Source organism: Bidens hawaiensis, unplaced genomic scaffold, assembly GCF_021521415.1.
Source record: "Bidens hawaiensis isolate Kalapana, Puna unplaced genomic scaffold, B.hawaiensis_p1.1 tig00013810_1, whole genome shotgun sequence".
In the NCBI taxonomy this organism is placed as follows: Eukaryota; Viridiplantae; Streptophyta; class Magnoliopsida; order Asterales; family Asteraceae; genus Bidens; species Bidens hawaiensis.
Window position 1 is genome coordinate 101,280 of NW_027492181.1, and position 51,854 is coordinate 153,133.

A 51,854-nucleotide genomic window follows, 5' to 3' on the forward strand; every position below is an offset into this window, starting at 1 on the left:
GACACGGTTTGTGGTCTCGTCACAATCAAATCTGCTGCAACAATCGACATCTGCGGTCCATGGAAATAGTTGGGGCCATTTGAGATGTTGTTTTTGATATTTAAGATGGCGGCTTTGTCATCGGGGTGGCAACACTCCGCCATAACGATCACTGGGGAGAGTAGAAGTAAAATAAGTAGCATTGACATGTTTAGAGATTATGATTTATGATAGTTGTGGATTTGAAATGGATGATGAAGCTTTTTATATGTGGATTTTGAGCTAATGGATGAGTTGTAAGTTTGGAACAAGTCAAAATTGGTGAACTACAAAGTTTGACTTTTCTATGTTGTTTTAAGTTGTTATACCCGATAGGGGTGGGCATTAACTGAACAGAAAATTGATGAAACCGAATAGAAATTAACCGATAATCGGATAAGTTTATGTTCTTTCATCTTTTGGAACTCAACTGGATATTCTATATTTAGTTAATATGATGCAAGTGAATAAACAATACATACCAACCTTCTTTTGCACAAAACTATTCCATTTAAATGCATACCAACCTTCAATATTCGAGCCTGTAGAAAACTTGTTCTTTATACTCTTCACTGAAAATCCAACCCCCACACGAGCCGATCTTGTTATGCATATAACCTGTAACATATTAAATATTATAATATGAAATAAAAAAAGATTGTGATAAGTTGTCGTGTGTTAAATAATATTAACTAGCATCTAATAAAGAAAAGATCATGGACTTGGATTAATTAAGATAGATTAAAGGGTAATGGGCCTTAGGTCCATGGGCTTTAAGGGATATAAATATCCCCCCTAAACCATCCTAAAACCCAACTCTCATTTCCATCTTTCCACAATCTCTACACGCACTCAAGAACACACACACCTCCCTTACTATATATAAACGGTCGTGAGAGAGAGAAATGAGACCCGAGACCAAAACCGAGCCGAATATAGATAGATCCTCAATATACAAGATAGATACAAGATTCAAGGTTCATAAACGAGCTAACCGAGACCAAACGAACACAAAAAAGGTACGTTCTTGATTTTAAAAGATTATGTTTTAATGAACGTTTGGCCTTGAAACTTAAACATAAAGTAGATCGGGGCTAAAAGAAACATAAAGTTGTAAACTTGAAGTTAAAATGAACTTAACGAACTTATAACCATGAACGGCTCATTTAAATGAACCCTAGGATCTAGTTTTTGGATGTTTTGGCCATAAAGGTCCAAAATTTAGGTTAACCGTGTCAAGTTTTGGCCTAGAATGATTAGTGAAACGTTCATGAACCTATACCAAACCATAACGAGGGTATATAGGGCCAACCGGGTGCGTTAATGGTTTAAAGAAGACAGAAAGGGTTGCGGTTTTTTGTGAGTATACGAGCAGCTCATATAAAGTCGATTACATTAGATCTCAATATACCCGTTTACACCTAAAACCCGAATACAATGGGCATATGTCGATTACAATATGTATCCTAGGCAATCGATTACAATTGGGTCGCTCACAATACCCTAAGCCGAATACATAACTCGCATATAATGACAAGTCGCATACACTGGACTTGGTTATTCCCAAAACTCGTTCACAAGTGACTCGAACACACTAGCATTCGCTTACAATACCTCTATACTGAAACTCGCATACACCGTGTTCGATTCTAGCAACACTCGATTACAATCGTATACATAGAACTCGATCACACTAAAACTCGCATACAAGCTATAACTCGCATACACAAGTGATCGGCCACATGATGGACTCGCATACAAGACTCGATTACAACACTTGGATAAATATATACAGGTTCACTTACTGATGTGCTTGAAGTAGTCAAATAATTATTAACTAAAAATAAACTAATCTAGACACTAAGTAATACTCTAGACCCTTAAACTACTAACCGGCAAGTGAACCGGTCGACTCTAATACAGCTAAGTAAGTCCGGATATCGAACCCACGAGACTCTTTAAATTACGAAACTAGCAAATTGACTCAACTACAAGACACGACTATTTGTTAATAATATTTGAGAGGGATTTTAAAACTAATTAATTAAAACTCTAATAATAATTAAATAATGATTACTTTAATTTAACTATTAATAAACTAATTAATATAATAATAAAACAAACCCTAATTATTATAATAATAATATAACATAATCATTACTTATTAATTAATTAATAAAACTTAAACCCTAATTAGTTTTAACTAATAAACAACTTAGAAAACTTGGATTAATTCAGATGATTAAAATAACTACCCAGGCCGGAATCCCCAAAGTTACGGTTATTAAGTTAAATGGAAAAACGCAAGTTATGGAACCGGGATCATAAGATAGACCCTTGACAGAAAACTCGAAAAGGACCCTTGCACTTCAAGAAGACGTCTATGGATTTCTAACAAGTTTTAAGACTCACCAGTTTTATATTAAACTTCCTTACGGTTATTTAATTGCTTATGTCTAAGTATCTTTTATGACGAAAACCTACCTTACAGCGCGGAATTCAAAAGATAGCAAAGCAAACCCAATTAATTTAATAGACTAAGCTGACAATCAAATCTAGACGGACTCCTTAGGAAGAACTAAATCTAGCAATCCTGACAAGCAAAGATCTATTAATAGCCTATCTCTTTACAGCTTTTTAGACTAGCAGCTCACTTTTATTTGTTTAATTGATTTTATTGTTTCTATGATCTTAATCTATATCAATCATAAACTAGTCAAGAACACACAGTAAATGACCTAACAAAACCCTATCATATGAAACAATCAACAAGGGCAATGTGAAACAGTAAATTCAAGCAAACAAAACCAAGCAATCATACGCATCAACTAAATAAAACTCAACCGTTTACTTAGAACATAATATCCATAACGAAACGAAAATCCAAATAAAATCAAACCGAACTAAGGTTCATCACGACCTAGGCAGTCTATGGAATTTAGCCTAGCCTATTAAAATCTAAATCAAACAAAACAAATAATAACGAGAACATGGTGAAAGTATAAGAAACGGGGAATCGAAGATGATAAAACCCGTAAACTCGAACGTGAACGTGTAGCTCTTCACCAGATGTTCTCTCGTCTTCAAAATCACCAACAAACGCGTAAAATAGCTCCAAGAACTCTCCAAAATCGGCTGATGGCTTTCAGGTTATGTCAGGTTTAAGTTAAAGGTGTTTAAATAATGAAAACAAGGCCCGACATTAGGCAAAAACGAATTAAAAACCCATCAGCAGCCCCTAGGCGCCGCGCTAACGGCATTTGGCCTCCCCCCTTCGCGCGGCGCGGCGTGCTCCTCCTAGTTCTCTGTTCTGGTTCTTCCTGACGCGTTCCAGATCTCCGTTTCGGCTCGTTTTAGCTCGTTTTTCGCCCTTTTTAATCACGATCAAATCCCGGAACCTACGAAACATAGAAATGTTAGTAGTATACAAATCTCGACTAAAAACGAACAAAAAAAATTAAAATATTAATTAAAATGAACAAGGAAAACATATATATTTAGCATTATATCACTTAAAGTAACACATGTAACTCGCATACACTGAGCTTGGGTACAACATACTCGCCTACATCACACATATATAGTCGCATACATTGATTGAGTCGCATACAACCTTTATGCTCAATTACAAACCCTTATATTCGATTATAGTCCTATATTCGCATACTTATGTTAAATCGCTTACACTAAACTCGATCATAAGTATGTCCATTTACAATTAGCGTCGATTACAACCTGAGTTGAGTACATGAGCTTGAACACTTTATACTCAATTACATTGTATACCCAATTACTTTATAAACCCGCTTACAAATCCCAGAACTCAACCACTTAAGCCTAGCTCAAACTCCCTTGATTAAATCTGAACACAACCCTAGTTCGTTTACAATGAGGTCCGAGTGCTAGGAAAGAAAGAAAGGCTAATCAAGATTAGGGTTTTAAAATGGAAAAGAGTATTAAATAATCAAAAGACTTATGCACTAAGATTAATAATAAAATATTTTAAGAAAGATAAAATAATAATAATAGAATAATTAAAAACCTTATACATTAGGGCTTGAAATAAAGTATATTAAGTATTTGTAATCTAAACAAGGCCAACAGGTTAGACCGGACTTAGCCAGTTCTGGCTGAAATACGAATAGAACAGATTTTAATACGTATAACTGATATACAGTTAGCAGAGCTTAGCTAAAGGAAAGGAATAACAGTTAACGGAGAAAGAAACATGATCCAGGTGAGTTTCTAGTCCCTGTTCTAATGTTATGTTTTCGGGGCTTTATGCATACTCGATGTGTTTGTTAATACATTTATCCTAAGTGATAAGTGTATGCCTTATGTGATTATGTGAAAGTTAGGAATGATTGCTTATCAATACGTGAACGATCTTCGGATATTGCACGTGTTGTCAAGTTTTAATGCTATGTATAATGAAGGTATTATATGTATGTATATATGTTGGAATGAAAAATGATGTATGGTTGTATGGTAACGAAGAGGGAATCGAACCCTACTAATATTCGAGGTAAGAGGGACCGAGCCCTAATAATACTCGAGTAAGAGGGACCGAGCCCTAATAATACTTGAGGTAAGAGGGAACCGGGCCCTAATAATACTCGAGGAAAGTAGGGCGTAATGCTCTTTATAACGTAAGATATGAAGGTAAGTAAGTATAATATAAAGTATGAAAGTATGAATGAAAGTATGTAAGTATGAATGTATTGTATGTTGTATGATTAACTATAACTCACTCAGCGTAGCTGACTTTTAATATGCACGTAGGTGAGTAGGATGAGGCAGCTCGCTTGAGGGGAACACGTGGCAATTGAATAAGAGGCTGGCATCTGAAGACTCAAGACGATTTATGTTTAATTACTTAGTTTTTGAAAGACAAGATACTTGTTTAAGACAAGTTATGGATTGTTATGAAATGTTTTATGAAAGTTTTTATATTCCACGAATGTTTTTATTAACTTTGATGATTAGAACTATGTTGATGAGTAAATCCAACGTCCATATGTGAGGCACCGGTAACGGGGCCTTACATAACCGAACCCCTTAACACTGTAATAGTAGCTCCCACAATTCATTGATTCTGGCCAGCAGCTGTCAAGCCCTTAAACTCTATGTCCCAAGTCATAAAGCTACCACTATATACGACAATAATATATCGACTGTCTATTTATTTGCTTATTTGTTTAAACGTTCATTGTACTCTTTTGGCTTCTTGCGGCTTGTGAGTTGTACCATATATTTGCTTATTTGTTTATTTATTTGTTTGTGAGTTGTCCCGTTTTCTTGGTTTATAAAATTTAGCCTTTCCCAAAAAAAAATCAACGCATTAAGCATGTGGAACTCCACATAAATAGTACACTGATATCTTCACGAAAGGGCTCCATGTATACTCTTCATCAAATGTTTAAAAGACAGCTTTCGCGCCTGTCAACCTACCACTTAGTCTGAGGGGGTGTATTCACATATGTATGTTTAGTCAAATTATAGATTGCATCTATTAGGAATGATTGTTGTATTTCAAATTACTTGGTATAGCCTCCATGGTGGCCAACAAAGAGGTTTATGAGTTTATGCTAGCAGTTGATTAACTAATATCACATATGTAGACTAGAGCATATAATGCGGAAATTTTGTTCGAACCCAATGTTTTTCTGTCGTTGAAAACGTGTTTGCTTCATTAAATGTTGTCTTATCTTGAAAGGGTGCCATGAGACGTGTTTGGTCAAGCACGGCCCCTACTTTATGACTTCGACACACAATTCTTCAGTTTTCTTCGTGTATCAGCTCGTTTCTTTCTTGAAGACCGGAATATACCTAAAAGCAGAAAATAACATCATTAATAACTATTTCAACTAAAATTTAAATTAAAAGATAGTAAATTGAAGATTACTTGATGCCAAAATGATGTATATTTATTTTTATATACATCATGAGCACATATTCTTTAATTACTGATTAATATGGTTTTTAAACATGTGATAAGAAAGAGTTTAGGTGTTAAAAATGTACCTGAAGACTTCTTTTGGTTTCGCAATGATTACACGAATATTTTTTGTTAATAATCCGCATAAATGTCATGTTATCTATGATGTATTCTCCCATTGTGAATTGAGAAGAAGAGAGATCTACACTAGTTATATGATTATGTGGCTTATAACAACCGAACCCATATTCTTCTTCCTTAATCGAGTTCAGCATCGCTTTCCCCTCATAGAATGAGCTGAAAAATCCAAATTCATAATGTAACTGCAATTGCGATTTGTATGTTCGCAAGCACATTTCTTTAATAAACTCCAAGTTTGTCCGGCCCAAACCTTGTAATAACTTTTCCTCAAAACCTGCTATAGCTTGGATTTTCACAATGCCTTCAATCTCAAAAGATGTTTGTGATAATAATTTCCAAGCTCCCCTTAGTCTAAGTGGAGACATTTTGTAACATCCGGCCCCTTGCACCACCAATATTGTCCGCTCTGCCCACGAAGAGCTCACGGATTTTTTTTTGGTTGCCCAGATGGAGACTTCCCAGGAGGTCACCCATCCTAGTACTACTTCCACCTAAGCACGCTTAACCGTGGAGTTTTCATGTGCTCCACAACCAACTAAGCTCAAAACGCGTTGGTGATTGAAGAGGCATGACATTTACTTATGAACCAAGGATCTCTCTTGTCCACGGCCGATGTGGGATTTGCCTAAGAGTGGGACGATGTTGTGTTTGCCAAGGTGTTACACATTTCTGGATAAAATTCAACTTTCCTTAGGGAAGGATTATAACCGTGTATGAAACTAACATCAGAATCAATCAATAATACCCGTAGCGTGCGTGGAGGATGCTCGATTGATATCACCTTATCACAGTTATTCATGATAAGTTTCTGAAGCCTAGGAAGGGTTCCAACACAATTGGGCATTGAAACTATGGGATTATTATCTAAACATAATTCCTCTAACATGGATTGGCAATTCAAGTCCATTGGAAAGGATTCGTTACACAAATTATTATTTGCTAGTGACAATGTTCTTAATGTGGTCGGTGGAGAAATCACAAAGAACTTCAAGTGACTTGGTAGAGCCTCCATAATGGCTCGTAAAGAGGTTTTTGAGTTCACACTAACCACTGATGAACTCATATCACACGTCTCGGCTTGATATTCACGAGAATCACAACCATCTAACAATAGTGTTTTAACCTTACTTAACTTGCCTATGGCTATTGGAACCCTTTTGAGTTTGTAGCAGTAACTCATATCAATGAGGACAAGTTCAACACATTTCAAACGTATGTAGTATCTAACTATTAACCTCTCAAGTGCAGGAAGTTCTAAAAACCCACCAAGACTATGAAGTTGTTCGCAAAAACTCAGATCAAGAATCTTTAATGATCCTAGCAATCCTTTGTCGTTTGACATGTCAAAAGATTCAATATTGCTATAGTACATGTCAAGAGCAACTAGATTCTCCAATGCTAATTTTAAAGACAGAGACTTTAAAGGAAAACCATGCATGCACAACCATCTTAATTCTCTGGTAAGTTCTCAAAAAATTCATTTATTTGCACATAATTGAGTTGCAGTAGCATTAGATTATCCATCTTACTAAATGAGTCCGGTTTTAGCTCACATGATCTATGAAACTTCTTTTTGTCAAGCATTCTCATGTCAAGAACAAGGCCTAAAAGATTTCTCTTACCCTACAAAGAAAGGGAATGCAAACATAAAAAAATAAAGGTTATATACAATAGAGTTGTTCAAAAGGTTTAAGGCTTGCTTGAAAAAAACTTTTTTGTAAACGAGCCGAGCCCGAGACCAATATGTTTGTCTTTTATATACATGTATATTAAAGAAAAATGATCTTTTTTGTCTTTTATATATCAATGTGTAAAAAAATTAATTTTTTGATTAAAGTAACGGGCCACGAGCGGCTCGAGCTCAAATTTTCAGCTCGATAAAACAAACGGGGTCGAGCTAGCTCGTTTAACTTCGATCTTAATTGGGCCTAAGGTCAACATGGCGCAGCTGAACTCGGCTCGTTTATAACCCTGATATATGTCACACCCCCCATCTAAGGCCTAGGAGTGCGACCAACAAGTTGGTATCGTGTTTGTAAATAATTCAGAGTTGCGTAATTTTGCGGAAGACTTATAAAACTTTAAGGATCGAAAGTGTAATTTATATATACATTCAAAAGACGGGAATTATAAAATACCCGTTTAAAGTTGTTAACAAAAGATTACTTGTTTATGCTTACAAATCACCATATTAAACTTATACAAAAGAAATCCGAGCCGTCGGATATTAGTACTTCGCCATTTCCAAGCTCTAACTTTGTTCACCTGCAAAATGTAATAAAATACGTCAGCAACGAATGCTGGTGAACACGCTGACGCAAAAATATTTCTTTTACTTTATTACCCCTCGAGACTACGCCTGCCTCGGCCCAACGTGGCTTAGGAATAACAAAGTCAAATAACGCATTATAAATATGAGCCTCTACGCTAGGTCACCTCAGCAAACACCGCAGCGTTCGACTTAGTTAAGTACCCGTAAATATACACAACGGTCGTACTCCCTGCAGGAGAGCATCCTATGACCAAGGGTGGTGCGATCATGCCCATACATCGCATAGTACCACCTATGTAAGGATCCAGACATACGTATACCACAGCCTGAGGGCTAGGTTCATACCCTTTATTTATAACGGTTTTAGGAACACATAGTTCCTTGTAAACAATTTCACAAAACAAGTTGACTCATTTTAAAATAAGTAAAAGTTTGGGGGCGTATTCACCTTCTCGCTTTAGGATCGGCTTCACTCACCGTCCAAGGGTCTTTCCCTTTCTTTATCTCGCACCTATAGTATGAGTATAAATATTTGTTAGTCGGATACACGATCCGGCTTAAGACCTTTAGTCTTATATCCCAATCCTCGATGAACCTTTAATTCATTTTCTTTTACTTGAAAACCTTTAGTTTAAAAGTAAATTATAAATCTTTAGTTTATATTCAAAACCCGACGTTTCTTCTTCTCCAAGAAACGTAATCATTTTCTTTTATTATTTAAGAATACTCTTTATTTATTAAATAATATTTTAACAAAGAACATATACATATATACTTACACACATATATATGTTATCACAATATTCAATATTCATTCTTTTATTCATTTATTTGTTATGTTATCTTTCTTTTCTTTATCGAGGTATCGAGTATATCCTCGACTTAAGGCTTAAGCCTTTAGTATAATATTGAATTATATTGAATTCATTATTATGCCTAACCTTAGTGGCGTATAGAAACCCTACGGACTCGAGCAGCACTCCAACGCCGCTTCTTTCTCGAACAAATCAACGAACGCTAATCTTCAACACACAATGGAACGCTTATCGAGACTCATCGCCATAACGACAAACACCTCCTTGGTATGTGGGTGGAGGGTGGCACAAACTTCAAGGAAACGTCGGTACACAAATGAAGGTTCGGGACACGTTTTACGAGGGAATATGGCATGTTTATCGAGGTGGATCGAGTATACGATTGTCGGGATGTAGTGAGATGTTAGAGAGAGGAATGGGAGCTGAGTTTTGGTGTGCAAAATGTGAAACCCGGACCTTGTTATTTATAGACTTGAAATTGGTCCCCATCGCGATACGCGATGGGTCCCTGAGCAGACCTATCGCGTATCGCGATATAGGTCTGCTGACTCACTGCGTAGACCTGCCACATGTCGACACGTGGCAGGCACCGCTCCACGTGGCAACACGTGGCGATAACCAGTGCCACCGTGTGCCACGTGGCACACGTGTCAATATGTGTCAGGTACCCCATCGCGGTACGCGATGGGGCTCTCCTCTGACTCATCGCGTAGCGTGATGGGTCAGGAAATCAGAAATTTCAATTTAAACCCTGGGGTTTGGAATTTGGCAATTTTAGTCCCTAGACTTTAGAAAGTTGATACTTTGAACTCGAAATTTTCACGTTGTTACAATATACAAGTGTGTAGACCATAAAATACTTAGATCATGCATACGTAGGGCTAAACGAACCAAACGTTTAGAGAACAATTCGTAAACTATTAGACTGGAAGTTCGTTTATGTTCGTTCGTTTGATAAATGAACGAACATGAACTACGCCCCCGTTCGTTCAGTTGTGTTTGCTCGATAATGTGTTCATGAACGTTCATTCACGTCTATTTGTATATGTTCATGAAAGTTTTTTGTACATTTATTTTTTTTATCTAAACATTTTATATTCTATAATTTATTACCACTAACACAAAATACTAAACCATATTCTCATATTGTTTTTGCATTATTCCTATTTCCTTTCTCATTATTCACATTGAAGAATGCATCGATCTTAATCTCTATGCTCAACCGATTTTATTTGTGTTCGTGAACCATCTGTGAACACATTTATTTCCTTAATGAACAAACACAAACATAAATCTCGTTCAGTAAGTGTTCGTGAACACATTATGATTTCCTTAACAAACGAACATAAACAAGGTCTTGTTCGTGCTCATTCGGTTCGTTTGCAGGGTACTAAAAATGATACATGGCTTTCTACCTTTTCTTGTTTCAACACTTGGAATGACTCCTCGGGACACCATAATCGACTCCACTTCCATCGCTTGCTAGGTGATTCCTGACATATTAAATCTCTTCCCATCTCTTGAACTAGTTGATGAATCAATAACTCATTATCCGTCCGATACTAAGCAGACATCTAACAATGAGATTCGTGATCCCAGTTCTTGTCTTTATATCACACACATTTAATATTATTTCAGTTAAATCTCTCTATCTTTTCCAACAAAGAAACATGCAATATGCTTAAAAAGATCCTTATCATTTTTAGTTGGCAAAGAATCAACGCTCAACTGCAAAGCCTTTCTTATGCGGGAATCAATTTCTTTATTTAGTCCTTGAATGCACTCTACCCAGTATGCTACATCTCGGTTATGCAGAGACCTACCAAAAACTTCAAGAGCTAATGGATGTCCTTCACAGTATTTCACAATCTCATTCGAGACATCTTTGTAACCTTCTTTGATAGGATCGTTGCACTTGAATGCATGAATGCGTAAAAGCTCTAGTGATTCCGTCTCACATAAGCCTTTAAGTAAGAGCTTCGTATGCTTGGATTTAACTCGCGGGTTAAATACTGCACATCTTTCTGTTAAAGATGCATTATTTGTTGTAACTATGATTTTGCTTCCAGGATGTAAGGATTTATTTCCAAGTAAAGCGTCTAATTGGTATAGACTATCAATATCATCCAACACTATAAATACCTTTTTACGCGATATTACATTCTCAATCTTAGAGGTGTAATACAGACACTTCATTGACATGTAACAATTTCTTTTTTGAAATGTCTTCGTGAATTTACTTCTCATTGATACCTTCAATAAAGCTGCTTTCGTGGAACATACTAAACTGTAACCGAAATACATACTTGGCCAGAGATGTCTTACCAATCCCACCAATGCCTACAATTGTTAGAATGTCGGCAGCATGACAAGATCCATCATTCAACCATGAAGTAACGGATTCAATATGATGGTCCATCCCTATAAGGAGTGGCAATGTGTTACTCAAGGGTAGACCTAATCTACGATGGAGGTTGGTAACAACTTCTTTAATAATCTCGGTCTCTTTCCTGGAAATTGACTAAGGTGAGAAATATGAAACATCATTTTGCTTCTTTATTTTCCAATTATTTCTTTTGTGTCAATGCTTAACAATCCTATATTGCAAAATTGAATTTATTATTTAAATTATCATTAATTTTGTATGTTAGTTGTTATTTTATCTGTAGATTGAATATTAGCTTGAGACTCTGTACTACATGGACAATTGATGTAATAATAATATTTAGTAATTAAAGAATACACCAATACGGTTATGATAATATTTGTTAGTTTGTTTCAAACTTTTAATAATTAAAGAATACACTAATACGGTTATGATATTATTTGTTAGTTTGTTTAGCCTAGCTCACGGATTTCAGGATTTTAGGCAACGATAACATACAACAATAAAATTAATAGAAAATGACAAACATAAAAATAAGACAAATTGGATTTTAATAATCCTAACTTAATGTAGTTGACCGATAATAATTTCAACTTAAAATGTAGTTGTCATCGGTCCAACTTTCACACTGTTTGTTTTCAATGGGCCCCTGTTAAAAAAACCTTAACGGTGCTAAGTTTTTTCCAAATTTCAAATTGATGTTTTAGGGTTTTCGTTTGGAATGAGGATACGGGTCGTTTGGACCACCGTTTTGAGGTAAGTTTTACACCAATCGACTCGTATCCTCATTTCGATCGAAAGCCCTAAAACATCAGTTTGAAAAATTGGATAAAATAAAACTTAACGTCGTAAATTTTTTTTAACATGGGTCACTAAAACAAATTGTGCGAAAGTTAAGACTGGTGACAACGGCCAACTGTATTAAGTTGAGATTATTAAAATTCAATTCGTCTAAAAATAATACAATAAAATTATAACTAGAGCCTGTGGATTTACCTGCCCTTTGCATCTTTCCCTTTTAAGTCCACAACTTGTGTGAGTGCATTCTTCCAAAGCTCCATCTTTTGAGCCATTTGACTTCTTTTATCTGCACATGCCTCCATCCTTTGTTTCTGCTTTGCCATTGCTTCCCCAAAGCTTCCTTGTTGCTTCCTGACGTCGGTTGGTTCGACATCATAGAAGATAGGGGTAACGGTTTGGTTAAAGTTGTTCTTTTGCTCGAGGATCAATACCAGTTCCTCTAGGCACCAAGTGGATGAAGCATAATTTTTGGATAACACGATGATAGATGCTCTAGATGACTTAATTGCACTCTCCAATTCTAGTTTCAATGGCTCTCCGAATTCTATCTCTTCATCATCCAAAAAGGTGCTGAAACCAACATCCAAAAGGGCGTTGTAGAGGTGATCGGTGAAACTATTGCGAGTGTCAGCACCTCTGAAACTTAAAAATACATCATATCTATGATTACGATCATGATCATGATTATGAGTTGTTGGTAAAGAGTATGAACATCCATGCAAAATTCAGTAAGAACAACCATTATGAATTATAGGAAGCTATGAGTGATTTGGATGGATGTAATGGTGATCAATTTGTAAATGTTTTCTTTAGTCTTTGCATGAGCTAGAAGTTTCGGTCATTGGACTTTCACAAGATTAGAAAGTCAAAAAGTACATTTAATACTCATCTTTCACCATGTATTATTAAGTCTAACACGTCACATGTTTTATATTTGTTTTCATATTTGCAAAACACATCGTAAAAGGCATATTAGACTTCTTATTTTTATAATGTTGACATTAATTTATTTAAAACTGTGCGGGTCTTTTATTGAACATTTCGATACTAATTTGAAATGACTCAGGTTTTGAGTAAGTTTATGCTGGTCAGTGGATAATATAAAGCGTGTCTTATCGACATATCGAAATAATATAAAACTTTATATATTTAGAGTTATAAAAGAAAAACCAAATATAAGTAAATTAGTTATGGTAATGTAATATTAAAAAACAATCAAGAGGTTAACATGTCTTTGACTATGTCTTTAGATGACAACACGTCGTTAAACATGTGTTTGGAGGCCTAACTCATCTTTGACCATGTGTTAGGAAGTTTAGCACCTCTTTGATATTAGGAAGTCTAACACATCTTTGACGACGTGTTTATAAAAGACATCGTCAAATACGTGTTGTACTTTCTAACACATGGTCAAATATTAGTTAGAGTGAGACATTTTTGGAATTCTAAAGTTTCGGGGACAAAAATGAAATTATCAATTAAACTACTACACTCCCACTGGCTACAAATACTTGGGTCCTCCAATGGAGACTCAAGTTCAATCCCTATTTGTATCACTTTGGGTGGATATTGGCAATGAAAGGTTCGAGCTTGAGCTTGAAGTTAAACGAGCCTAACATCAAGCAAACAAGATGATCCATGACCCGAGCCGAGCTTGGGTTGAGCTTAGCTCAGTTACAAAAATGAGCCAAGTTGCTTAGGTTGTTTCAAATCAATTTTTTAGCTAGTTTTATTCAAGCTGCTATCGAGTGAGTTACGATATCGAGCTTCAAGCCGCAATCTTTTTGAACAACCCTACGTGGAATTCCAAGGTTGGAGACTAATTGATGTTTGGTAAGTCTTCAATGGTTAAGGCGAGATTAATGAACGTCGAGCGTGGACGATAGGCGACTAGCGAAGGAATCAGGTTTGTAAACCCTAATTTCAAAAAAATTGAAGAGGTCTCGTTTTCGACATTACGTACCATTTTCCCTCCATAGTCCATACTTTAATTAAGTAGTATTTAAATTTAAATTTTCAAATATTTTATTTGTTAGATTAAAAGTAATTTACGTTTGATTTGTAATGCTATATTAATATAAGCATTGCTAAGTAATCTACCTATATAATAAAAGAGTGGATTTTCAGCAACTATTTTCTCCTATTTTTTATCAAATCAATTTAAATTGCTACATGGCATTTTGACATTTTTTTTAATTTTTTTCATTTTCATTAAAATTCTTTTTTATCAAATCTTTTTAAATTACCATATGCCATTTTGGCATTTTTTTATATTGTTATTAAAATACTTTACATCAAATCTCTTTAAATTGTCATTTGGCATTTTGGCATTTTTTTTTATTAATTCCTTTTCATTAAAATATTTTTCATCAAATCTCTTTAAATTGCCACATTGTATTTTGCCATTTTTTTATTTTTCCTTTTCATTAAATTAAACTTCAATTCACATATAGCGAGTTATGTAAACAACCAAACTATGTAAAAAACAATTTTATTTTCATTCCTCAGGCTTAAACCTAACAATTCTATGTAATCCTCAACCCTAATTCTATAATGATTATACCCTAATTCAAAGTATAAATGCGATTAGACTATGTATATTCAGTTAATGATCGTCGTTTGCTTTTGCATTCGTCTTCTATATTGGAATTATAAGGTTTGTTTGATTTCTTCTTTTTACATGTGTTTCAATCGATATTCATCAACACGGGTATCGATTTATCGAATGCAACACAAAATTAAAACATTCATTGGAGATTCGTTGGTAAAAACATGGATTTCGATAAATTAATTATATCCTTTTGGTTCTTTGATTAAATCCAATTTATGAAATGAGACTTCTCAAATTTTTTTACTTTGGTTTGAAATTAAAGAGTTCTATTCAAATTTTATATAACTTTGTACAACATGGCCTATATCTATATATATATAGTCTCAAAGAAAGCTTACCAATAGAAAACTTAAAAATTTTGTAACGTTTGTTAACTACTACAAAACACTAATATCTATTACGTGTATGCTATTGGTAATTTTATAATATTAACAAAAAAATTTTGTAAATGTTTATATTATCATTTATTTATCATTTTTGTTTTATTATTACCATGTGTACTACACTACATGTGTTTTTTTTATTATATTGAGAATCAGTAACGTTCGTAAATAGAGAAAGTATTGAAGTAAACAGACTAAGTGTAGTCAGAATGCAAGTGAGTGAATGAATACCTCATACCGTTTGACAAGGTATTTATAGCCGAAGGATGTAGGAAGGTGATTGGGCCAGCTATTTTCTTCCAGAAGATCTTTGATAACTGCCTGGACGCGTGCCCTCTTGTGATAGGTTGAGCTATACGTCCCATGTGCATGGGTATAACAACCTGGACACGCGTCGCCTAATGATAGGATGGATTGCACCCTGGCCATGTGCACGGTTATAACAAACTGGCCATGTGTCCTTTATTTGTTGGCTGTCCAGTCACGTATTTCCCAAGTAAGAGTCATGAATCTTCTTCTAGAGTATTTGAGTGATGACAACTGTCCTACTGGCATTGTCTTCCGGATGTTTAGGCGGACAGATATCCCGTCCTGCGGATGACTTTTGAGGATGCCAGGATGCTTCCGCGCGTGTTGTGAGGACATTCCTCCTCATTCGTGATATGCGGGTGGTCCATGTGTCCCGCGGGTGGCTTATAAGAGGATTCTCTGTGACCCGCGGGTGGTACTTAAGGGTATTTGGGTCTTTTTGGTACCCAACCTCTACATATATATTTTTTACTAACCCGTGTATCATACGGGTTCTAACCTAGTTAATAAATTAATTAAGTTTCGGTCACTTTTGTGTTAGTGCACTAAAGTATGTAATATCTCATAGTTATGATGGATCTATGAAAAAAAATTTAAATGTAACGATCCATTTTTTAGTACTTGTTCAGGACATTCGAAATCCCCAAGACGGTTTGTTCAGTGTAAAAACCTTTTGGTCCCAAATTAACTCTTATTGATGTTTTCAAAGTGATCAATATTAAACTTTGAGCCAATTATGTAAACATACAAGACAAAATCTTAAAATACATTTTATTTTTAATCATTATAATCAGTTACTCCTTATTTGAACTCTTGACAATCATTTGCATTGAGGTAATGGCGATCCACACAAACATTTGTTGTGTACGAACGAAGAGTTATCGAATTCGAAGCCTTCTGATCGATACTTTAGTTTCCAAGGTGAAGGAATCTTGCCACATAACCTATTATAACTAACATTAAGACTTTGTAACATGTAAACTTCCAATATTTGAGATGGTATCTCCCCATATATCTTATTATGCGATATATCCAACGTTACCAACGAGTCAACCATGAAACTAACTCGTGACAGATCAAACTCAAAATTGTTTCGTGAGATGTCGATCACGCTTGTGTTCTTCCATGAGCCGAACAACATCGATGCATCACCGGACAAGTTGTTTCTTGACACCTCAAACCTATAGATAATCATGTTACCGATAGATTTAGGGATTTCACCCGATAACATGTTATGAGATAAACCTATTCCTTGTAAAGCCGGTGAGGTGAGGTGACCGAATGACTCGGGGATTGAGCCAGTGAGCCGGTTTCGACCAAGTTCTAGCCCGATCATATTTGGTAGTGTGGCTAGTGAGGGTGGGATTGGGCCTGATAAGTTATTAAACGAAAGATCGATAAACATAACACTTTTAAGCTCGGAAAGAAACGAAGGCACGTGGCCAGACACATTGGTCCAACTTATATCGAAAAACGTTACATGTTTGAGTTTTGTGATGGCTCGGGGGATTTCACCTATAAGAAATGGCATTTTGTGCAGGCGAAGGGTTTTGAGGTACGTTAAGTCCCCAATTGCATCGGGAATTGTACCCGCGAGGTCAGTGTTTGTGAGGGAAAAGTCAATGACACGGTTTGTGGTCTCGTCACAATCAAATCTGCTGCAACAATCGATATCTGCGGTCCATGGCAATAGTTGGGGGCCGTTTGAGAAACTGTTTTTGATTTTTAGAATGGCGGCTTTGTCATCGGGGTGGCAACGCTCCGCCATAACGATCACCGGAGAGAGTAGAAGTAAAAGAAGTAGCATTGACATATTTAGTGATGATTATAATAGCTGTGGATTTGAAATGGATGATGAAGCTCTTTATATGTGTGGATTTTGAGCTAATGGATGAGTTGTAAGGTTGGAACAAGTCAAAATTGGTGAACTATAAAGTTTGACTTTTCTATGTTATTTTAATTTGTTATACTTGATAGGGTTGAACGTTAACTGAACAGAAAACTGGCGAAAACAAACCGAAATTAACCGTAAACCGGATTAGTTTATGTTCTTTCTTCTTTTGGAATTCAACTGCATATTCCATGTTTAGTTAATATGATGCAAGTGAATAAACAATACATATAACTATTTAAAATCTATACTATTTTATTATAAAGATAAGGATACCAAGGAGATAAAATCATGGTCAAACATTGACCATTCAATGTATTTGTAGCCAGTGGGGGTTTAGTTTAATTTGCTGGCACGCATATTATCAAGTGGGAGACAATAATATTAGGGTTGTTCACGAGACGAGTCGAGCCGAACCGAGCGAATGCTTGCTCGTTGCTTGGCTCTTTTACAACGGAACCGAACCGAACGGCTGAAATTCGAACCGAGTGAAAACTGAAACGAGTCAAAATTGAATCGAGCATTTTTCGATCGAACATCGAGCGATTTCGAGCATAATTTATTTCTTTTTCATTTTAATATTTTCAATAATAAAAAAATTTAAAGGCTGTAAATAATATATTTTATAAATAAATTAGTAGTTTTTAGACATATGTGCAATATATTGTAAGTTTTTATTAAAAATAAGTTTGAATTGAGATATAATGATCATGTAAACAAACTTCAAGTATTCTAAAATCTTGAATCGAACAAATAAAACTATAAAATTATCGAAATATGAAAAGTTTTAAGGGGTAAAAATAATTGTAAGCTTATATTTATGTGTTTTGTCTATATATTTATATATTTGTTCATACATAATTATATATAAAATATATTAAAAATATTCGAGCCGAACCGAACCGAACCAAACAGACCTTTGCTCGTTGCTTGGCTCGTTTACAAACCGAACCGAGCAGAGCGGCTCGTTTTCAATCGAGCGAAAAAACGAGCGAGCATTTTCCGAGCAATTTCCGAACGAGCGGCGAGCGAGTTCGAGCGACGGGCGGTTTGGACGGCCCTAGACATTATCTACACTTCCACACACAGCACTGGAATTTCACATTTTAAGTTTAGCTAAATTGGATATATCAACAATACAGTTTGATGTAGCAATTCTACACACATAATAAACTTTAGTTTCAATCAATATAATAATCTATACAAACATGTCCAACACTTATAATTCACTTTGTTGTCAAGACTAAATCTACTTCCATAACTCAATGTCACTCTCATGGATGATTATGAGCAAAATTAGAAAACATGCATTCAAGCAAAAAACATAAACAAAATAATATAATCTCACACTAAACTATGCAATAGATTGTTCTAAACAAAAAAAATTGAAATTTAAGAGTCTGATTATATTGTTAATATAAGCTCACACTAAACTATCTACCCAAGTTAAAACAATAATTACTTTGTTTAAACTATCACTAAACTATTCTAAATCAACTTACTACAAACTCAAATCAAGTTAAACCTTAATACTCAAGCTGAGTCTAAAACATAAATTAAAGCAGGCCTAACTTTCATACATCATTTTTCACTAAACTCGTACCAAAATAATTATTACTATATTACATAATAGAATTTTGTCCAAGAGCCGAGCTTTAAAGAATGGAACACAAAGTGAGCTTAGCTCAATTGAGTTTCAAGAGCATAAGTCTTGATCAAAATTAAATCAAATAAATCAGACTCAACTCATTTAAGAGGAAGAGGGGGGGGGGGGGGGGGCATTCAGAGATGTATAATCGGGTAGGATACCCTAAGCGAGTACAACATTGTTTTCCCTTAGGGTACCCCGTATAAGTATATTGTAGGTGAACCCTCAATTATTAACCATCCAACCATTTATTATCTTTTTAAGCCCCACACATTGAACGCAATGTTGACGTTAAACTTAAATTTCGCAAATGTTCCATTGTACTTGAACAGTCGAATCATATAGAAAAAAAGAATCTGATTGTCATTCTTGAACACAAGACAAAGCAAAACAAACAATGCATCTCACTAGATCTATATGATAACATTTGACACAAATAAGAAAACAAAAATTCTAGCAAAAGTCGTTAATCCTTGCCTTAAAACACAAGCTCATGAGGCTTCATGCCAGCCTTGAGCGAGAATCTAGCTCCCAAATAGCTTTTCAGGTCTGGAACAGCCTCAATGCATGCAATCAATGCGGCATCAACGGTTTTCTGGTCATCTTTCTTGTCTTGTGGAAGCGTGTTCTTTTCCTATAATGCGCATTAATAACGAAAACCATGTCAGTTATGTAAAAACATGAAAAAGTAAAAAATAATAATAACTATATTTAAATGAATTATTTACCTCTTTCTCCGCTTCAAAAAACTCATCCTCTCCTTTCTTCTTCTTCTTCTCGACCTTCTTTCCAAAGTATTTGTCATCAAACTTTTCCACATTAACCCCTGAAAGATCGACCTTTGTTGATGTGGCGATAACGTATGACTGGTTCACTCGCCTCAAAGGAACACCATTGATCTTAAACGGGCCTGCAATGAAAAATGTTAATCAATGATTGCAGAAAATGAGAGAAACAAATAAAAACAGCCATGGAAAAAGTGTAACAAATATTACAAAAAATCACCAGTGTATAAATAAGCTTAAAAAATACTTTCTATTCTATCATCTCATGAATACTTGAAACAGTGTAGCCCAAACAGCAAGCAAACACAACACGTTTAACACTTAAACCCAACTATCTAAACAACTCAAACAAGCTATGAGTTGTAACGAAGTTGACGCGTTGAACATATCATAAACGGGTTAGCGAGTTGTAATAAACAGGCTAAACATGTAATAAACAGAAAAAAATGTACGCAAACATGAACGTACAAAAATATAAATAAATATGTTTCGTCAAAATATAAAGAAAAACAAGATACCTGTAACCAGCAACAATCCAGAAGTAAGCTGTTTCAAGAAAACAACCCTCTTTCCCTTGAATCTTCCAGCCAAGATAATCAACACAGTTCCAGGAGTAATGCTAGCCCTAAAACAACAAACAACCAAACAATCAACCACTAAAACAATACATGAATCGCATCATGATCATCATTAACATACAAGAATTAGTATACCATATACCTGAGCTTAGTTGGTCTGGCTTTGCGCTTGTTAACAAGTGGTTTCTTCACATCATCAGCTGGATAAAACTTTGGTGGCTTCTCAACCGGAGCAGCAGCAACAGCTTGCTTCTCGTGTTTAGGAAAAACACCTCCGTTCTTAGCCTTAATAGCCCAAAGCCCTCTTTTGTGGTACATTTTGGACCGTGAGTATTTCCCCACACCTCTGATCAAATCAGGATTCCTGCAAACATGTGGCTTTCTGTCCTTCGGTGCCATCGTTTCTACATTCAAAATGCACATAAAATGGTAAATTTAAGCAGGCATGAGACCAGTACCATACCAAACCCAAAAATAAAAAAAACATATGAAACCATATACCAAATACCGTACCATTTATTTGGTTCAGTACCGATTATGAGTAAAAACAAGCCAAGCCCAAGCTCAACTAGACTCGTTTAACTAACACAAAGCTCAAACTCGGCTCGTTTTGATCTCTACTTCTAAAGCTCAGCCTCGCAAGTAGTATTTCAAACTCAAGCTCGGGTCGGGATCGACTTGTTTACTTCTTTATTAATGGATTTTTATACATTTATATTTATTTTTCATCAATTACAATTTTATGTATAACATTTTATTTAATTATTTTCAAATAGCATTATATATGTTACGCAATAATTATATATAAACAACATCCTCATTTAGGTTCGCAAGCAGCTCAGGCTCATTTATTAAACAAGCTTAAAGGCTCGAGCTTGGTCTCATTTAAACTCAGCTCGATCAAACTTTGTCATGAGCCGAACTCGAGTAGCTCGCAAGCAGCTCAGCTCGTTTGCACCCTACCATTAAAAATACCAAAATCGATACCGAAAACATAAAAATTGTATTCGTTATAAAGTGCACATCACTAATTTAAAGTTAAACCCACTGTTATTGTATCTCAGCTTAAACTACATCAAGCTGTTACAGGAAAACGCAAATTCGTTGAATTCGAAGAACGATTTAAACGATAATATCGAATCCGCAGATTATTTACTCTAATATAAAGTCAAAACCCTAGAAATCAAAATCGAATGGTTGCAAACTCGAATTGAAATCAGTTACAGATTATAGAGTAATAATGTATATAACACAATTGATTAGGTAAACAATTCATAATAATAGTTTGAATCAGTTGAAACTGTTTACCAGTAGTTTAGTTGGTCCGGTGAAACGCGGCGGCAGTGGGAAATGATGAGAAACCTAATATATGATTCTCTATGGGCCTCATATATGGTCTGGGCCTACTTACACTGGCTAGCCCTTTTGTTTCTCAACAAAGACGATGTGGAGTTATTATATTCTCAGAATCTAAAGTCAGCTAATCGGTCAACTAATGATCATGGTCTACTGGTTTCGTTCTACCTTGGAGTCGTTAGGCGAGCGACAACAGCTCGCTACCAGCGATGGGTTCGTTGTGCAAGCACGACTAGGCATGTACGCCTTCTTTCTCGTTGAGGCCGTGCCCAATGAAGTCTGGGACGAGCCAACAAAACCAAACGTTTCAACACAAATCAAGCATCTCGATCTTCAAATATATGGTCTGTGATCGAAGTACCATCTACCAAAGCCGTGATTGATTATATTTTCGTTTCTTTTTTAGATACGCACGCGTTGCAAAATGTTGAAAACGAGGCTATCATTTTACTCGTCCCATCTTCTTTCATAAATTTGACATGTACTTTTTGGAATACCAATACTACTAGTAATATTAACTTTTATAAATATTATTACCCTGAAAAGATCATATGTTTTTCTTTTTATACATGAAATTCTAAACTTTTGTGACACAAGTGTAGCTCTTCATAACACATTGCTTCAACAATCCTTTTATATTTTTGTGAGGCAAATGTAAGTCCTCCTAACATATTGCTTTAAAATTTCTTTTAATATTTTAGTTATTAAAATGGTTCCTTAAAGGCTTAAATGTATATTTTTTGGAACATATCCTATTTTCAAAATTTCCTTTTGTCATAAACTCCTATGTTTTGGACGTTTAAAAATACTAAATTTCACTTGTTTTATACTAGAAGAAAGCTTGTAACTAACATAACATAACGTAACAATATTTGTAACACAATTATGTGTTTTACTACATCAAACAATTAAAGTTTCAAAAAATCTAAGTATGACTTGCCATCAAGCTTTTGAGCAAAAAAATCCTTTAAGTATGTCTTGGTGGGAACTCGTCAAAAATTTGCAACATTATGTTGTGCAACAAGGGTTCGCGCGGGGCCTAATTCTGTATCCATATTTGAGACATAGAATGTTGCTACTGACATCCTCTCATTGTTTGAGTTCACTGTCGCTTGATGCTCTATGCTCTTGTACACACCATTACTAACAATCTACAAAACTCGTAAAGTTATCAAAAACAAACTAATAAAACAAATTAGAGTTGGCAGTTAGATTCAATTTATTTCTAATGAAATTTTTTTTTAGCTCGGGTTGAAAGTCACCCATTGTCTACTTTGAGAGCCTATAAAATGCTTAAAAAAACATCGAGATGAATGAATGGGTCAAACTAGTTAAAAGCCACCAAACGAGTACGCTGGGTCAAGTTGGTAACCAGTCAAAACGGGTTTAGGTCACACTAGTCGTTTTAAAAAGTGATTGTTTCGATTCAAATCAAAAAGGTTTTGACAACGTTGGATACTAATGGGAAACGAGTCATTTCAAAAACTAACTAGAATCCAAAATTGTCTTACTAATTACCTCCATTATGTCTCCAATGTTGACTACCAATGCATCCGGTCAAGGTTCAACCGTTACCCATTTTCCATCTTTGCGTATTTGTAGGCCCGAAGTTTCGTTTAATTGGTAGAGGATTGTTAAAGCATCTGCATCAGAATGAGGCGAGAACCCCAACGCCATTTCGGGTTGGGGACATGGTGGATAGTAGTTCATTCTCATTGATTGGAAACCATCTTGAAATAACTCACTCATTTCCTCTTTCTCTATTTCTAGAGCCTTAGCCATTTGACCCAATATTGCCATTGCTACCCTCTTCATTTCAATATAATAGGCTTCTAACTTCTCCCTACATATTTATTTAAATGTATTAACAAATACTTAAATAGATAATTCGGAGATGGTATGGTAGTAAGCACCTGAGTCTCCTCCAGGAGAGATTTCAGGTTCGAGATTTGCTCCCACTCATTACTAGAAGTTTCTTTTACAATATTTCGATTTATTAGAAAAATAGTCCCAAAATTATAAATTGAGTTTGTTGCATAAATGGCCCTTTTGGTTATGGATGGGTATTTTGGCCATTTTACCCACAAAACTTAAGCGTAAAACCTGAAACTTGTTACAAATCAAAACCCCGAAACCCAAACTTGCAACTTTTACAAATGAATTCCCAAAAGCATGACTTCAGTCAAACCACAAGGACCATTTACGTGACTAACTATTTATTTTTAAAAGTAGACTTGATTAGATAACTTCAACATGACGAAGTGGTAAGTACCTGATTCCCAATAGATGAATTATGTTTGAATCTTATTTCATCAGTTTTCTACCAAACAAAATATTTGATTTTAGTTATCTAATATTAAAGAACTAGAATATGAACCTTAGAATGAGAGGCAACTTCTGAAATATTTGGGTTTGTCTAAGATTATGTGGAAGAGTAGTTATGTAAAACATGTCTGACCAGTCAAGCTTTTGCTCCTCGGATATAACAAACAATTGACCGAAACCTTCAGGATTGTCTTCTTCCTGCCAAAGCTTCAGCTTCTCCTCCATTGGAAGCTTGAACAGGTTTAAGATTTCCCTCTTGAAATCCTCTAATAAGGACTCACTTATTCCATGATTTATAACCTGTGATTTTCATCAATCACATGAGCTAATTACTTACTCATGTGCCAACATGTATGGTTCAATTACCCAATTATTTGATGGGTTTGGAATGCATATTAGTTTTTATTTGCATAAAACTTTGATACGATCTAAAAGTTAGCAAACCATTACTTGAACCACCCAGACAAAAGGAAACATGACATAGAAAAGACCAATGTAAAAGCATATAAATTCGGCTACAAGTGGAGTTACATGGCCCCATAGGCAAATTTGACCCAACCATCAAGGCCAAAATTCATCATTTAAAAGGTTCTATTTTAGCGTTGATAAATTTCCTTCAATATTAATAAACTCTATTAATTGTAGTTTGAGATAAGTTTGGTTTGTCCCAATGGTTTAGTCATTTTAATTAGTTCAGTCTAATATTGAAACATTGAACGGACCCTTTTAGTCTTTATGGTTGTATTTTTTTCAACCCCCCCCCCCCCTCCCCCTTTTAAGTTTTAGAACATCACTACTCTCCCCTCTACCAATAACACTAGTACACAACGACCATCACTCTACTCACCCACCATGACACAACCGTCTTGGTCACAAAATAAGTTGTCACTGTAGTGGTGTATTTTCCTAAAATTTTTATGAACGAGGGCACAAATTGGTTGTGCTAAAATAATACGGGTTAAAATGGGTTGAGTAAAACTAATTCATACTTGTCTACTTAATGGAATTGTAAAACTATTTACACTTATTACTTAATAATACGATAACTCGGATAACATTTTTATTATTATTTAAGCTCAAAAGTATGTATTTAACTATAATAAGAAAACAAAAACATTTTGTAAACAACAAAAAAAGAAAAACACTTATACATCAACTGACTAATCGAACACTAAATCACATGACTTATATACCCAACTTAGTTAGTTATGATTAATGCCTAATATGGAATGTTTAACTCTATGATTATTTGAAATTTAAATCAAACTAAAAGGGTCTAATTGATAACTTTAATTAACGTAGAGGGGAGTATAGTGAATTAGTCGATTACAGTGTCTTCTTATCTCCATGCAACAAATACTAGCTTCTAACATATGAGTTAATTAACAAAAGTGACCTGGAAGAAGCCCCATTCTTTAGAAGCTGCATGTAGCTTATCAAGCTCAGTACAAGAGCCTTCAAGCAAGCAATGAAGATCAACGACCGGCACCGACATAGCCCGTGCATCATCGGATGCAGGATGGTGATAATGGCGCACATACTGCGGTGGGATCTTGGTCATAGATCGCTTAGCAAGTTCTTGAACACTTGGTACAATCAGTGATCTACCAAAGTTAATCTTGTGGTTTTCCATAGAGAGAGAATATGTAAGAACAAAGCCACAGGATCTCTGCTAAGTCTACTCAAGGTGCTACATCTTTTCATATTCTCAACTATGAAATATAAAGGATAAAAATAAAAGGGTATTTTCAAAACTTGTTTGCTCCACAATGTTTCAACCTTAAAATAAATATAGACCCATACAATTTTAGTAGTCAAGTATACACCACTATCATGATATATGATGTTGGATTTTTGGACTTCTTTAGTTTTTTATATTATCTTTTAAATTTAACTTTTAGGCCATTTAGTTATATCACGAGTTCACGACTATATTTTTGAATCTTCTCTTTTGTTTACAATAGCAAGTTCATCAAACACACAAATGTTTTACTCCCGCCACAACGAGCGGGTTCTATCTTGCCAGAATGCTAGTTATACAACAAAAAGGCATAATACAAACCACGTGCTATCATAATTGATAACTACAATATCTACATTACTCACAATTAAATCTTGATAGGAGGTGGCTTTCTGAATTTAGTTGCTTGTTCAAACCCATATGCAATCTCTATCAATGTTGGCTCTGAACCCTTTAAACCTCCAAAGCAAATACCATAAGGAGCCCCGCTTTTATCATACCCAGCTGGCACAATGATTCCTGGATATCCCCCGATCGCAAGAGCACTAGAACCGCTTGATTTTGGTGTTACTAGCGCGTCCAGGTTGTTATCATTCATCAACTTTTCAAACCCTAATTTTGATGCTTTTTTCAAATTTATTAATGCTTCCTTCTCTAACTTGCTTGTACCATTCATCTTCTCAGCAGCCAAAAACAAATCTTGTGGGTACTCCTTGATCTTTTCCTGCAACATGAGTGATGATTATGGGTCTTTGAAGAACCGTTCTTTAATAATTATATTCTTTATAAGCATGAGAACCGATTACCAGAAAAACCCCACCAATTCCCTACTAACCAAGGAGGGACTCAACTACTCAAGTGCTTACCAGCCAAACCATACATGAGCTCGATTCAAGCCAAGTCAAAACAAGCTCAAGCCTAACAATAAACATGTTTAATAAATGAGCTCGAGCTTCACTTATCGAGCTTGAGCTGGTGCGAGCCTAAATGAGTCTATTCTTTACATACAAACTATGATAAATATAAGTAAATATAATATAAAATGTTTTATATAAAAATTATAATATAATTGTGCCGGGACGTGAACGGGGCTCAGGCTTCACTAATCGAGCTCGAGCTGGCCTGCGACCCTGAAACTTCTATTAATATACTAGATATATATTTAGATAATATATTTTATTATATATAAACTATGATAAAACAATTAAACAAATTATATTGTGTTTTATAATAAAAACTATAATTAGAATACACACATATGCATATATATATATATATAGGATCAGGTTCATTTCAGAAGTGATTTTTATAGCGAAAAGTGATCTCAACCATTAGATCATTAATCAATGGTTGAAACATTATTGCATTTATTGTAAATTTGTAATTAATAAAACTTGAAAGACATTGATATAAATAAGAAAAGGGTAGTTTAGGTAATTACATCATAAAGTAATTATGTAATTACTCTATGATGTAATTACATAGTTACTCTACGTGTATAAATGTACATATAATTACTCTACTTGATTCTCACATTTAGCACGTTAATTTCATTTGTATTTGATCCAAACCCTATATGTGTGTGTGTGTGTATAATTATAAATGTATATATAATAATTTACAGACAATAAACGAACCGAGCTCAAAAAGCTACTCACAAGTCAAGCTTTAGAAATTGAGCTTTAAATAAGTCGAGCACGAGATCGAGCTTTCGTAAGTTAACCAAGCAGAGTTCGAGCCTGGTCAAGCTTTGGCTGAGCTCAGCTCGTTTACACCCTTATTTTACCACTACACCACCCCTGAAGGTTATTCTTGAATAATAATACACAAGGTCAATTGGTCAAGGTGTGGTCTTTACTCACCAAATGGGCATGCTTCTTATTAAAGGCTATGACATCCGCTAAAGATCGCACAGGTGAAGCCACAAGCTTCTTTAAATAAGCATTCAAAGCCGACTTAAATTCTGCTGTTAGTGCTATATCCTCATCACTAGCCATTGAAAGGATACGTTCAAAGTCAATCATTTTCAAATTTTCAACCAAGATAGCCCCATTTCGCCTTGTTTCATGCAAAATTACACAATATAAACTTTAAAAATATATTTTAAAGACGAAAGAAAAACGAACAGCGAAATACGTTTAAATGGTTACCTTAATATTTTGAAATGTTTCTCAAACTTATTCAAGGTTTCAGTGTCATTACCAAATCCAAAGTAGTAATAATCCCTCACAACCCCTAATCTTTTTCCTTTGAGTCCACTTGAATTTAGGTGCTTTAAATAACCATCTTTTGGAATATACTTTGAAGCTTTCTGGGTTGCACTGGCATCATATTTATCAAAACCGACAATGGCATCAAGAACATACACAGCATCTGAAACAGTCCTGCACATTGGTCTGTGTTGCAAAACGGTTAGCAAACTTAAATGGAAGGTTAGAATATTATTATTATTGTAGACTTACCCGACTGTGTCCTGCCTGGGGGAAATTGGAACGACTCCTGATCGGCTTGTGAGGCCTACGGTGGGTTTGATCCCGACAACTGAGTTATTACTTGAAGGACATAGGATTGACCCATCTGTTTCTGTGCCCAGTGATACAGTAACCATGTTTGTTGCAACTGATATAGCCGATCCCGTGCTTGAACCACATGGATCAACACTTGCTACATATGGGTTCTGCATAGATTTCAGAAATTTTTAAACACAATTTCAATGTAGCCGATTTAATAGTGTTGTAGAACTTGCTAGGCGCTAGTCACGCGTTGGGGTACCAACTAGCATTTAATAGATTGGCAGTTAAAGGTAACTAGGTTTCTATCCGCCGCATTGCGGCGGTGTAGTGACTGTTCGTAGCGTTAACGACAATAAACCAAAAAAAGGAAACATACAGAAGATTATTAGCACTCGTATAACTTATAATAAGAAAACATATTTAAGATGAAATTCAGTCGGTTGGTAAAACCCATGCAGTACGGCTGCAAGTCAACATGAATTCGCTGAGCATCGGATTTCAACACCAAAACTAAACCCAAAAATAAATTCATCAACGCCCAAATACAACAAACTAACATATTGGAATAATAAAAATACCTACATATTTAAAAGAAAAAAAATCACGGCGAACTGACATAAAAAACCCACGGTTTGCCAAGGTCAAACATAAAATAATTTAAAACAAAAAAAGAAATGCTTTAAAAAAAATCCTACATATTTAAAAAAAGTCACGGTAAACGCGTTGCCTCGGAGAACCAACATGAATCCAATCGGTCCTAAAAAATAACATAAACTAACTTCAAACAAAAAAAAAGATACATCTAAAGAAAGGACCAACCAGTGCCGCCATGTGGTCCAATCACGTGATCGCAATACCAAACCATGTAAATTAATAGTATATATAATTTTTCAAAATGAGCATAAATTTTCAAATACTTCAAAGATACCAGCTTTGACCAGTTTTGACCAATTTAGACCTATTTTGACCAATTTTACCGACTACCGAATATAGCGACCAATTACATGAACTTGGATCGGTAAGCCACCGATTAGCGACTGGTCACCGATTCATAGCCGACTAATTCCGAAATTTACAACATTTTGACTACTACATCTACATCTAATGTCATGTTGACTGAGGCATTTACACAAACACCTGGTGTGCATCAACTTACAACTGCTTGTTTAGCTCTGGCATTCCACCCGCTAGGCGCATCTGAGCTTCTAAAATGCGCCCATTCACTCAAACTCGCTTTCCCAAGAATAATCGCCCCTGCTTCCCTCAGCTTCTTAACCACACCGGCATCTCGAGCCACGACCGAGCCAAGAAGCGCGTAAGAACCCGCAGTTGTGTTGAGCTTATCTTTGGTGGCAATATTATCCTTCACCAACACAGGGATACCATGTAAGGGTGAGTTTGAAATTGGGGTTTTGTTATAGCGTTGTTGATCAGCTGTTTTAGCTTGAACAAGTGCATCTGGGTTGATTTCGATTACGGCTTTGTAGATGGGATTGAGTTTTTGAATCTGGGTGAGGTAGAATTGGACTAGTTGTTTGGATGTAAGGTGGTTGTGAGTGAAAGCTGATTGAATTTGGAGGATTGTTGCGTCTGGTATGGTGAATTTGGAGGTTGCAATGGTGATGATTATGCTGTTCTGGAATACAACAAGAATTAGTAGAAACATTGGTGTCATCCTCATCGTCTTCGTCTTCGTCTTCTTGTTGATTAAGGAAGGAAGAGGAGTAGAACTTACCGAAACCCGAAATATTTTAAACTGGTATTGCTTTTGAAAATTTTTTATGGGTTTGTGTGATAGGCTTTATTAACCGGGTATGGGTTTGGGCAGTAACAATGTATATGAAGATATGATAATCGATGATTAGAAATGTTGACGAGGGCCTCGTTATGTAGCCGAGGCCGGATTGACCAAGAATCAGCAGAGATTCCCAAGTTAGTGACCGGGTTTTCATACAAGGATAACGGATGCGGAATCAAAACTGGCACCAGACGAGCATCGAAAGAATGAAGCAAGAAAGGCCAACGATGCCCAAACACAAGAAGATCATCCATAAACTCAAAAGTAAAGAGAAGCTCAGTTAAGCAAAACTAGATTGGCGGAAAAAACAAGTACTTGATATGGAAATAAATATAATTTAAACTAGGGGTGTCAATTCTTGACACGACCCGAAACCCAACCCGAACCCGACACGAAAAAAACAGGTTTTGGGTCGGCTAACACGACCCGTTTTACAAACGGGCCGGGTTCGGGTTGACCTGTATAAAAACGGGTTGACCCGTTAACCCGTTTAATTATAGATATCTTAAAATTAATTTTATATTCCCTTTTTAGTTTTAAAATGTGTTAAAGAATTTAATTATTTTTCATTTACCATATTACCTTTTTAGGTCTTCTCTTAAATTCTATTTTTCGTGAACGACACTTTTAAGTTCTCAACCAAAATTTCATTACCCAAGACTCATTTTTTCTATCCATTCACCAATATGCATGAACATATCGTCAAGTCCATCTATATCTAAATCGACTCATGCTTAAATTTCATTTGAATTTTACAATATATGGTTTGAATTTATTATAATTTGTATATCTGATTATATAAACTAACTTGTTTAAAAAATATAGGTTAAAACGGGTCGTATTCGGGTCGACCCGAATTTATGTGTGTGCGGGTTAAGGTTGACATATTTGACACGAATAATAATATGGGTCGGGTTCGGGTTGCACATTTCAACCTGCCAACCCGCAACCTGTTAACCCGCCAACCTGCCAACCCGACACGTTTGACACCCCTAATTTAAACACATACACTTATAACACGTATGGTTATTAAATCCAACATACAGCTCAGACGTACAATTACATACAACTTGAACAACTTTGGTAATTTACACATATTTCCATCTTTAAATGATAATTTCTAGTGTATACTAACTTTTGAATATTATATTGTCTGAAAGTTTCTTGTTTAAGTTGTTAAGAAAAATAACATTTCCACGTGATTTACGCATTAGTTATTGTATTGAACTATTGAAATATTTTTCCAACTAGTGGTACAACACTACAACAATACCGCGTATCAAAGTATGGTGATCATGTCGTACACACCGCGGTGGGATCTTGGTCATAGATTGCTTTGCAAGCTCTTGAACACTTGGTACGATCAGTGATCTACCAAAGTTAATCTTGTTGTTTTCCATTTAGAACAAACAAACTCACATGAACAAATGTTTTGTACGAGGTTTGTTTCACCATAATTTAGAGTTGGCCGATTAGGTGGGAGGTTGAAAGTGGGTAATTATCATAGAGTAATTTCATAATTACTCTATGATGTAATTACATAATTACTCTACTTGTATATATAATTACTCTACTTGATTCTCACGTTTAGCACGTTAATTTCATTTGTACGTTAACCTTCATATATATATATATATATTAATTTTCTTCTACTACAAATTCTCTATCTTTTGGATGCTTAAAACTCAATTTCACTTGTCTTTTATACCAAAAGAAAACTTGCAACAAACATAATATAGCAACATAGTTATGGGAATACTCAGTCAAAACAACTAAAGCTATAATCCAATTATGGAATGTGGTCAAAACGTTCAAGCTTCATAATATCCAAGTATGATTTACCATCAAGCTTTCTAGCAAAGAATTCTTTGAAGTATGTCTCGAGGGGTACTCTCTGGAAGTTTGCTACATTATGTTTTTCAACAAGGCTTCGCGCAGGGCCTAAATCCGTACCCATACTTGAGCTGTAGAATGTTGCTACTGACATCCTCTCATTGTTTGAGTTCACTATCGCTTGATGCTCTATGCTCTTGTACACACCATTACTTACAATCTGTGAACACATGTACACACCATTACGTACATATTGTCGTTTTAAACAATGGCCACTTCAGTTGAGATCAGAACAGGTTACAAAAAAATGAATACACGTTAAAACGGGCCATTTTAAAAAATGAACAATGTCCATCATCTTTTAAGTAATGAGCTATCACCAAAGGTTATCAATTCCATACATCTAACAAGTATCCTATCCAAAATTATGTCACTGAATACCTCCATTATGTCTCCGATGTTGACTACCAACGCATCCGGTCGAGGTTTAACCGTTAGCCATTTTCCATCTTTGCGTATTTGTAGGCCTGCAGTTTCGTTTAACTGGTAGAGGATTGTTAAAGCATCTGCATCGGAATGAGGCGAGAATCCCAACGCCATCTCGGGCTGGGGACATGGTGGATAATAATTTATTCTCACTGATTGGACACCATCTTGAAACAACTCATTCATTTCCTCTTTGTCCATCCCTAGAGCCTTGGCCATTTGATCCAATATTGACATTGCTATCCTTTTCATTTCATTACAGTAAGTTTCTAACTTCTCCCTGCAGTTTTTTATATTTATTTAAATTTATTCACAAAGAGTCAAATAGATAATTCAAAGATGGTGCGGTGGGTGTGCATGAAACCGAAATAATTGAATGGTAACCAAAATAACCGATGTAAACGGGCCGAAATAACTGGACCCAAGTAAAACAACGATATGGTTTTATGTTGTGTAAATAACTGATTTTTCGGTTCAGTTTTGGTTTAGCATCAACCAAAAAGCGAACTAAACCAAAAAACCGATTTCAAGGAGTTTATAAGAAATTAATAAATGGTACCGAGTAACTAAAATGTTTCAAGTCCAAATGTGTAATAATCAATTAACCAGTAATTAGCAAAAAATAAAAAATAAAAAAAATCTAGGCTCGATTCAAGGCCGAACTCATTATTATGGACCAAGTTTTTTTCAGCCCAAAATTTTTAAACCCAAATGATAAACCGTAACCGAACCAAACCCTTTGTGAAAACTGAACAAACAGAAAACGAATGGTTTTCAAAAACCTAAAAACGTCGTTTTTGGTTCAGTATTAGCCCAAAACCGATCCATGCACTGATGCACATGCTTGAGTCTTGCTTACACTGGCTTTATATCACAACCAGAAGTATGATTTCGGTTATTTAATATCAAATAATGAGTTTCAAAATGCACAATGTCAAGTTTTAGCTAGAAGTTGAACCTGAGGATGAGTGGCAACTTCTGAAATAGTTGGAGCTGTCTGAGATTATGTGGAAGAGTGGTTATGTAAAACATGTCTGACCAGTCAAGCTTCTGCTCTTCGGATACGACAAACAGCTGACCGAAACCTTCGTGGTTGTCTTCTTCCTGCCAAAGCTTTAGTTTCTCCTCCATTGGAAGCTTGAACATGTTCAAGACTTCCCTCTTGAAATCCTCTAATAAAGACTCACTTATTCCATGGTTTATAACCTGTTTTGTTTTTATCAACCAATTCTTTAGTCCTAAAATTGGTCGAAAACGTCTAAAAATGGCGTGGAACCAGCCTAAATTAGCCTTATACCGGTCTAAAACATGTTTAATATAGCACTCGCGCCTAGGCCTAAGGCTCACCCTTTGTCCCATTACTACACCCACACACACTAAACCCCCTACTGTGATCCATATTATAACTTTAAACTAAAATCCAGGGCTGCTAAACGGGTTGCGTTGGTGGGTTGGTGGGTAAAACCAGACACGAACACAAGCTCACACAAACCCGAAAATCATGTCACACACATGAGCCAAACACAACTAGTGTATTTGTGGGTTGACATTAACATGACCTGTTTTACCTGAGGAAAAACATATTAATACTTTCTAATTCTAAGTTTACATATTATTTTTATTTTTCGCACCAATTATGCTAATACTATTCCAATTTATATTCAAAATTTTAAATTTTGACATAAAAATATACAAACAGTTAAAAGTTATAATATGAATCAAAATTTAACAAAATAATTATTCGGTAAATAGGTTAATCAAGTCAACCCACAAACCCATCATGTTAATTAACACAAACAGATTCGACTTGAATTCGTGTCGTGTCAGAAATTCACACCTTGTTGATAAAAGAGTTATGAAACTATAAAACTAATATTTTATATATCAAGAAAGAGATTAATCTGACCTGGAAGAAGCCCCATTCTTTAGAAGCTGCATGTAGGTTGTTGAGTTCAGTAGAAGAGCCTTCAAGCAAGCAGTGAAGATCAATGACTGGCACTGATGGAGCCTGTGCATCGTCGGATGCAGGATGGTGATTATGGTGCACATACCGAGGTGGGATCTTGGTAATAGACTGCTTAGCAAGTTCTTGAACACTTGGTACAATTAGTGATCTACCAAAGTTAATCTTGTGGTGTTCCATAATAAGAACAAATCTTAATCTACTAAATCTGTCTTATCCTATGTTCATGTTACATCGATCTATGTTGTATATATAGTTAAAAAAACCAAAGAAGTAGTTCTCATCCATATCACATCATGTGTATTATTTTATTTACTAGCTTTTGAACTCGTGTATTACACGGGATTTGTCAAATAATAAAAATTTAATGATCCATTATCTAAAAGAAATGAACAGAATTATAGGTAAAAAGAAGATAAAATATATAGTATAAACAATAAGAAGTCTAAAATCTCAAATTTACAAATTTGATTTTTGTATGTACAACATTTGCAAAAATTGTTTCAATTACCCGTGGATAACTATGATAAATATAATTTACTATAAAACGATTACAATAAAGTGGCAGGCAAACGGGCAACAAGCTGCGCCGCAACCCCCTTTTGAACAGCAAAGCCAATCCTGCTAAAAACGAAGCTTTGAGACCTAGAAGCTGAAGAGGTTCCGTGTACGACGCGCTGAACCCTACTCAAAAATTTCACAGCCTCTGGAGCCAGAAAACCAAATGTATCAAAGGCAAATGGTAGAAAGACATGTTGATTATCTAAACAAGCTTTCTCGTGTTTAACAACTTTGCCCGATTCAGCCTTCAACGCAGCCTGACCCACAACAAACCCACGGTCCCTGAGCCCAACAAGAGGAGACACTCCTGTAAGATCCACACAAGCGTGTTTCCCCCCTGCCCACCCGAACACAAGAATATCAGCTGGTCGTAAAGTAGACCTCCCTTCAATAGGATCCGTGAGAAAGTTAACAGGGGCCTCCTTTTTAGCAGAAATCCCTGCCCGTTTAAGAACATCACACAGAACATCCCTAACCAGATCATGTCTGTAATTAAAGCCAGGCAATTCTTTGCAATGCACCGCATGGTCACCAAAAGAATCCAAACAGACCTTGCGACAAATTGGGCAAGGTTCATCCGCCGGGAACATAGGGATCATTAACCGGTACTTAAGGATAGCCCGATACTCCAAACCCGACATACGTTGGCCTAATCCTTCAATGGGGATAGCCGTTAGAAAATCCTGAGCCCGAGGAGCCCGAAGGCATTCAAACACCGCTTTTTGGCGAGGGGATAGATCAAACTTCACTTCTAAACTCTTGACGATTCCACTAAATAAGGCACTCGCCACAACATGTTGGGCTTTAAGGGGGGGGGGGGCGGTGTCCTTATTAGAGAACCCGCTAAGATCAAAAGAGAAATTATAACTCATTTCTCAAAACTGTTTTGTCCCATGACCCATGGATATGTAGGATAAATAAGATAAGAAATTGGAAATGAAATTATAAGCCATTTGCCAAAATTGTTTTGGCCCATGACAAATGGATAGTTAAAATGAATGAGATGATAAATTAGAGAATTAGAAAGGAAATTATAACCCATTTGTCAATATGGTTTTGCTTCATAACCCATGGGTAAGTAGGATGAATGAGAAGAGAGATTAGGCCTAGAATAAATATGGGATTGCCACGTCATCCTCATTATTTTCTTTTACTAGTATAGTTAGATTAGATTAGATTAGATTTGTTTAATATATAATAAGTTTTATTAAAGGCATAGTTGTATTAAAAAATAAATAATTTTTAGGGATTAACAATTTTTACCGACTACCCGTACTGTAACAAACTAATACGAATTGACCAACATCAATACCCGCAGATGCATTCATTTTTTTTATTTCCAGTTTTAATAATGATTTGGGAGGTTACTTCTTTCTCAACCGTAGTAAATTTCGATTGGGATTGTTTAAAACTATTTTGTAATTGGTGTTCCTCAGTGTTGTCGTTAGAGGCAAGACCCGCCACATTTTCATGGGGGATCATTCTCCACCCAGCAGCTACTTTACCATATTAAAAATTTGTAGTTCGTTTGAAATTTGGACGGGTATTATGTTGTGTTTACAAGTTAACATTTAGAAAGAAGAGACAAAATTTGAAAGGAAATAAACAAATATGGCGTAGTTTTTTTAATGAAGAGAAAGGTTGAGTAATGTTCAGGTCAAAAATAGTTTAGAACTAAACAGGAGCTAACCTTATTTATGAAGAAATATGAGGTTAGTTAAGAAACATAAACCCAAACGCGCTACCCAAACACAACCCGTTAAGAATGTCCAGTTTGGTTCGGGTAAAACATGGTTCAGACTGAAATAGGAACTAACCTCACTTTGAAGAAAAGATGAGATTAGTTAAGAGTTAAGACACGTGAACCTAAATACAACCCGCGTATTCACAGGTTGACCCCCGTTGTGTTTTTTTTCCCCTTTTTATGTACTAATTTCTGATCCATATTTCAATAGGAATCGAACTTGGTATTTGAGTAATTTGGATGACGAAAAATTTGTGTCTTCCCAGTTTCCACACAATTCAGAAGCTGTGGTATGTCTTCTTGTAAGCTCTCTTATTATTAATGTCAATGCAGCAGGTCCAATTATCCAGAGTATATTGCAGGCTTGCAGCAGGTCCTGATTATCCTTTTTGCAGAAGGGATTGTGACAAAAAAGAGATACATTTGCTTATTATTTGCATTAACTCAGTGATATAGTGATATGCTCTTACATTTATGATATATGGATATAGCATATTACATTTATGTATCTCATTGTTTCCTTTGCTTGGTTTTGGTCTTTTAGTTTCTTTACTCTTTTTTTTATATATGTTAATATTTATAAAAATAACGAATTCTATTTGAAATCTATCACTATCTTCTGTTGTATTTAGAATGCAATTTTTACCTTATTCTGTCTTTGTTATCAGGTTAAAAACTGGATGTCATTTCCAACTACAAGTATTACAATGACATGCTGCAGAGGACTAAAGGTAGATGTGTTACAATGATGTGTTTAAGGTAGATGTTGCCATGTTGAAAAATGATATGCAAATTTCTTTTCTTTTCCTTTCTTACTTTTTTGCATTATACCGCGTTAATCTTTTTTCATATGAGGGCTGGATAAACGGTGGCATCATAATTGTGGTGTAACGATATATATTATTTAGTTATTTACAGTTTTATTATTCTCCACACAGTGTTGTGCAAATTTCCCTCAGCGGAGATCACCACCTTGACCTCCTTTGTGCAATATTAGCAAGACGAATCACATTCTAAATTGAACTTTTTTATGTCCTCATTGAAATTACTACTGTTTTACGGCTTTACCATTCTTATACCAACTAAGAGATAAAAGACTTTAAACATGAGCGACTGATTTAGTGAAAAAATATGATGATCTCCTCATAACACTTGTGACAATTTTTTATTTCTGACAGCTATAATGTATTATGGAGCGATACACGCAGGTTTGAGCATTCACATGGTATTTATTGGCTTGCTGATAATGCAATATAAAAACTTATGGCACTCCAAGAAAGAGGTTTATCATGTCTTTGGTAATATTTAGATTTTTTTGTTATTTAGGGGGTGTTTGGGATTTGCTTATTTTATCTCCTTATGACTTATAAGAACTTATAAGGTGTGTGGGAAAGCTAAAGGTTATGAGTTTATAAGACAATTTTGTAACTTATGACTTATTATATAAGTTATAAGGTTAAATAAGGAATCCCAATTCCCAAACACCTCCTTACTACGAGATATTCATTGGGCTTTTAGCTATTTTAAGCAGATGCTACGAGATGTGTTATAATTAATTAGATGAGTACTATGAATTCGGGACAAAAAATGATCAAATATAAAAAAAACATTCATGTAAAAGGTGGAAGCAATGTATAAAGAGAAAAATTTGGAAATTAAGTATTGGAAGTTTGATCACATAAATCTGCTCTTTATTATCTGTTACTTTAAGAAGTTTTTTGAGATTTGTTATTTGTGTTTGGTGTTACAAGTTTGCATATTGTAAATATAAAATTAATACACAATTTCTCAATAAAATATTATGAAATATAATATATGTTATTTATTATAGATTTTTCTTAATTTCATAATTTTTGTACTCAGTCCCGTGTATCACACGGGTTTATAACCTATTTGGAAATATTTGAAGAGAAAAGAATAGATCATTGTCATATTCATATTTCAATTCCAATTTTTACCCTCATCAACAAGATGACGAGATAATCTCCCACAACCGCCAAGTCTTTAATCGAACTTCTGTCATCTTGCCCATATCACAATTCTCCCAACTCTCTCTTTTCTCGGTGCAAGCCGAAGCCCAAACCCTAGGGCCTAGCCCAAGCCTGAAATCAAAAAAATTGTTTTAACCGAACTAAGTACCAGCCAACACATATAGTGTAGGTCCGGTTTCCCAAGTTTTTGAAACATTATTTGGTTAACATTTTTACATAAACATATACCAACCAACACATATATTGGTCCGGTTTGGATCTACTCCGTCCAATTTGCTCAGCACAACTTTTTGAAACATCAGTTTGTAAATAACATATTGGGTCCAAACAAAGTAATAAACAGTGGGATTTTATAGTTATTATAAACATAAAACAAAACTAGCCATCTCATAAACCTAGTCCGTGATCAACATCTTATAAACTTAATATCAGACAACGACTATATGAAATTAACCGATAACAATATCAAGTTATCACAACAACCCATCAGTTCTCGCCGGCAACCTCCTAAAGAAGTTCATCGGTACCGAAGGTAGCCGGTTCCTTAAACTAGGATGCCTCATCACAAACAACCCGGCCGCCACCACAACCCCTCTAACCGGGACCATATAGAGCACAATCGCCATCACAAAACAAAACACCAAAAACATACCCGTGGCTCGCGGGTCCCGCCACGTCACCAGATTCTGAACCCGCTCCCCTTGAGTCGCCACGTCACCAATCAAGCTCTGAATCCGGGCCCCCACACTTCTAAGCCGGTCATACCTCAACTTCAACGCCTCACCATGTTTCGAACTTGGAAACGAGTCGAATTCTTCATCGAGTTCGTCACCGTTCAATCTATCCGCATAAGATAACTTTATATCCATATGAGGCGGGTGTCGGGCCCGCGACCGATACCTAGAAACGCCGATAATGAACATGTAAAGAAACATAAAACTAAAAATCATTTGCGGGTTGTACACGACGATCAAGAAGAAAACGTGCACGAGAACCGTGAGAACCGGGTTAGTCCATACGCATATGTGGTAGAACCATTTGCAAAACCACACGAGACCCGACAGAACCTCGATTAACCGACAATAGTTAGCCTTACTCTTCCTCAAACTCCACATAGTCGAACCCACATCGAGCATGTAATCGACCACCTCTTTCCTCAAAGGCGGTTCGGCTCGGTTCAACCGCATTGCCATTATTTGAGTCGCATGGTGCCTCAAACTGTCTTGTTGGAACATCGTTAACGGGTGAATGTAATGCATATTCGGTAACAACGGTTGCGAGTACATTTGCACAAAATTCATCAACGACACGCACGTGAACCGAACCGCAAGCTGGATTTCCCCCATCTTTTTCACACCTGACGGGTGTAACGCGATCAATGGATACGAATGCGTGTACACCCGATCCGCTTCAAGTGTCGATAACCGAATTCTTACTTTCCCAATTCTCAAATCCTTACTCCCACCCCCGTTATCAACCCCTTGTAGATGATTATTATCGAACACGACAATCGTGATAACCGTACACGGATCGAAAACCTCCCACGTATACTGCTCGTTCCACTTCGGGTTTAACGAATCAATCACGGTTCGCGTTCGGATCCATTTCTGCCCATATTTCGCTACACAATACGCGTCTACCGCCCCATGCCCGTTTCTCGCTTTCCCTGGGGTTAACCCGGTAGCGTTCAATATCCCCAATTCGAGCACACCAATGCTCGATGACCCAAGTAGCCGATGAGTCGCCCGAAGATCGCTACTATACTGAGTCAATTCGTCTAAAACATGATACCCGCCATCCAAACACACGCGTATATGAATCTTACTGTTTAACTCGACTACATTAACCTCCCCGTTTTCGCCTCGAGTATGTTTCTCAAGATTAAACCATTTACTACTTACGACTCGGGTATCCATTCGTTTTTCGACATTATGAAGAGGGATCGAGCATCTACCGACCGTCTCTTCCTTATTCCCGAGCTTTTCCTCAACCGATAAAACCAAGTGTTCGTCGAACGGCTCGGCAACAACAAACATCAAATCCTCATTCCAACTCGGTTTACCAGAAACCTTAGTCCTCAAAACCATATTCATAACCGCGCCTTTGACATAAACCTCAGGCTGTCTATTACTGTTATAATAACTACTATTCGGTTGCAGCTCGTGAGCCTCGATCACATGAACCCGAACATACCAAAGCCGAGGCGATAAATACACCTTGGACCGAATACTCGAAACCCCATCACCATCAACAGAAACCGAATCGAAATGCCACGAATCGGGGAACGCCTCGTCGGCTTGAGTCCCCATCCAAACCGCAACCATTAACTCCCCGCCACTCACATTCTCCAACCGGTACCATTGCGCCGCCAACGCGCTGTCGGGCGGGACCCGAACCGGGAGCTCAGTGATGTCAAACGAAAGCCCGCCAATTGAGCTGTCTTCATCCTCACCCACATCCTTATTTCTAACCATTAACTCGATTGTCAACGACTGAATCCGATCCTTTGCGAATGCAAACACTTGGTTCCATTCGGGGTTCGGGTTCTTTTCGAAATGATTAGTGCAAGCAATGAAGTTACCGAGCTTAATCTCAACGTAAGCATCAGGGGTATTCTCGGGATTACCTTGTTTTGGCGGTAAATCCCTCGCTTTGACAATTCGAATATACAAGTAATGCATTTGCTCCACGAGATCAAATGCGATCCCGAATCTTTCGTTACCCGGAACCCGTCCGCCGCCTAAGCTTGGACGGGTTTCGCGTAAATTGAACTCATCAGGAGCCACATTATTACTGTTCTGGGTTTGGTTTTGATTCGGGCTTTGGTTTTGATTGTGTCTCGCCATTGAAGGAAATGAGTGTGTTTGGAAGTGAAATTGGGATGAGATTGAAGTGGGTTTTATAAATGCAGAGCCGTTACAGGCGGTTGTGGGTAATCCGATAAACAGGGGATGTGGGTTGAGATCAAGATTTTGAAATTGTAACCGTTGAGTGATTAAATTGAGATAAAGAAGATAAGGAAATTGAGGAAGAATAAGGGGAATGTAATGATACAGAGTAATTAATTGTATGAGATATTGCAATGGTGATGAAGAGTGTGTACCATTAACAGTAATTCTGCAGAGAATAATCATAATCATAGAGTGTCAGGAAGATATGTAAAGAGAAACAGTTATAACTGCTTACTATGAATTTCACTTTTAATTCTTTATTTCTAAAGATTTGTTTATTGAATGCCAATAGCTTGTTAATTTACACAAAACTCGAGCTTAAGTTTGACTCATTAGAAGCTTAATTTTTAAAGCTTAAGTTTGGCTCACGAATATTCTTTCAAGCTTGAGCTCGACTTGTTTGCTAAATACACTTTATATATTTATAATTATTTTTATCATTTTTTTCAATTTTGGTTTTATGTATAACGCAATATATATTATATACATTAATTAATAAATATTCAATATTTTAAAAAATTATATAAATAAAAGGCTTATTTAGCCTCACGATCCGGCTCGAACTCGATAAGTGAAGCTCGGCTCGATAGATCATTTTCACGAGCCGATATTGAGTAGCTCACTAGCTGTTTGATTCATTTGTACTGATAAATGTATGCAATATTTAACGTATGGTAAAAAGATTTTTGATTTATTTATTTTCAAAGCAAAATCTTAAAGCTCTTAAGTCTTTAGATTATACTAGTTTGAGGACGATCCCTCTTTTGATATTTCAGATCAACTATATGTAAACCAGACAATCACAATTCGCGTCATTATTAACGTGAAGGTTTAGATAGTTTTTTAATCTTAAGGTTCTTTTAGGTATGTCTAAACTCAAGGACATGCCAAACCGGGCACATTCAAAGAATCTTGACAAGGATTACTATTAGCGGGTCAAGATGGGTCGAGACATGTTACTTAGCTAGCTAGAATGGACCAAGGCATGTTACTGATGTTCGATTTTTCAGTTTAAAACATTAGCCTAAAAACTGTGTTTAAGATCTTTTTAAAAAGAATAATAAAGTATATTTATTGTATATTAGTTATAACTTATAACGAATAACCAACTATCAACCTCACATGTATAAACCCTTTATTTGGCTGTCAAATATTACATATGTATTCACTAATATTTGTTACATGATAACATGATTATACGCACGTATCAAACAATTAGTAAAATATGTAGGGATCTTAATTGTTTATTTTGTAAGTAAAACATTAACACTACGGGCTGAAACGCACTTTGGTCAAGGCTTGATGTTATATATGCTAGAATGATTTATTTGGTAGCAAATTAAATGATTTTAAAAGTTGATCGATACAGTTATTGTTTTAATTTAATTAACGAAAATTATAAGTCTTCCAAAACGTTAAATAACAAATTTCCTTATTTTGTGGGAAGAACATTTCAAGTATTTCTATCTTAACTCTTAAGATTTTTTTAACTAATGTTTTAATATACACATTAAAAATTATTTAAGCCTATAAATGCTTGCCCGTTTCATATATATGTGTAAGTTGAAGAAACTTGAATTGTTTAGTTGGATTAAGGATGAAACAACATAATCATATTATATAGATATTTGAATTTGTTATTTCTTTTAATATATAACGCTCATGAGTCCTAAGTCGACGGTTTATTTGATTTGAAATTAAGGAGATATTAATGATTATTAATCAATTACTAAAAAAATAGTGTTTGCATCGATAAAGAAGGTAAGCGGACAACAAGTTACGTCGCTAGTTTTTTTACGGAAAGCAAGTGAGACTATTTTATTCGTGTAAGGTTGATAAGTCTCTTGAAAATTTTCCTTTTTATTCCAAATTATCCAAAAATGACCGGTATTATATATTTTTTTGCTTCTAATATCTGTTCTCTTGTAAAACAGGCAAAAAAAAAAGTAAATAAATTGAAAATTTGAAACTTCTTTAGGGCTTACGGCTTTAAGCTCATGTTTTTTTTTACAGATTGAATTTATAATTGTTTTATATTAAAAAAACTAAGTCGAAACTTCAATGAATTTGTAGACAGGTTATTCTACAATATTTATTCATGAAATGTACGAAAAAAAAACTAGTGAGGGCCAGGATAGCCAATTTAGTGATTACAAATGTAAAACACAACCAATCACCAGAAATTATAATACAACAAAACAAATAATTCCCCTTCTAAATTCTAATATAAATAAACACACAAACACCACACTCTCGTCTTTTACCCACCACTTTGACTATTTAGTCAAAGTGTTGCCCAAGTTACAATTTTTACCCTCCCACTTTGTTTGGATACAAAAAGGTCCCAACACTTAAACTAAGGTACTTATCTAGACATTAGATTCTTTTAAATATTAATATGCTCTTATATATATATATTTATCTAGAAACTCAAACTAAACTAAATTAAGTTAAAATGAACAAATGACCAATTTGGGATGTTACATATTGTCATGCTGTTTGTGAATATTCATAATCCACTTTCATTAGAGCACTATAATCAGTTTCTTCTTAAGATAATAAATCTCCTCTCTTAAAAACCCATAGCAGCCTCTTCAACGTTCTCATCACCACCCTTTCCTTTTGTTGTTTGTTTATAGTGAACATATTTTTTGTTTACTCATTACATGAATACCTTTTGAGTAACCATTCCTTCCACCACTATAATTTCTCCCTAAGTCCCTAACCCATTCCTTCTACTCTCCCTCAGCCATTCTATCCGAATCCGATTTATCTCGTTTCTCACAGATATCATATATTTTCTGACCATTCTCTTTCCTATTCTTGTAATCGGCTTGTTCAGCTGTTGTGAGTTCTGACTGAACTTCTTTCTCCACACTTGAGGATTTGTTGGAAATGAATTCATATGTGTTGTAAACTTGTAACAGTTCTGTCATAGTCCACTGAACTTTGTTCTTCACTGCTAGACACTTCTTGCAAAACAACATCTTGCTTTTCCAGCAATTTGTCAATAGCTTGATCAGGCGTCAAGTTCGATGGATATATGTATATTCTATTAATCAATCCCATATCCATAACCTTTGAGAAATCTTCTCTCCTAAATTGTTGAAAATATGTTTCATTTTCTTCCCTATCAGGCACATATGTGTAATTATTGTTGGTTGGTGGAGGAACACATCCATACTTCTCTTCTTTGCATGAACACTTATACGACCAGCCAACTCTTCTCTCCTCTTCTCACAGATTTATCATGGCTTTCAATTTTAACTCAGTTTCACCCAATTTAGTTTTACATTCAGTGAGTTCTCTCATTAATTTGTCAATGTGTAAGTAGCGTTTTTATCTTTTGCCATATAGATAACATCATATAAATTCAAGTGTATATATTAATTCTTTGTGTATGTTTTCTCACTTTCATCATACACTTCAATTTTTCTATTGCTATAAGTAGCTTCTATTAACAATTGTGCATTATGCTAGAATATCGTCCCTAAACTTTTCATGCAATTCGGATCATGAAATCTTAACCTTTTTATTTTATTTTTGTAGAAAACGTACCTTAAACTTCAAATCGAAACATAAGCTGATTAGATCCGGATTGTTTGAGCTCAAATTTAACCATTTCACCGATGAATCTTCACAAGAATCGTCCCTTAGCACGATGTTGATGAGATCCAACCAAATATCCGTAAACTTGAACTTGAATGGTACTCTCTCTCTAGCCTCTCTTTAAACCGAAAACACACACAAAAGGTAGTTGTTAGACTTTTAGGGGTTTTCCCCATGGTAAACTTTTACTAAGTTGTCATAACGTACACCTCTTTGCTCTTTCTTTTATCCTTTAAAAATTTCAAATTAAATAATTAACATCTTACATCATCCAAACGAAACTTTGGGATATTACGAACAATAAATATCTTCGGGTTGAAGTTAATAGAATCAATTGATGAATAAAAATAACGAGTTGGAGACCAATGATTGAGTTTCGAGAGGCAAGGAGGAGTGGAATAGAATTATCACATCTGTTATGCGGCTGAGCTCCACTCGAATGGAAGTGATCTAGTTAACTCTTTATCGAAACACGTTGCTAATGGGGAAACAACTAGTTTTGACATGACTTATGGATTGGTAACAAACCGTTGAAGGAAGTTTATAATAGGCTTTTTTTACTTTGAAATTCATAAAGATTTGAAGTACAAGGAAGTTATTTGATCATAATACGTGACATGATTGTACCCGGTCTACCAATTTGAAGGAGCGTGTTCCTCGAAAAGTAAATTTCTTGGTTGAAGAGTGATTTTGGACTGCCTCCTAGCTTTACTAGAGCGAATCTTATGGTAAAAGGTTAGAAGTACCTTCCGCACTTTGAACGTAGTATGATGCCACAGAATCAGATATCGTATTATTTTTGCCTATCGTGCGCTCTCAACTAGGCTTTGGAGGCTCGTTGAGAAATGGTTGAACCGATCGGATTAACTTTGTGGAATGGTTACAGCGTGCCTTTTACCTAGCAAAATGAGATTTTTGAGGCTATGATATATGTTGACGACTTGATGGCGGGTGATTTGGAATTTCAGTAATGATGGCTTATTTCCGAGATACAATTACCAAAGAGAGATTGTTTCTGAACACATAATTGTTTAATTATATATAGAAATAAAACATGTAGAATCTCTTGGGTTGAGTTTACAAATACATAATGTTGATTTTGTAATTATTGTTTCTCTTCTTAGCTGGTTTCTTGCTAGCTAGTCAGTGAGTGTTAATATTCCAAGCATTAAAAAAAACGGTGTTTGTGGTGATATGAAATTGCCTAAGTCCTAAACACATTAATGATCATTTAGTTAAATATTAGATGGGAAGTATAAGGACGTTACCTCACAAAAGAATTTTGTTAACTTAATTCAAAATTTCATTAAAATTGAAACTTGAGAACACATTATAAAAACGTTTTGCAAATGTTGAAAATGATACAAATTTATAACGGTCACAAGATAACGAAAGTATTGTCGTTAAATTGTCACTAATTTAAGAATAAAATTTTGGATTGAATTCTGCTCAGACTTCTTAGTCATATGTTGTTGTGAGACCATCATCAGTACCCCTCTGTAAATTTGGGCAATATTTATAGAATTATTTGTTCTCAGTTAATTAGTATTACTAACGAAGTCTAAGGGCACATGTCGTCGGTTAAGCTTAATGATATTCGTTCGATGTAATGCTGCCAGCACTCCATTGCAAACAATCCGTTAGTAATCCTTTGGAAACAAGCACCTCTGACTACTTTACAACAGTTATCGATAAATGTCGGTACTATTGACCCTTAGCGATTCCTTAGTATTATCCGATGGTAATCTGTCGCAAATGATTTACCGACTAACATAAAATCCTTGCCGGTAACCAAGATTAACGACAAATATTGCCTTCGGTGATGCTTTTTTTCTTTTGTAGTACGTCAAATAGCAAAATAGTCCAATAAGGTTTTTGTTCCATTTTTTGCCGCAAAAGGCTGTTTGCGATCGATTTACGGCTGAAAGTAGGGTTAATGACACAAATTCAACTTTTCCACCACAACTTTAAGAAAATTTGTAAAGGTAATTATTAAGCTGTGATTTTATTTTATATTAATGTTGAAGTTGTAGTACATAGAAAAATCGGAAACCCAACAGTTGACATAAGGTTTCGTATAAAAATGAAGTCTTTCAAAAGTTGAATGAACCTAGTATATGCCAATATATCTACTCTTTTAAACGTGGGAAATGACAGAAATTTCTTTAATTAAGATGAAAATAGACTAATAATCCTATCGTAATTCAAAAATCATATGGGTGAAAACATGTCGCTACTTATGAACTACTCGAGATTAAATTCAAGCCATCTAATTTAATGAAACCAGCTAGCTTGAGTGATGCGGAAGCATCTGGTCCATTAAGTTGGCCCGACCCAAAGTTTCATTGATATTTATAAATAAGGTTATTAGGTCTTTTGTTTAGTCAACTGATTGATGAATTGCTAATGATTGTAAGCTTTGTCGACAGAAGCTTTCGGTTCGTACGCCTATGAATAAACTATGAGTTTCTTGAGCCATTTGATTATTACCCGGGATTCGGTATCAGAGATTTGGCTGTTCAATTGGCTCGCATAGAGATGAATGTTTTCCTAATTCGTAGTTGTGTCCGACTGGAGCTTTCGGAATTGCGTATCCGAAGAAGAGACAAATTTCAGTTTGTATGCCTATGGATAAACTATGAGTTTCTTGAGCCATTTGATTATTACCATGGATTCGGTATCATCAAGCTTAGACAAGCTCCGAGTCACTTGTTTACGCCCTTACGAAATCATATATCATAGTCTTAAAACTCTTTGAATTTTAGGCCACATTTCAATCCTATATAAACACCATGTATGGCAAGTTTGAAATGGCAAGCAATTGCATTTCCTAGGTCGGTATGCATCTATAATTTTTCTTCTTTTTTTTTCCAAGATTGTAGAAACGGAAACTGGTATTTCTGCAGGATAATTAAGCAAGTGTTCTTGAAAAATGATGGAGGTAAAGCTACTTTTCCGTTTTGCACTGGTGTTGTATCTGTTTACTACGGGACATTTATGTTACGCAAGTATGTTTCCCGGTTCCTTGGAGAATGTTAAGGTTCTGAAGCATTTGAATCGTCTAAATAAACCTCCAGTTAAATCCATCAAGGTCTATTATCTTTCTTTGCTTTCTTAGTTTTATCATTCCTTTTGCCAAATTTTAGCTAATGTCATGAACTCTTTTGAAAAGATCCCCAATGGTGATATAATAGATTGTGTACATATCGCTCACCAACCGGCTTTTGATCACCCACTACCATACCATAAACAGGGTCGGCCAGAGGGCAGGGCGAGGAGGGCGACGGCCCCAGTGCCTCCATGGGCCAGAGTGATAGCTATTTAACAACAGAGTGTTACAATCTTAAGTGTCCCGGATTTATTCAAACTAATAATGAGATTGCACACGGGGGCATTATATCTCCGACTTAACAAGTTGATGGTTCTCAATATGATAGCATACTTACCTGGAAGGTATATATTTCTCTAATTTCTTAATTATTTATCTCAAATAGTTTTATATTAATCATCTTCTTAATGTTATGGTTTAAAAGGAATAGTTGTGGGGATAATATATCTATGGCATTTTTTTCTCTTGTCAAAGAGTTGTACACTAAATTTGTAACAGATGGCAACCAAACAGATGACAACCAAATTTAAAAATTTCAACAAAATCACCTTAAACCAAAATTTTAAGTTTTACAACTTTTGAGGCTTTATGACCGGTTTAAATTTTCATTTGTATTGAAGCACAAGGTGCAAATTGCATAAGGTTTTGTTATATTGTTGGTAGGACACATAAGGAGGAGACTGGTGGATGGAACTAGATGGAGAGGTAGTCGGTTCGCTTCACTCTTTTTTAAATGAGAGTGCATCAGAGTTAGATTTTGGTGGGGAGGTGATTAACAAACGCACAAACGGGCAACATACGACTACGCAAATGGGCAGTGGTCATTTCCCTCAAGACAGGTTTGGGAAAGCGAGTTATATAATAAATATTCGAACAGTGGATGAATCCAACACTTTTGAAGATCTTAACAGCTATGCTCCACAACAGAGTGGCTTGATATTGTGAAAAACATCAATAATAATGCTTGGGGCAGCCACTTTTTCTTTGGATGACCTGGTAGCAACCAGAACTGCCCATGAAAAACTTGAATGGTGCAGCTGCCATGTTTTCATGATTTCCTGAATGGTTTATGCTATATTTTAATGTAATGATTACGTGGCAATACATATAATAAAACTAATCAGTATTCTAATGATTAATTGTTACAACAAATAAATACATACATACCTAACTCTAGCAATCTGTTAGGGATTCGTTTATCAAACAACAGACATAAACACGAACAATACTACAAGAGAAAATAAAAACAAATATGTACACACAAGATTTACATAGTTTGGTCAAAGTGACCTACACCCACGAGTTGTAACCAGGGTAACTATTATATTGCTGTCTCACTCGTGAGGAATAACTAGTACAAGCTTGTGTATATATAGATAACATATTAGGGTTACTAGCTACTCAAAAAGAAACAAAAGGGGGCTTAGAAGTCGAAGTCCCCCCCCCCCCCCCTCTTTCAAACTCCTAAGCCCGAAACCGAAGCTAGAAATCAAAGCCACAAAACCCAACAATCTCCCACTTGCAGGCTTAATAATCTTTAAACTGTCATTTACTGTGAACACTTGTACACCTCGTAATTTTCCTCATCCTTGTTGCAACAGCCTTCTCATCAGTTAACCTGCAAGCCCATTAAAGATCCTCTAAGCTCCAACACATAAGTCATGGTTAAAAATTGTATGTCGCCCATCCTCTGTTCCTATTGGTTTCTACTTAGAATGCACTGAAAACTAACAACACTTTCCGTATGTTGTAGGAAATCCTCTGAGGAGATTTTAACCACCAGACTATTGGTTCTCTTAATCCATTGTTTTGGTAACTTTGGGTAACGCACTGACTAGCTGGCTGCAAGTGCTCCAGCTGACTAGAATCTCTAAACCACCTTCAACTTGAACTTGGCATGCGGCTCTGGAATTGTCTCCTGCAAAACAAACTTTCCACTACTAGAAAACATGCCTTTAATGACATGCACACAATGACACGCGATGATTTATGACTCACATATGCTCGTGTCATGAAAAAATGTCATATTTTTTAAAATCTAGAAGATTTATGACACTAACTTTTTGTATGTCACTAAACCAGTGTCATAAATTTAAAAAGTAACAACGCGTTGCATGTTATGAATCCAAATAAAAAATTGAACCCCTGCCCAGCATCTCTCAAAAGAGCGCTTGTTAACATTAGTCCATATCCCAATTGAACGACGTCTTCTCCATTAGTCCCAATCCAGTTCGGTAAGGTTTTACACCACGACGACGCCATCACTACCACGACATTACACCACCACGATAGTACATCACCACGACAGTTCAATTTCAACCGGCTGCGGCTAGGGTTCCATCGGAGAGGGTTTGCTTATTTGGAGTTGATTGAAGTAAAAATTTAGTCTATTGAAGGATTTTTTTGCTGAATTTCATCTTCTGTGAGGTATATGCCTTCAATTTACTGTTAATTTACTAGGGTTTAATAGGCTGTTAATTTAATGCTTGCAAAAACCATTTTTTTTGTTTTCTAAATGTTGAAATCTGAATGCTAAAGTGTTATCATTTAGGGCTATAGTTGTATCAACAGTCAATGTAGTTGTTATTTTAGGTTTAAGATTCGATTATATTTCTATTGCAAAATTGTGAAATCCAGAGGTTTAAAATCCATGAGTTTGGTTACTTACTGCAGATTTGTGATACGCATGCTCTCTGATTGAAATTCCTTAAACCTTTTGCTAATGAACATCTCACAGCCATAAGGTGCTTTATGCTATGAGATGAACAAATCTCTTTTTGTTGAATGCTTGCTTACACTCTTTTTGGAATTTCTTGCTATTTTAGATATTTATTTAATCCAAAATTTGGGTGAACTTGAGTCAAACCTAATTGAGTAAACACCCCTAGACTGTACAATAATTCAAAACTCAGTTCTGATTAATGTTATTATAATTATATGGTTTGTGAGTTTGTGCTTTATGCTATAGTGCTCTCTCATTCACATATAAGTTAGACATAATTAAGCTTCATATGTGGCATAATGTCTACATAATAAGTGAATAACCTAAATAGCTATTAAGGGCAAACGTGGATTTTCTAAAAAGTATTATAAAACATACTAAACCTTAATTGTAAATCTGCCATATAAATCTGAAATTAGGAATGTTTAGAAAGTCAAACAAGATGGATTAATTAGAGTAATGTTAAGAGGTGCCGAAACACATATACTGAATCAAACTAATATTTTATTGTATTACTTATGTGTGTTTAATTTTATTTCAAATCTTGGTTTTGATGAAGATTATGTTGAAGTTTCT

The 51,854-nt window shown here is 35.6% G+C and overlaps 8 protein-coding genes and 1 pseudogene across 8 annotated transcripts; all 9 read right to left on the bottom strand.

Annotated features, from left to right (window-relative positions):
- Window positions 1–188, bottom strand: part of LOC143545029 (polygalacturonase inhibitor-like) — a 989-nt pseudogene extending 801 nt beyond the window's left edge.
- A 10,634-nt stretch (window positions 189–10,822) lies between these two features.
- Window positions 10,823–11,380, bottom strand: LOC143545030 (disease resistance protein RUN1-like). Its single transcript, XM_077036987.1, has one exon. It carries the CDS (start codon window positions 11,378–11,380, stop codon window positions 10,823–10,825), a length of 558 nt encoding a protein of 185 aa, XP_076893102.1.
- Window positions 11,381–11,420: 40 nt separating this feature from the next.
- LOC143545031 (toll/interleukin-1 receptor-like protein) lies at window positions 11,421–14,348 on the bottom strand. Its single transcript, XM_077036988.1, has 3 exons — window positions 14,335–14,348; window positions 12,567–13,013; window positions 11,421–11,694 (listed from the first exon to the last, which is right to left on the bottom strand). The coding sequence occupies exons 1-3, from the start codon at window positions 14,346–14,348 to the stop codon at window positions 11,421–11,423; spliced, it is 735 nt and encodes a 244-aa protein (XP_076893103.1).
- Window positions 14,349–16,326: 1,978 nt separating this feature from the next.
- Window positions 16,327–17,577, bottom strand: LOC143545045 (polygalacturonase inhibitor 2-like). The gene has a single exon (XM_077036998.1). It carries the CDS (start codon window positions 17,485–17,487, stop codon window positions 16,495–16,497), a length of 993 nt encoding a protein of 330 aa, XP_076893113.1. The 5' UTR covers window positions 17,488–17,577; the 3' UTR covers window positions 16,327–16,494.
- A 1,974-nt stretch (window positions 17,578–19,551) lies between these two features.
- Window positions 19,552–21,944, bottom strand: LOC143545070 (large ribosomal subunit protein eL6-like). The gene is made up of 5 exons (XM_077037018.1): window positions 21,885–21,944; window positions 20,719–20,980; window positions 20,517–20,623; window positions 19,942–20,123; window positions 19,552–19,847 (listed from the first exon to the last, which is right to left on the bottom strand). The coding sequence occupies exons 2-5, from the start codon at window positions 20,973–20,975 to the stop codon at window positions 19,692–19,694; spliced, it is 702 nt and encodes a 233-aa protein (XP_076893133.1). The 5' UTR covers window positions 20,976–20,980; window positions 21,885–21,944; the 3' UTR covers window positions 19,552–19,691.
- A 1,266-nt stretch (window positions 21,945–23,210) lies between these two features.
- Window positions 23,211–26,113, bottom strand: LOC143545046 (protein SRG1-like). Its single transcript, XM_077036999.1, has 3 exons — window positions 25,654–26,113; window positions 24,310–24,557; window positions 23,211–23,775 (listed from the first exon to the last, which is right to left on the bottom strand). The coding sequence occupies exons 1-3, from the start codon at window positions 25,888–25,890 to the stop codon at window positions 23,490–23,492; spliced, it is 771 nt and encodes a 256-aa protein (XP_076893114.1). The 5' UTR covers window positions 25,891–26,113; the 3' UTR covers window positions 23,211–23,489.
- A 178-nt stretch (window positions 26,114–26,291) lies between these two features.
- Window positions 26,292–30,186, bottom strand: LOC143545071 (putative amidase At4g34880). Its single transcript, XM_077037019.1, has 5 exons — window positions 29,668–30,186; window positions 28,461–28,675; window positions 28,149–28,394; window positions 27,861–28,056; window positions 26,292–26,722 (listed from the first exon to the last, which is right to left on the bottom strand). The coding sequence occupies exons 1-5, from the start codon at window positions 30,184–30,186 to the stop codon at window positions 26,366–26,368; spliced, it is 1,533 nt and encodes a 510-aa protein (XP_076893134.1). The 3' UTR covers window positions 26,292–26,365.
- Window positions 30,187–32,033: 1,847 nt separating this feature from the next.
- LOC143545047 (oxoglutarate-dependent flavonoid 7-O-demethylase 1-like) lies at window positions 32,034–34,794 on the bottom strand. The gene is made up of 4 exons (XM_077037000.1): window positions 34,535–34,794; window positions 33,587–33,834; window positions 32,584–32,908; window positions 32,034–32,362 (listed from the first exon to the last, which is right to left on the bottom strand). The coding sequence occupies exons 1-4, from the start codon at window positions 34,769–34,771 to the stop codon at window positions 32,099–32,101; spliced, it is 1,074 nt and encodes a 357-aa protein (XP_076893115.1). The 5' UTR covers window positions 34,772–34,794; the 3' UTR covers window positions 32,034–32,098.
- A 4,517-nt stretch (window positions 34,795–39,311) lies between these two features.
- LOC143545048 (FT-interacting protein 4-like) lies at window positions 39,312–41,733 on the bottom strand. Its single transcript, XM_077037001.1, has one exon. It carries the CDS (start codon window positions 41,731–41,733, stop codon window positions 39,361–39,363), a length of 2,373 nt encoding a protein of 790 aa, XP_076893116.1. The 3' UTR covers window positions 39,312–39,360.
- Window positions 41,734–51,854: the final 10,121 nt, after the last annotated feature.

Excerpts from the sequence above, each read along its gene's own strand:
- LOC143545030 (XM_077036987.1), bottom strand. The coding sequence starts at position 11,380 with ATGAAGTGTCTGTATTACACCTCTAAGATTGAGAATGTAATATCGCGT.
- LOC143545031 (XM_077036988.1), bottom strand. Across the intron at positions 11,695-12,566 it reads GGGAAAGATGCAAAGGGCAG|GAAAGAGACCGAGATTATTA; the intron begins GTAAATCCACAG and ends GTCAATTTCCAG.
- LOC143545045 (XM_077036998.1), bottom strand. The coding sequence starts at position 17,487 with ATGTCAATGCTACTTCTTTTACTTCTACTCTCTCCGGTGATCGTTATG.
- LOC143545070 (XM_077037018.1), bottom strand. The coding sequence starts at position 20,975 with ATGGCACCGAAGGACAGAAAGCCACATGTTTGCAGGAATCCTGATTTG. Across the intron at positions 20,124-20,516 it reads TGGATTGTTGCTGGTTACAG|GCCCGTTTAAGATCAATGGT; the intron begins GTATCTTGTTTT and ends TTTTCATTGCAG. Across the intron at positions 19,848-19,941 it reads TTTTTGAAGCGGAGAAAGAG|GAAAAGAACACGCTTCCACA; the intron begins GTAAATAATTCA and ends TGCGCATTATAG.
- LOC143545046 (XM_077036999.1), bottom strand. The coding sequence starts at position 25,890 with ATGGAAAACCACAAGATTAACTTTGGTAGATCACTGATTGTACCAAGT. Across the intron at positions 24,558-25,653 it reads AAGAATGGGGCTTCTTCCAG|GTTATAAATCATGGAATAAG; the intron begins GTCACTTTTGTT and ends TGAAAATCACAG. Across the intron at positions 23,776-24,309 it reads AAGTTGCCTCTCATTCTAAG|GGAGAAGTTAGAAGCCTATT; the intron begins GTTCATATTCTA and ends ATAAATATGTAG.
- LOC143545071 (XM_077037019.1), bottom strand. The coding sequence starts at position 30,186 with ATGACACCAATGTTTCTACTAATTCTTGTTGTATTCCAGAACAGCATA. Across the intron at positions 28,395-28,460 it reads CCCAGGCAGGACACAGTCGG|ACCAATGTGCAGGACTGTTT; the intron begins GTAAGTCTACAA and ends TTTGCAACACAG. Across the intron at positions 26,723-27,860 it reads ATAAGAAGCATGCCCATTTG|GAAAAGATCAAGGAGTACCC; the intron begins GTGAGTAAAGAC and ends CTCATGTTGCAG.
- LOC143545047 (XM_077037000.1), bottom strand. The coding sequence starts at position 34,771 with ATGGAACACCACAAGATTAACTTTGGTAGATCACTAATTGTACCAAGT. Across the intron at positions 33,835-34,534 it reads AAGAATGGGGCTTCTTCCAG|GTTATAAACCATGGAATAAG; the intron begins GTCAGATTAATC and ends AAAACAAAACAG. Across the intron at positions 32,909-33,586 it reads AAGTTGCCACTCATCCTCAG|GGAGAAGTTAGAAACTTACT; the intron begins GTTCAACTTCTA and ends AAAAAACTGCAG.
- LOC143545048 (XM_077037001.1), bottom strand. The coding sequence starts at position 41,733 with ATGGCGAGACACAATCAAAACCAAAGCCCGAATCAAAACCAAACCCAG.